The sequence below is a fragment of the Nerophis lumbriciformis genome, linkage group LG08, assembly GCF_033978685.3.
Source record: "Nerophis lumbriciformis linkage group LG08, RoL_Nlum_v2.1, whole genome shotgun sequence".
NCBI classification, from domain to species: Eukaryota; Metazoa; Chordata; class Actinopteri; order Syngnathiformes; family Syngnathidae; genus Nerophis; species Nerophis lumbriciformis.
In genome coordinates, this window is record NC_084555.2 from 35,717,266 (window position 1) to 35,789,354 (window position 72,089).

Consider the following 72,089-nt stretch of genomic DNA (forward strand, 5'->3'; position numbering starts at 1 on the left):
CGCCTGTTCCTCTCGGGGTGCTGGAGCCTATCTCAGCTTCCCTTTTATTTAGCGAAAAACTGCAATGGAAACGCAGCTATTGTCTATCCCCTTGAGCAGAAACAATGTAATATTCAATCAAGAATTCAAGGAACTTAATTGTCATACAAGCACAGATGAGACACATGATGGCACAAAATGTTGTACCCAAGGTCTCAGATTTAGCCAAACGACCATCACAAGAACAATATGTGTACATACAGTAATAATATTTTTTTTCTGTCCAGCCACCCAGGCAAATCATATTGTTGATGTAGATGCCCATATCTGCTGTACAGATTTACTTTAGATGTCATGATCCGTGGTCCGGATCATGTTTTGTTATGTTCTGTTGGTTTTGGACTCCATAGTTCCTGTTTTTGTGCACAAATGTTTGTTTTAGTTACCATGGTTACTTATTATTTTCACCCGTCTCTGATTAGTGTTCGCCTGCTCACCTGCTTCCCGAGCATTATTTAAGCCTGCCTTTGCCGGTCAATCGGCCTGGCGTCATTGTTTGCTTCATGCAACCTGCTACGTAAGTTGTTTGTTTCATGCCAAAGTTACGTGATTATTTTTTGTCCATAGTCCATGCTAAGTGTTAGCTTTAGCTTCGAGTGCGATCAGGCACGTTGTTCTGTCGGCTCGTTTTCTGTTTTTTGTACCTCTTTGAGTTTTGATAATTAAATCATGTTTCTACCTGCACGCCATGTCCGGAGTGTTCCATCTGCATTTCGGGAGAATGAACCCCGCAGTAAGCTGCGAAAACCCCGTCGTGACATTAGAAAAGAGAAGTGTGGGATACTTCTCTCGTTGCCTCATTTGTATTTGACTTTATTAAATGCATTTATTTAAAGTTTTGGCACAGCCGTACCAAAGCAGGAGCTCAGGGATAAATAGAAAAAAAAAACGAAGACAGAGGGGGAAATTGTGGGGACAAGAGGGGGATGAGACGGAGAGACAACAACAAAAACAACAACATCTGCAAATATGATATGTACAAATATGATACGAAAAATTATAGCAAAAAAACAGTTACTGAAGTGGATTTACACAGAAATTACAATGAACATTATTGCACTACAAATAGAGCAATAACAATACCAATAGAAATAACCCTATGTACATAATAATCTAGATATGTTATAAATAGCATAGGAAGAGATAAATAGAAAATAAAAAAGAGAAACATAATAATCTTGTAGTCCAAATAGAATGTCAAAACAATGACAGAAAACTAAAAACCAACTAAATAAATTGCATTTAATGCAGTACCTGTAGTATTTATTTATTAACATAATTTATGCCTGAGAAGGAGTAAGAAGAAGCAGATTTTTCTTTTTTTATCCTATACCATTTCTCTGTATCAAAGCCATTACTGTTTAATTTGTTCACACCCTGTATTTAATATGTGCCAAAGACCATTGTTTAAAGAAAATAATAAAGATATTATCATTGCATAGCATATACACATACATACATAGTTGAAGGACTTGTAGCAGAATGTTGTTTAGTGATAAATGAGCACAAAATAAATAATAATACCTTAAAAAGTAATACAATTATTTAAAATAATTTTAGGTACAGGCATACATTTGAATTAAGTTTTGTATAATGAATATACTTTGAATAACTTGTGTAATAAACATATACAACTATAGTAATATTAGTTGTTAAATAATTAATGTATTTATTTTATCTTCACATGTTTTACTTGTATTTCATCCTTTATTTCTACTCATGGTTCATACTATTTTACAGGTTATATTATTTTTACTTTCCATCGTTCCTCAGAGGGAGCCATCTTTATCAGGGGTTATCGGCCGTGCTGTGGGGGCGCTTTGTGTCAGCGTACCGGAGGCCATGGTTTGATGGCCTCCTGATAGTGTTTACTCACCTGTCTCCTCTGTACTCAGTGTGTGTGTGTGTGTGTGTGTGTGTGTGTGTGTGTGTGTGTGTGTGTGTGTGTGTGTGTGTGTGTGTGTGTGTGTGCGTGTGATAATGGGCGATCTGAGTCATCGGAGTATTGCTTTTAGGTCTGTAAAGCACTTTGTGTTGCAATTATTTTATGTATGAAAAGCGCTTTATAAATAAAGTTTGATTTGATTTGATGCCAGTTTAGTAAAAATGTTCAAGATAATGATAATAGATATTGTGGTTCTAGATATGAACATTTCATTTTATGATTATTAGGGCAAAAAGTGGAGACTTCAATATTGATCTCTTGAACCCCAATAAGCAAAAGTCCATTAATAACTTCACAGATACAATGTATAGTATGAGTTTGTATCCCCAAATCACAAGACCAACCAGAATTACAAGTCACAGTGCTACACTTAGTGACAATATATTCACTAATGTCTTTGATAATAATACAACAAGTGAACTGTTAACAACCGACATCAGTGACCATCTGCCAGTTTTTACTATTTATGATGGGAACTACAGGAAGAGGAACATTGACAAAAAGACATTTCAAAGACTATGCACAGAGGAAGGAATGATTTCCTTCAAGAAGGATCTGAGGAAACAAATTTGGGACAATGTATACAATGAAGATGATGTAGATCAGGGGTGTCAAACTCAAATACATAGTGGGCCAAAATTTTAAACTGAACAAAGCTGCGGGCCAACGTTGAACACATTAACCTTTTAATAGGCACCCAAACAAGTTTTGCATTGAATATTGAACAAGCAAGGCTTGTATAACTTCATAGTGACATGCAAAATCGAGTTTCAAATAATAATAATAATAATAAAAAAATATCAATGGCATATCAAATACAATATTAATAAAAATATATATAATATATAACAATATGTAAGTGTGTTCATGTTCGAAATAAACTAAAGAAAGAAAGAAAGAAAAGTGATCAATATTTTATTTAATGTTATTAAATAACATCAATATTATCGTTTATCGTTATTATCACACATGCGGAAAATACAAACATTGTCCTATAGTAAGCTTTACGTTTTTGTATTTTTGTGTTGGTGGGGAAGTGGGGAGGGGAAGAATGCTTGAACACTCCATCCAAAAGTGTGCATGACAGAAATATCACCAAATTAGAGGTGTCTAATTCCTCAGGAATATGAATTATAACAGCATTTGACTCTCAGTAAACACTGTAAATACAATAATTATATTGATTCAAATATGAAACAATAACTGACATTTTCACATCTTTAACCAATACAGATTTGAGCTCTTTTTTTTATTTATCTCTTCTCCTTTATTTATTTGATTATCTTAGCTTACCAAAAAGATTCAAAAAGATAATTGTCATTTCTGTGTTATTACTTTCTACTTCACAAACTGGTTCTTTGCTATCATGTTGCGTACCATATTTGTACTTAACGTATTTGCTGATTGATGTTGTTCTGTTGTTTTTGTTGTTGTCTCTTTGTTTTTTCCCTTTCTTGTCCCCCCTCTGTCTTTCTTTTCTTATTCTTTCTATCCCCCTCCTTCTCCGGTCCGGCTGCGCCAAACATTAAATAAATGCATTTAATAAAGTCAAAGAGAAATAAGGCAACAAGAGAAGTATGCCACACTTTTCTTTCGTAAGGTAAATCAGTACAGCAAATATGGGCATCTACATCAACAATATGATTTGCCTGAGTGACTGGACAGGAAATGTAAAAAAAAAAAAAATCTTACCAAAAAGATGCAAACATAGCACCAACGTTACTCTTTACACTCTCCCCTCAATCCTTCTAGAACAACTGTTAGCTATAAATATGCAACATATATTGTGGTATTTAAAATGTTGTAGGTACAGTTTGCTATCTTTCACTTGCACAGCGTTCGCATTCAACACGTACAACACTTTAAACCTTTAATATATTCGTATGTGGAATTCAATTATGGAATGGATTAAGCAAAGAAATCAAACAAAGCACCAATATGATTCAGTTTAAGAGACTGTTCAAACTACAAGTGTTCACAAAGTACACAGAACAAGAATTATGATGAACATCTTGAACCATTTTTTTCTTATTGAGACAAAGATTATTTATGTATTTAATATGTGTTTGCTTACTATGGTACATTATTTCTTTTTTATTTATTTGTTCACTGTTCTGTTACAGAGAACTAGGAAATTGGATAAAATTGCAATGGTATGAAAAGGGGTAGGATTAAATAAGCTCAGCTTCTTCCTACTCCTTTTCGGACGTGGTGTAATGAAACAACTGGACATGTGTGATGAATTACATTGTATCGTATGCATGTTAGAAATAAACTGAAACTGAACTGAAACTGAAGTTTGTGTGTAAAAGCTGCGTGGAGTCTATGAAGGGCTTGTAGAGACTTTAAATGCACATATTTAAATCAATCATAAAATAAACAGCTTCCCTACATTAATCGAGGGAACACTGTATACAACTATATCATAGTTCTATTCTTGTACGTAGGACCGTAGGACCAATTTTGTAACAGTGAATGTTATTCAATCTGTTCATAAAAATAGATAATCTCCTATTTCTGTCAAAGTTAAATGTTTGCTTTATCGTCCAGACCTCGTTTGATTCAATTCAAATTGTTGAAAGCATTTCGTTCTTGTATGTAAACACTTTTGCACCTGTTTTGAACCATTCTCTTCTCACCATTACGGCGCAAGAATAGATGGCCAAGATTGTTTCAAGCGCTTGAGAGGATACTTAGCTTGGCAAGTGGGAGAACGACATGATGCGTTGACGTCTATTTGTTGTTGTTTTTTTGTCTTTTTGTGCTGGTGGTGAAGTGGGGAGGGGAAGAATGCTTGAAACACTCCATCCAAAAGTGTGCGTGACAGAAATATCACCAAATTAGATGTCTCTAATCCCTCAGGAGTATGAATTAGCCCGGAATGAATCAGCCCTCAAATGAGTAGGTGTTTTGAGGAAAGAGCGGCACTGATATCGCGCGGCAAAAGAAGCCAGTAAACAACAATCCACAATGAAAATACAAAACGGGAAGCGAGGGACGCTGCCAGGAGAAGACGCCAATGAGATCTGAGACGTTACACAGAGCATCACAAACAATGAGATAGCGCCATTGTCCACAGAGGATGTTTTTCTCTGATGTTTCCTAAATTTTAGCTTCATGTGTACAAAATCTTCAGAAATATGGCACATTTTTTTGGCTTTTGTTTGTCAGGACATTTAATAACATATGAAGTTCCAACATGACACACTGAAAGGTATTTCAGCTCTTTGTGACAAGACTGTTGGAAGGAGCCGTCTTGTTCTAAACTGCTTTGATGTGCAGATGGGTCGGGGGGGAAAATGCATTTTTGTGATTTAGCTAAAGTGGGTTAAATGGAAGTGGGAGACATATTCAAATTATTACTGCCACTGATTTGCTGATCAAAGCTGCTACGCCTTTCATTTGGTCATTGAGTGTGTTTGTGAGCTGAGGAGTTGGTGCTGAACTACTGCTTGCCATCTTCTTGTATGGAGAGTTTATACACGCAGGTGGAAATATGCCTCTAAATCCAGCAAGAAGGTGTCTGCTAAGAGTGTAACGGTACAGCATGGCCCCTCTAATCTGGACCTAAAAATTATGCCTATTAGGAAACCTGGAATCTGCGGAAAAATGGAGACAGAAGAGCAGACACAGCAATCAAAAATGAGATTTAAAAAAAAATGTACGCCGCTGGTAATCTATTTTGCAGCCTCTTTTACTGATGTTTTCCTATAGATGCTGGAGGAAATGCTAAAAGAGTATTCAGAAACACAGGCTATGCTGTCTATCGAGTAGCTGGTAAGTCTGGAAATCACAAATATTTTTATATTCATTTATTTGCTCATAATGGCCGTATCAGTATTGAAGTAATTATTCATATCTTGATTATTTTTTTAAAAAGATTAAAAAGAAACATATATGCAGTGTTAAGAAGTAGCTCGCTACAAGCTTAACTACATTTTCCAAGTAGCCGCGCTACTTTTTGCACGAGTAGCGATTTCCGTAGCTTAGCTATTTTTAGACCCATGTAGCAAGTAGCTTAGCTACAAAGGAAGAGAGTGGGAGAAGAGAAAGAGAAAAGAAAGAGAGTAACAGACTGCAAATCCAGTGGCACTGGACAAAAAAACACAGAGATAATCCATGATGATTGGTTTGTTTACGTATTAAGAAAACCCATGATGTTTGGTTGGTTTATTATGATGAATCACGATTGGTTAAGATTAGAGCAAAGCACTACAGACAGGCCAATCAGAGGCAAGATAGGGCGGGTTTTGATTGATTGATTGATTGATTGATTGAGACTTTTATTAGTAGGTTGCACAGTGAAGTACATATTCCGTACCACCACTAAATGGTAACACCCGAATAAGTTTTTCAACTTGTTTAAGTCGGGGTCCACTTAAATTGATTCATGATACAGATATATACTATCATATATACTATCATCATAATACAGTCATCACACAAGATACTCATCAGGGTGTATACATTGAATTATTTACATTATTTACCATTCGGGGTGTGGAGGGGGGGGTGGGGGGTAGGTTTGGTTGTTATCATCAGTCATCAACAATTGAGAACAGAGAAATGGATATTGAAACAGTGTAGGTCTGACTTGGTAGGATATGTACAGCAAGTAGTGGACATAGAGAGAGAGAGAGAGATCAGAAGGCATAAGAAAAGTATCTACATTTGATTGTTTACATTTGATTATTAACAACAATCCGGGGAGGGTGTTAGTTTAGGGTTGAAGTTGCCTGGAGGTGTACTTTTATTGCGGTTTTGAAGGAGGATAGAGATGCCCTTTCTTTTATACCTGTTGGGAGTGCATTCCACATTGATGTGGCATAGAAAGAGAATGAGTTAAGTCCTTTGTTAGATCGGAATCTGGGTTTAACGTGGTTAGTGGAGCTCCCCCTGGTGTTGTAGTTATGGCAGTCATTTACGTTAAGGAAGTAGTTTGACATGTACTTCGGTATCAGGGAGGTGTAGCGGATTTTATAGACAAGGCTCAGTGCAAGTTGTTTTACTCTGTCCTCCACCCTGAGCCAGCCCACTTTGGAGAAGTGGGTAGGAGTGAGGTGGGATCTGGGGTGGAGGTCTAGAAGTAATCTGACTAGCTTGTTCTGGGATGTTTGGAGTCTAGATTTGATGGTTTTGGAGGTGCTAGGGTACCAGGAGGTGCATGCGCAATCGAAAAAGGGTTGAACGAGAGTTCCCGCCAGAATCCTCATGGTGCTTTTGTTGACCAGAGAGGAGATTCTATAGAGAAATCTCGTTCGTTGGTTGACCTTTTTGATTACCTTGGTTGCCATTTTATCACAGGAAAGATTAGCCTCTAGAATGGGTCATGGAACCAGGAAGGGAAATCACAACAGACACGCACATCCCAAATGACGACGAGAGAGGGGATTTTGAAGCGGGCGATTTAATAAAAAAAATTAATAAAAAAAGATACCTGGCGAAAGATGGCAGAGGGATTCTCTCCCTCAGATGTTTATGTTAGCGATGTAAACGATGTCCAGGAAACCCACAATGCGTCTACTTGGCCACATTTAGACAAATGTATGCGTTTGGATAAAACAATGCCCAAAACATTCATTTTAGTTGTTTACCTTGTAAGCCCAAATCAAAACTGCTCTCGACATAGAAGACGTGGAATACACATTTAAGAACACGCATTAAGGTTAGTTTTACTGCACATAACTATTATCAAATGTTCCTAAAGAACACACGAGTCAATGTTTTTATGTCAAGATTTAAAAAGGTGCTGTTTTTATTTACTGTAGGCAGAGAAAATTAATAACATTATAGGAGTGGGCCAGTGAATGTGAGTGTGAATGTTGTCTGTCTATCTGTGTTGGCCCTGCGATGAGGTGGCGACTTGTCCAGGGTGTACCCTGCCTTTCGGCCGAATGCAGCTGAGATAGGCTCCAGCACCCCCCGCATCCCGAAAGGGACAAGCGGTAGAAAATGGATTTGAAGGGGTGGGCCAAAAAAAAGACACACTTAAATAAATACATACAGTGGGGTTTGGGGACCCCCAGAGGGAGTTGTAGGGTGTCCCCTACTAAATGACAGTTAATAGTAATGGACCCTGTGGAGGGGGCGTGGTCGGCGTGTCTCCTGCGGGAAGGGCGTGTGCAGGAGCCGGCTATGAAGCAGCTGACAGGTGAGTGGATTTCCCAGCAGAAGCGGGTTAACAAATCAACTGTCTTCTTTATTAGCAGCGTCTGAGGCCATGAGAGGGGGAAAACAGCAGAGAATGGTGAGGCCAGTAGAAAAAATAAAAATCCAATTTCCTCCAACTCAATAGTAATACAACTTTTATTACTATTGAGTTGGAGGAAATTGGATGAGAACCATAGTTTGAGTTCACTGAGGCAGTCTGTAAGGGTGGATGAGGAAGAGAAGCAGTTGGTTTGGTTGAGACGTAGAGCTGGGTGTCATCTGCATAACAGTAAAAATGTATTTAAATTTACGGTAAATATTGCAGAGGGGAAGAATGTTGATGATAAAAAGCAGGGGACCAAGAACAGAGCCTTGGGGCACACCAGAGGAAAGGGGAGAAGGAGGGGATTTGAATGAACGGAGTTGAACAAACTGAGTGCGATGGGAGAGATATGATCTAAACCAGTGAAGAGGTGTGTTGGTGATGCTAATACTGTGCAATCTATGGAGGAGGACCGTGTGTGAAATGGTATCAAAGGTTGCAGTGAGATCAAAAAGGATGAGGATAGTGAGAAGATCAGAATCAGCTGCCAGGAGGAGATCGTTTGTCATTTTTACAAGTGCTGTTTCAGTGCTGTGCAGGGGGCGGAAACCAGACTGGAATTGTTCATATATGTTATTTAACTGTAGGTGGGAATGAAATTGAAGTTTTCAAGGATTTTCGAAAATGAATGTCAGATTTCAAATGGGACGAAGGTTATTAAAATTACACAGAAATATATATATGTACATACATACATACATATATATATACAGTATATATATATATATATATATATATATATATATATATATATATATATATATATATATATATATATACACACACATACATATACATACATATCAGTGACGTGCGGTGAGGTTGATGGCATTTGATTGGCAGCAGTTAACAGGTTATGTTTAAAAGCTCATACCAGCATTCTTCCCTGCTTGGCACTCAGCATCAAGGGTTGGAATTGGGGGTTAAATCACCAAAAATGATTCCCGGGCGCGGCGCCGCTGCTGCCCACTGCTCCCCTCACCTCCCAGGGGGTGAACAAGGGGATGGGTCAAATGCAGAAGACAAATTTCACCACACCTAGTGTGTGTGTGACAATCATTGGTACTTTAACTTAACTTGAACTTTACACATAAAAACTGTAGCATACAAAAAAGCACATTTAATAAAAAAACGTTATTATGGTCTTACCTTTACTTATAAATGCGTCGCTGTTGTGCTGGATTAATGAACCCCCTGATGGGGGTGTTATATCAACTAAAGCCCTCACTTCAACTTTCCACGTGCAAGATTGAATCTATTTAAAAAAGTGTAACCAAGGGTTTATAAATGTCGCCTATACTGTATGAAACTAAAAAATAACAAACACGGAGGCTCCAGTTTACACGAGGACCACTTTATTTACCTTCTTTCAAAAACTTCCGCTCCACTCCAACGTGTCAAAATTCCGCTCTTAGCGCCTTCAAAATAAGAGCTCAAGGCATATACTGTATAATAGCACATAACAGGAACTTAACATCACAAAGAGGAAAGCCCATAAAAATAGGTTACAAAAGTTATTTAATAAGAAGCCAAAAAGTGCAAAAACAATAATGTTCGTGTTGGAGGAGTTGTGAATTAGATACACCTGCAGTCTGCAGGTGTACCTAATGTTGTGGCCCAGCAGTCATTCGCAACTCCTCCAACACGAACATTATTGTTTTTGCACTTTTTGGCTTCTTATGAAATATCCATCCATCCATTTTCTACCGCTTATTCCCTTTTGGGGTCGCGGGGGGCGCTGGAGCCTATCTCAGCTACAATCGGGCGGAAGGCGGTGTACACCCTGGACAAGTCGCCACCTCATCGCAGGGCCAAACTGATTATTTCTTATGAAATAACTTTTTTAAATAGATTCAATCTTGCACGTGGAAAGTTTAAGTGTGGGCTTTAGTTGATATAACACTCCCATCAGGGGTTGCCGTGCATTCTACGGCGGGGGTGCAGGAGGCGGGCCTCAGCCAGTGCGTCTTTTGCAGCCGTTTTATGATCGCTCAGCACAACAAATACTTTACACACATACAGTTGTTGACAAAATACACTGTACATTATATACCTCAGCTAACTAAACTATGGAAATGTATAATATAATTCATATAGCAATACGGTCTCACTGCACAGCAGACCAGCAGTTAGCCGAGTCACTGAGGCACTGAGTGACGTGCCTCGACTGGCTGCTGTTCACTGCACCGTCTCTTCTCAGTATTTGAACGGCAAATGTGAAAATTCAGCGATTTTGAATAAAAATAATCTAAAACTGGTGAAGTTAAATGGAAAATAACTTTATAGTTTAATCACTGGATACATTTAACAATTTAATATATATTTTTTTCTTTTTAAATTTTTTTCTTTCCATGATGGCAGGTGAGGCCCCGCCTCACCTGCCTCTAGTGACTGCACGTCACTGATACATACATATATATATATATATATATATATATATATATATACATACATATATACATACGGTATATAGACATATACATATACATATACATAAATATACATTAGGGCTGTGAATCTTTGGGTGTCCCACGATTCGATTCAATATTGATTCTTGGGGTCACGATTCGATTCAAAATTTATTTTTCTTTTTTCGATTCAACGCGATTCTCGATTCAAAAACGATATTTTCCCGATTCAAAACGATTCTCTATTCATTCAATACATAGGATTTCAGCAGGATCTACTCCAGTCTGCTGACATGCAAGCAGAGTAGTAGAGTTTTGTAAAAAGCTTTTATAATTGTAAAGGACAATGTTTTATCAACTGATTGCAATAATGTAAATTTGTTTTAACTATTAAATGAACCAAAAATATGACTTATTTTATCTTTGTGAAAATATTGGACACAGTGTGTTGTCAAGCTTATGAGATGCGATGCAAGTGTAAGCCACTGTGACACTATTGTTCTTTTTTCTTTTTTTTATGTCTATTGATAATGTCAATGAGGGATTTTTAATCACTGCTATGTTAATTAACATTGATACTGTTGTTGATAATATTCATTTTTGTTTCACTACTTTTGGTTTGTTATGTGTCGTGTTTGTGTCTCCTCTCAATTACTCTGTTTATTGCAGTTCTGAGTGTTGCTGGGTCGGGTTTGGTCTTGGAATTGGATTGCATTGTTATGGTATTGCTGTGTATGTTTTTGTTGGATTGATTAATAAAAAATAATAAAAAAATAAAAACATTTTTAAATAATAAATCAATTTTTTTTTTAATAGATTTTTAAAAAATGAGAATCGATTCTGAATCGCACGTGAGAATCGCGATTCGAATTCGAATCGATTTTTTCCCACACCCCTAATATACATATATACATACATATACATATATACACATATATATATACATACATATACATATATACATAAACATATATACATATATATATATATATACACACTGTAAAAACTGTTGCCTAGATCTAACTCAATAAAAATAAGGCAACATTTTCCAAGCAATTTTTGTTAGTTTAGTCAACTAATTGGTATTTTGAGTAAGTAGAACTTAATAATATGCATTTCGATTTATGCAAAAAGATTAAGTTGCGTTTACAGAAAAAGCCAAGAAATTGAGTAAAATCAATGTAAAAAAACATCAGCATATTAAACACACAAGACTTAATTAAAATAAGTAACATTTAAATGAAAAAATAATTTTTGTACTCAATTTTATTAATTTTGACCAACTTACCCTTTCTTTGTTTTGAAAATGGAAACTGCTTAAAATAATTACTTATAATAATAATAAAAAAATCAAGACATATCAAATTCCAACCTTTATTAAATCATTACCATATAAAAACAGTGGCAATGAGCTGGACAGTATGAACAGTCAACATCCATATTATACAAGAATGCATGACCTCAACTTTTTAAAGTGCTGTATAGAACACCTTCACAGTAGTTTTCTTTTTTTAACCGTATACATATTAAAACATTTTCACAAGCCATATCCAAACCTGTCAATAAGCTGGACAGTATTAACAGTCAAGAACATCAGTATTTAGTGCATAAAAGAATGCATGACCTCAGCATCTCAAGTTTTACTTAGAACATTCACAGTATAGTTTCTTGCTAAAACAATTTAATATTAAGATTATCTGTACTTCTGTAACAATTCACAAGCAGAACACCTTCACTGTAGTGTCTTTCAGTGTGTATATTTTGAAACATTTGAACTTAAAAAACTCACAGATCCCTCCTTCTGACCAGCTGGAGCTTCACAGTGGGGCAATTTAGTGTGTATAAAACATGAAAAAACTTAATTTACACACCAGAAACGAGGACCTGGAGCTTTGTATAAAACCTGAACAGGACAAACCGTTACAACATTCTGAAGAATTCCACTCAATGAACAATGTATAATGATTTTGAACAGACACAAGAAAATAGCTGTTCAAAAGTGCAAGCTGACAGTCATGGCTCACTGCCTAAGCTAGAAGCTTGTTTTTGAGAGTCATGAATTTGGGGGTTGGTTTTGGGCGCAGTGTGTCAAGTCCCACAAAAAGTCTTTGAAACACCTCAAATGTTTTGGTAAGTTTGGATGGATACTCAAGATTAAGTGCATACGTCAACCCCAGAAGTAGGCAGCATGCTTTGGCCAGGTTTCCAAGATGAGTAAGGACTGGTACTCCCTCAATGATGATTCCTATTGCATTTGGCTCACGACAGATGTAGATGCTCATATTCTTCATTTCCAGGTCCTCATGAACAGTGGTCTCTGCAGTTCCCTTTGAGATACAAACACAGTCATTAAAAAAACAAACATCTAATTTCATATTTACAGTAATATAAGTTGTGTGATTTAATTCAGATGATTACTTTTGTGAAGACCATTTTGAAAACTTTTGAATTCTAATTTGAGATCTTGTACAGTAAACTTGGTACAATAGATGCATTTCCAGCCACATGTTTTTTATTGGCATTTCTAATTTGCATATAAAAAACCTGAATAGAACCACCAGAAATTAAAACAAACAGTAATATGTTTATATATATATATATATATATATATATATATATATATATATATATGTATATGTATATATATATATATATATATATATATATATATATATATATATATGAGTAAATGTTTTAATGCTTGTTTAAGGGGAGTATTTTTTGTTTGCATTGTTTTTTAAGGGCAAACAGAAACAAGACAGAAAGGCATCACTCTGTGGTGCTATGCTAATTGGCTATCCTGGGGCTCTTGCCAACTAGCTGCATGCTGGACCTCCACCTGACAACTGCTGGTTCAGTCAGTTCCCATAAAAGTAAACCCAATTTAAGATTGTACATCAGACTGATCCAAACCTGCTTTTAAACAATACTTACAGTAGTCAGAGATTAGCTCCTGTCTACTCTCTCCCATGTACTCTATGAGGCATCTCACAGTCACATCTCTCTTCTTCACTGCAGAGGCACTTGGGTCCTAGAGTTAAGAGAAGAATAATAAATAAATGAATTTTGTTGGCAATTTTACTCCAAATCTGTGATACCGTTATTAGAGCATAATTACAGATTCAGTTTAAACTTTTAAACCCCTTTTAACCCACCTGTGTCAGTTCCATCAACACGTTCTTGATGCGCTGCAGTCACTCCTCCTTTTGCACTGAAGAGCTCCAGGAGTTTTGGAGTGTACCTGTCCAGTTGGGACATAAATGTTGATTCCAGTGGAACAGCAGTGCACCTTCGGAACGCTTCATTAATCTGTAAGACAGCAAATGTTGACCGTTACTGATATTAAGGGTATTCGTATACATTTTCAGGCAAAAAGTGAGTCTAGTATGTCATGTCCAAGTCACAATGGAAACTTGGTCAGGAAAAATAGAATGATAATAGAATAGAATAGAATAGAATAGAAGATGTTCTACGAGTCGGTGGTGGCAGGCGCCTTCTTGTACGCCGTGGCCTGCTGGGGCAGCGGGCTGAGCGCGATGGACGCAAACAGACTGGACAAGTTGGTAGAGAAGGCCAGTAACGTGGTGGGAGTGGAGCTAGACTCTCTGGCGGTGGTGTCAGAGAGGAGAAGTCTAGCATCTTGACAGATGAGAGCAAAGGGATGTATAAGAGCATGGGCAACCTACATGAATGCAAGGCAAGGAATGGCTGTGTCCAAAGGTCCCATGGTGCAGTCTGTAATGCTTTAAAATGTCACTGTTGGTTGGTACAACAGTGCTGCACAACTTACAGGGCCATCCCATCTGTCATTGGAGAGAGAGAACAAAAAAGACAAGTTATGGTTCATGTCTAACCTCTTGGATATATAAGCCTGATGAGAGCCCTTTTATATCTGTTTTTTTACACCCTAATATACTCATTTGCAGTATTTCCTCTAGATTTTTTTGTAGCCCTGGTGGTCTAAGTTGGTAACCTAGCAACAGTAGGGGGTCCGGGGGCATGCCCCCACGGAAGAAAAATTTGAAAATTTACCCTTTAAATGGTGACTACTGGTAAGATTTTTTTGGGGGGTGGGGGGGGGATGTTGAGATTGAGACTTACACAATTCTTACAAGAGTAGCGTTTTGCCTAGGAGTGTGCATGGACAGCAATTCTGAGGGGGCTTCAGATAGCTCTGTCAAGTGTACCTAGCTAGCTGCTAGCAACTTTGAATGCAAGCTAGTTAAGCAGCTTTAATGGGGCTGCTTATAAACTGAAGAATAAAATATTAAACTACCAAGCAAAGAAAACGCTAATTATAAACTTCACAGCTATAAACAATGTTTGGTTGAAGTTAATGAGCTGTTGGAGGTAAGAGCACATTCGAAATGGCGGTCGGCGGGAAAAGTAGTAAACTAAATATAACATTGAACCATGCTTTTGAAAATGTATACATTTAAATCCTGGCAAATACTGACTTTTAACAATATAAATTGTTACTTACATGAGTTCGGTAAAGTGTTTTCCTTTGGCTCCGTGAAGAAACGCGTCTGGGCTTGTTCTTCCACAGCAGCATGCAGGTGGGCGGGTCCTGGCGTTTTAGGTCTGATATAAACCTTTGAACTGAGTTTTGCTAAATCAATTTATGTTGGAAGTCCAATAAAATTAATTTTATCACATAAAAAATTAAGTTACGAAAATATTCACACTTTTTACTTAGAGATAACTCAAAAACTCTAAAAATAAAAATAAATTGATTTATTGGAATAAATATACTTTTAAAAATAAAGTATAATGGACAATACCACTGAAAGAGTTTTTACAGTGCACCGTACATATATACATATACATATGTACTTATACATATTTACATATATACATATGTCCATCCATCCATCCATCTTTTTCCGCTTATCCGAGGTCGGGTCGCGGGGGCAGCAGCCTAAGCAGGGAAGCCCAGACTTCCCTCTCCCCAGCCACTTCGTCCAGCTCCTCCCGGGGGACCCAGAGGCGTTCCCAGGCCAGCCGGGAGACATAGTCTTCCCAACGTGTCCTGGGTCTTCCCCGCGGCCTCCTACCGGTCGGACGTGCCCTAAACACCTCCCTAGGGAGGCGTTCGGGTGGCATCCTGACCAGATGCCCGAACCACCTCATCTGGCTCTTCTCGATGTGGAGGAGCAGCGGCTTTACTTTGAGCTCCTCCCGGATGGCAGAGCTTCTCACCCTATCTCTAAGGGAGAGCCCCGCCACCCGGTGGAGGAAACTCATTTCGGCCGCTTGTACCCGTGATCTTGTCCTTTCGGTCATAACCCAAAGCTCATGACCATAGGTGAGGATGGGAACGTAGATCGACCGGTAAATTGAGAGCTTTGCCTTCCGGCTCAGCTCCTTCTTCACCACAACGGATCGATACAGCGTCCGCATTACTGAAGACGCCGCACCGATCCGCCTGTCGATCTCACGATCCACTCTTTCCCCACTCGTGAACAAGACTCCGAGGTACTTGAACTCCTCCACTTGGGGCAAAATATACATATGTGTAAATACATATATGTTTATTCATAGTTAACGCGTGAACTATGAATTTCAATAACGGCACTAATTTTTTAAACGGCCGATTAACGCACACGCGTCCACTTTGACCCTCGGGGAGTGCCGGAGCAGGAGGAACTTGGCTGCAGTTCACTTTTTATTCATGAGCCACAAGCAAGTAGAAATGGAAAAAGGAAAGGCTATCTTATGGATATCATGTTAGGTGCAGTGATAACATAACATTTAGATTGTTACTGTGACTGCTTTAGTAAGTAAGATGACTACTCAACAGAAATGAAAGACAGTCGGCAGGATGTCGAATGGATACTTTTTTATAGCAAACAGTCGATCCGACATTAAAACATGTCAAGACACTTTCTTAAACCAATCACACACTTCCAATCTGAGGAAGCACCTGGTTAAACACAGGATTTTTCTCATGGCTGAAGAGTGCAGCCAAGTTAGATCTACGGCTGCAACTCCTGCATTTGGCACCTTTAGCAACTCGACTGCAGCCAACAACACGGGGGAAGAAATGCCGTTAACATTTAGTGACGATAACAGTGTGACATCATCATCATCCTCTACGTCTTCTCCAGGTAAAAAGACGTTAGTTTTGCATTTTAACTTGCAATAGTTATCATAATCAGCTGGGTTCCTCGTACTGTACTTTCTTCACTTTCATTTGTAGCTTAATACTTTTGAAAAAAATAAATTCTGGCTGGCTGAAATATTGTGTAGATTCTTTTATAAAATGTTCTGGTTGAGTCCTCAATTACAAAATGGTTAGCAGGCTGAATATTACATTTTAATAAATAATAGGGAGGGTTCAAACATTGCCATGCAGCAATATGAAGACTATTACCTTGTACAACATATAATGTACAGAATATCAGAAGCATTTATTCAGGTAGAAATTCCCCCAAAAGGGACATACGGTAGAAAATGGATGGATGGATATTACAAAAACATCTTTGACAATTAAAGCGTGATCATAACAATCAACATTGTGTTATTTATGCGTGAAACTGTTATCTAAACATGGAAGTGTACATCGTCCTCTGAATGCAAGTGCTCTAAAGCAGGAATTGACAAGATCCCATCACATAGTAGGCACATTTTTTATTGTCTTTCAATTATGTTTGTCCTTTTTGTATTGAGCTGTTTAAAAAAAGCATAACGTTTAATACCACATTTATTTAAAGCAAATTGTCCGTTCATGGTGTTAAAACTTGAAAATTATCTATCTATGTTACACTAATTAATGATGAAAATGTATATATACCTGCGATTAATTTTGAGTTAACTATATATTTAATCATTTGACAGCCCTAATATATATATATATATATATATATATATATATATATATATATATATATATATATATATATATATATATATATATATATATATATATATATATATATATATATACATATATATGTATGTTTATATATATACACACATACACGTAAGGTCAGAAAAAACACAGAGGCGATATCATCCCTACAAGCCTGTTACTTTCTTGATGCGCTCCTTGTCATTTTTCAGCTTGGTGAAAGGATTTTGAGAACGACATGCTCAAAATGATACAATCAGTCAAATTCAAGCCAATCCGCAACCCACTCCTCACCAAGCTGAAAAATGACAAGGAACGCATCAAGAAAGTAAACAACCTCATCATAGCTGCCGATAAAACCACAAACTTCTACAGAATGGACATACCAGAACATCACACCTTACTGGACAGAAGCATCACCAAATCATACAAAAAAGCGCAACCCAACACCTTACAGAACATCCACCTGGAAAATAAAAGGATCGCGGCTGAACTGGACATTGAGGACAGGGTGGACGCCACAGCCAACAAGGAAGCCTTCATCACATTGAAGGACCACAAACCCAACTTCGCAAATAACCCAACATGCCGACTAATAAACCCAACTAAATCTGAAATAGGAAAAATCAGCAAAATAATCCTGGACAGAGTCAACACAAAAATCAAGGACAAAACACCACTCAACCAATGGAGGAATACAGCAGCAGTAATCAAATGGTTCAACAACATCCAAGACAAACAACAGCACAACTTTATCTCCTTTGATATCGAAGAATTTTACCCTTCCATCACGCAAGACCTACTGACTCAAGCACTAGACTTCGCCTCAGACTACGACTCAATCACAGGCAACGAAAGAAACATCATCATCCACGCAAAAAACTCCATTCTCATCCACAACAGTACACCATGGCAAAAAAAGAACAATGCAACATTTGACGTCACTATGGGAAGTTTTGACAGAGCAGAAACGTGTGAACTCGTTGGGAGTTTCCTCCTCTCCCAGCTCGCTAGCCTCAATCTGAACCTTGGTATTTACCGTGATGACGGACTGGCAGTGTGTCGCGCCTCGCCAAGGAGCAGCGAGAATACCAAGAAGCGCATATGCCAAATTTTCAAAGAGAACGGCCTACGGATCACGATTGAAGCCAACAAGCAAACCGTCAACTTCCTTGACGTCACTTTCAACCTGAGAAATAACAGCTACCAACCATTCACGAAACCCAACACAACACTCCAATACGTGCACCATGACAGCAACCACCCACCCACCACCACGAAAAGAATACCTACCGGAATTAATAAAAGGCTATCGATGCTGTCATCTAGCAAAGCTGAATTTGACCAAGCAACCCCCCGTACCAAAAAGCCCTTGATGAAAGCGGATACAATTTCACCCTCACCTATGAACCCACGCCAGGAAACCAACCAAAAAAGAACAGAAAACGAAACGACATCATCTGGTACAACCCCCCATACAGCAACAACGTCTCAACTAACATTGGACACAAATTCCTCAATCTGATTGACAAACACTTTCCCAAAGACAACACCCTAAGAAAAGTATTCAACAAGAACAACATTAAATTGAGCTACAGCTGTATGAACAATATACGACAAATTATCTCAAACCACAACAAAACAATTGCAAATGAGCCGTCGGCCCCCGGACAGAGCGACTCCAAAACCAACAAAGGCTGCAACTGCCGAAAGAAACCTGATTGCCCTCTCAACGGGGGGTGCTTACAAACATCAGTTGTCTACCAATCTAAGGTAACACGCAAGGACATTAACACATCCGACACATATGTAGGATTAACCGAGGGAGAGTTCAAAACCAGATGGAACAATCACAAGGCTTCTTTCAGGAACCAAAACCTGCGGAATACCACAGAACTCAGCAAACACATTTGGGACCTCAAAGACAATAATGTTGAATATTCAATAACATGGCAAATTCTTGCATCCAGCACACCTTACAATAGTGGTAATAAAAGATGCAACCTATGCTTGAAAGAGAAACTGTTTATTATTTACCGTCCAGACCTGTCATCCCTCAACAAGCGCAGCGAAATTGTAACAGCATGCCGCCACAGACGGAAACACCTCCTAGGTAACACATGAGCCAATCACCACGCCCCTACGCCAGCCTGTACCCACCCACTCTGTGCCCTATATAAACCATGGTATGTGAATGCTCCCATTAAAATCTCCTGATGATTGAGGGAACCCCCTCATGAAACAGGCCTGTAGAGATGAAATAGTCTTGTGATTTTTTTTCCCACACATACATATATATATATATATATATATATATATATATATATATATATATATATATATATATATATATATATATATATATATATATATATATATATATATGTATGTTTATATATATACACACATACACGTAAGGTCAGAAAAAACACAGAGGCGATATCATCCCTACAAGCCTGTTTCGCAGGTTGTATTGAGCACTGTATAACGGATAAACCACAGAAACCTTGACTGTATATATATATATACATATATATATATATATATATATATATATATATATATATATATATATATATATATATATATATACATACATATATATATATATATATATATATATATATATATACATACATATATATATATATATATATATATATATATATATATATATACAGTACATATATACACACACACATGTACATATACAGTATATACAGTATATATATATATACATACATACATATACATATATTTATATATACACTAATCTTTGTGATATTATTAGTTATCATTATGAACATTTTGGGCCTGATAAACAAAAGGTTTCCATGTATTTAAACTAGGAACTACGGCCAGGTTAATAAAAGTCAGCTTGCAACGGAGCCAATGGAAGGTCTATTATTCCGCCCATAAAACCCAATAAATTAACTCCCCTGGTAGTGTCCACTCTTGAAGGTAATATCATAGAAATTGTTCATGAATATAAATACCATAATCTTTTAATTGATAACTCCCTTAATTTTAAACCTTTTATTGATGAACTGGTTAAGAAACTAAAACTTCAATTGTTTTTTTCTTTTGGTGAAAAAAGCACCTTGTCTCTGCCACATTTTTTTAAATCTATGTTATATTATGGTGATCTGTTTTACAAACGTATATCAGTGATACCCTTTCTTGTCTTCAGATTGTCGACTTTGTTTACCATGTTATTTTAGAGGCATGACACATCACTGTGACTTGTACGCTCGGGTGGGATGGCCTTCTCTGTCCACTAGGAGACAATGTCATTGGTACTGTCAAGACTTGGACTGTGGTGTGGTTTGTTTTCCTGTGGTGCAAAGCGACTTGACCGGACACGACGTGAAGGTAAGGACATGTTTAATACTTTAACTCAAAAAGCTCAAAAAGGTATAAACCAAAGGCGCTCACAGCGGAGGTAAAAAAAACTTGGCTAAGAAAACAAAAGGCGCACACAAAGGCGGAGAACAAACTTGACTACTGAAACAAAACTTGTAAACTATGGCATGAATAAAGAAAACTTACTTGGAACTAGAAAAGGACATGAAAAAGAGCAGCATGGATATCAACAAGGGTGTGTAGAGGGTGATGTCGCCAGCAAGACAGCCTGGCAACTGTGAGCTTAAATAATAGTGACATGATTAGTGACAGCAGGTGCGTGACGCAAAATGTGAAAACGTGAGACAGGTGCGTGACATGAGGATGTGAACCAGGTGAAACTAATGGTTGCTATGGTGACAAAACAAACAAAAGTGCACAAAAAGTCCAAAAACAAAACCGAACATGACTAAAACAAAACATGATCACACAGACATGACAGGTACACTTTTATTTACAAAGCACTTCTGGGACTATTGCCCGATTACATTTGTACATTGATTACACACAGATGTACGGACTCTTATTGTCTGAGTTCCAACAGTCAGCTGTTGCTCTCTGTCCCTTTTCCTCGCACTGAGCTGGGAAAAAAAGCTTTTGTCTATGCAGCTCCTTGTGCTTTGAACATGTTACAAAGAGAATGGAAGCTGACTGAATTGTTATCCTAAGTGCTTTTAAATCTAAACTGAGAGCATTTGACGTAGCCTCAGTTATCTGTAACTGTTTTATTTAATGTCCATCCTGTCATTTTAATGTGTAATGTGAATGTAATTCTATGTGTAACTTGCCTACCTCTTGGCCAGGACTCCCTTGTAAAAGAGGTTTTTAATCCCAATGGGATTTTTCCTGGTTAAATAAAGGTTTAATAAAATAACATAAAAAGTAAATAACCGTCCAAAAATCGTCAACAATACTCCATTTACATTTACAGTGATTTGAATATTGACCAAGTATTAGTGATATTGTTATTATAAGCGCTAACCAGTGTTGGGTTAGTTACTGAAAACCAGTAACTAGTTACAGTTACTAGTTACTTTATTTCAAAAGTAACTCAGTTACTAACTCAGTTACTTACACCAAAAAGTAATGCGTTACTGTGAAAAGTAACTATTTAGTTACTTCTTCTACTTTTTGTTTTTAAAGCTCCCATTAATGCCCTTTTAGCCTTCATTTCAGTACTGTTATTGCACTGGAGAATAATACAATCTGTTGATCAACTTGACATGCATTTGCATCACTGAACTCTGCTAAGCAATGTGCTCTACATACAACACACAAAGACAAAGATATGTTTCAAAGGGCCAATTTATTTCAGGCCAGAACAAATTGACAAAACTATTTTAAATAGCTGCAACATAACATACATAAGTAACAAACAGCATAATAACACTAACACTAACCACGTTAAACTCAGATTCCAAACTAACAAAGGTCTTAACTCATTCTCTTTCTATGCCACTTCAATATGGAATGCACTCCCAACAGGTGTAAAATAAAGGGCATCTCTATCCTCCTTCAAAACCGCACGAAAAGAACATCTCCAGGCAACTACAACCTTAAACTAACACCCTCCCTTCCACATAATACCTCTTCGGATTGTAAATAATCAAATGTAGACATTTTTTCTTATAATTTCTGATCTCTCTCTCTGTGTCCACTACTTGCTGTACATATCCTACCAAGTCAGTCCTACACTGTTTCAATGTCCATTTCTCTGATGATGCAATTGTTGATGCTGATTGTTGATGACAGAAGTGTTGATACCAACCACACCTAACCCCCCCCCCCCCATATCCCACACCCCGGATTGTAAATAATTCAATGTATATACCCTGATGATTATCTTGTGTGATGACTGTATTATGATGTTAGTATATATCTGATAGTATATATCTGTATCATGAATCAGTGGACCCCGACTTAAGCAAGTTGAAAAACTTACTGGGGTGTTACCATTTAGTGGTCAATTGTACGGAATATGTACTGTACTGTGCAACATACTAATAAAAGTTTCAATCAATCAATCAATCAACAACATAGCTGTAAAGCTGGCTTCACCTAAGGAAGGCACACGTGACATACACAGAGCCTAACCAGGCAGATTTGAATTGTTGTTTTGGGCAGTAGACGGGATCTTTGATCCAAGACACAACTTACATTTAACTAAATTGTGCTCGACAAAAGAAAAGAAGGGAGAATATCTCATACTTGCCTCTCCCCGGGACAACCATTCTCTCAAATTTCTCCCGATTTCCAGCCGGACTTAAGGCACGCCCCTCCAGGTCCGTGCGGACCTGAGTGAGGACAGCCTGCCGTCACGTCCGCTTGGCCAACCAAAAAGTAACCACAGAACACTATACCGTATAGTCGTATAGTGTTCTGTGGTTACTTTTTTGTTGGCCAACGGTTATTATTGCGCACCCCCCTCCCCTCCCCTCCCCTCACCTCCCCACACTCGCACACACACACAGAGAGCGCAGAGGAAGAATCAGAAGCACGTCTCTGCTTCGCTGCCATAAAACACGATCAGATCCTCAGTTTCTAGCCGATACTACATAAAAAATAACGTAAAATAACGCAGTAACGCATCATGTAGTAACGGTAACTGAGTTACTTAATATAAAAAAATAACGCGTTAGATTACTAGTTACCGCCGAAACTAACTAACGCGTTACTTTGTAACGCGTTAGTCCCAACACTGGCGCTAACACAGACTAACTATTTATAGCGGCAATGTGATCACTACGGTGTGTCCCAATATTTACATCATTGAGTGGTCTGCTGTTTCCTTGCTTCCCTGGATCCTTTAAGTTTATTATAGATCATAAATCCTGCCTTTCACCTGGACAGAAGAAGGTTGAGGACGTATTCCGACATGTTGGTCCACTTTGACATCCAATTTAGACCCAAGAATGGCGAGAACGACACGACAACTTTCGAGGGAGTTGAAAACAACAGCTGGTCAGAAATGTGGACAATTCCACAGGCAAAGCTTAGATTCCTGATTTGGTCAATCTACAACACAATTCCCTTGCCCTCCCAACCTCCCCCAGTGGTTTGGGAACAAGGAATGCTGGTAGATGTGCAATGCCCAGAACGCAAGCCTCCAGCACATCCAGCCAGGGTGCACAAACCCTAACCCTAACTCCCAGGGGCGCTAGAGATGGCACCCCGACCAGGTCCTGACAAAATTTAGCCAAAGTGCTGCAATGTCATCAAGACAACAATAAGTGTCAATATAACATATAACAATATAACATACATCCGTAAACGTGGATGCATATGCAAAAGTGCAATATATTTATCTGTACAGTAATCTATCTATTTATATATGCACCTTCTTTTGTAAATGCAAACACTCTACACCTTATTGTTCTTTTATTCCACACCACTACAAGCTAATGCAACAAAATGTCGTTCTTATCTGTACTGTAAAGTTAAAATCTTAATGACAATAAAGGAAGTCTAAGTCTAAGTCTAAGTCTAAGTGACCACCAGTAAAGAACAACACAAACCTTGTCATGGAAGGTGGGGGACTAGGATACAACAGACTAAGGGAATCACCAAGACCCTTTTCTACGGCGTGGCGAAGTTGGTAGAGGGGCCGTGCCAGCAATCGGAGTGTTGCTGGTTACTGGGGTTCAATCCCCACCTTCTACCATCCTAGTCACGCCCGTTGTGTCATTGGGCAAGACACTTCACCCCTTGCTCCTGATGGCTGCTGGTTAGCGCCTTGCATGGCAGCTCCCGCCATCAGTGTGTGAATGTGTGTGTGAATGGGTGAATGTGGTAATACTGTCAAAGCGCTTTGAGTACCTTGAAGGTAGAAAAGCGCTATACAAGTATAACCCATTTATCATTTATTTATTTATTTACTGACTAGGAGTTGGACATGAAGGTTGACCTTGACAGGCAACTTTGATTGCTACAGAGATCATCACATCATCTTGTTGTCCTGACATTGTTGTTTGGTCCACAAACTGACAACAATTGACAGTTTCACAGAAGGAAGGGACTGAGCGCAATAAGGCCAATTACGCCAGTGTGCTGAGAGGCTGGCTGGAAGACCACAATCTACCCTGTTGATGCTGCGGCCTTATATGGGCTTTCAACCACACGCCTATTGAGGGACACAGGAGTGACGATGAAGAGGGCAGTATAAGGCAACGTTTGGCTCTGGCTAAAGAGGAAGGACAGGTGCTGGGTAAAGAACACCTAACCCAACATCTATTAGCTGCAGGGAGTGACAGGGATGGTTCCCTGTCACTCCCTGCTTTGCCACCAGGAGAGGTACCAGGATTAAAAGGGTGAAACGTTGAAGATTGGTGGTTCCTGTCTGATGACCCTGCAGCTGACCCACCGGCACTGGAAATGCCCAGCAGACATTTCCACCATGTGCATGTATGTTTACCACACATGTTCTTCCTAGTACTGTATTTTTCGGAGTATAAGTCGCACCTGCCGAAATGCGTAATAAAGAAGGAAAAAAACATATATAAGTCGCATTTTTGGGGGAAATTTATTTGATAAAACCCAACACCAAGAATAGACATTTGAAAGGCAATTTAAAATAAATAAAGAATAGTGAACAACAGGCTGAATAAGTGTACGTTATATGAGGCATAAATAACAAACTGAGAACGTGCCTGGTATGTTAACGTAACATATTATGGTAAGAGTCATTGAAATAACTATAACATATAGAACATGCTATACGTTTACCAAACAATCTGTCACTCCTAATCGCTATATCCCATGAAATCTTATACGTCTAGTCTCTTACGTGAATGAGCTAAATAATATTATTTGATATTTTACGGTAATGTCTTAATAATTTCACACATAAGTCGCTCCTGAGTATAAGTCACACCCCCGGCCAAACTATGAAAAAAACTGCGACTTATAGCCAGAAAAATACGGTATATAACATTTATTTTGGATTGAGGGGGTTTTGAGGAGCTAGTTAGGAATGTGTGGAGTGTTTAGGCGAGATCATAAGAAGTGCTCGAGAAATATTAATGGCGAAAATCACAATGCGTTATTTCGCACAGTTTATGAGAAGATGTAAACCATCATAGCTGCATATTGATTGTGGATGGTTTGTTGTTTTCTATATATATCAGGAGAACAAAACATATTAAACATGTTTGATAGATCTCTCTTTCTGCTGTCTCAGCCTCGCACGCCTTCACCCATGTTGACCAAGAGCAAATGAAAGCATCCAGACCCAGAGAATGGATGAAGCTGCGTCCACAGTCTGAACAGGGTAGTGTGTGGGGGGAGCGTGCTGAAATAGCTCCAAAAGAAATGAGATCCAGGCACTTATTTGTCAGGGTGTCTGCCTGCCTGCTCTGCACTGTGTGAATATGCATGAGGATTTGAGAGGTATAAATAGCGGAGGTGTCCATATTGCCACTGCCTCCTCCATCCTCCATCAGCACAGAGAGGGGCTTTAATGGGCTTATTATGGAGCGTATTACATCACCAACGGCCAATTACAAACTCCACAAGGAGGAAGGAAAAGGAGCGCTTACGCTGCGGCCAAGTTTATGCAGGTGCATTGGTCATATGCTTTGGACCGTTCCATGTCATATACTGTTGACCAGCATCAAGACAATATCATTATTTACAACTAGAGCTGTCAAAGTTAACGCGATAACTATAAGTTCCTTTAATGGCGATAATTTTAACGCGCGGTTAACGTTTTTGACCCTCAGCCCGTTCCGTAGCTTGGGGAAAGGTGTAATGGCGTCCAGTTACTGTGGAGCCACAGGCTCGACAATAGCTAGCAAAACTGCACAAAGAAAGGGGGACCTTATGGAAATCTCAGATCCAAAGCTATGACAAGTCGTTCTCCGGACATGACAAGACAATTTTTCCTTCAATCGCTGTGAGACGACTTTATTGGAGCGAATGCTGAGCTCGCATTGCTGCTTGGAGTGAGGAGAAGCTTCACGTCCGTGTTTGGATTACAGTTAAGTGCATTGAAAACATAAAACGTAGACTGTATTGTTTCTCAACCTGCTTTTAGTAAGATGGAATACAAGCTCAGCAGAAACAAAGACGGTAGAGAAGAAATCTAAAGTCACTTTTATTGGAGCTTTTCGTCGTTAAGTGTTTTCTCATACCAATCACAAACGTCTGGTTGGCGTCTACACAATAATAGCGCTACGCTTCACATTCGATGTAACCAACCAAACAATGAAAAATCGTCTTACAATACGATCATGCTGTGATATTCTGTGACATTTCTACCTAAATAAATGTTTTGTGGCAGATTGAAATGTGTTACGTCGGGGTCGCATGGTGATTGTTCTCCCATGATGCAGACGGAACTCTGGATGCAGTGTTCAGGTAATGAAATTATTTAATCTCCATAAGTCAGTCCATAAATCAGGCAGAAAAATACAAAACACAAGAAGAGTGTGCCTATAGCACGGGGAGCTTACGGAATAGCTAACAAGAAAGCATAGGCAAAGCTTAGCTCAGGGAAGCAAAGGGTAATCAAGGTAACGTGTTGCATGTCAACAAACAAAAGCACCAGACAGAGTAAAGCGAGAGGATGGAATAAATAGCTCTCTGATTAGTGCCCGGGAACAGGTGAGTGTCCCGAACACTAATCAGAGGCAGGTGAAAACAATGAATAACCCTAGCAACCAGTGTTGGGACTAACGCGTTACAAAGTAACGCGTTACTGTAACGCCGTTAGTTTCGGCGGTAACTAGTAATCTAACGCGTTATTTTTTATATTCAGTAACTCAATTACCGTTACTACATGATGCGTTACTGCGTTGTTTTACGTTATTTTTTAATGTAGTATCGGCTAGAAACAGAAGAAGTGTCGTCCTTCTGTCTCACAAGGAAAAGAAAAGGCGTGCTTTCCTCGACCGAGGAGCGGAGCGCAGGGGAGACGTTCCTCCAGGGCCTATGTATTTCGGGGCTAACAACTTTCACTTTACCCGGTGGGTCTTTACAGCTCCGGACTCGAGGGTGAATGATGAGGCCGGCGGTTTGTTGCAACTTTGCGACTTTATTGGTGTCTTACACGCAGCCATCCACCAAGCTAGAGCACCTGCACACACTAACTGTTGCGCTCCCTCACCTCTCTCGCCCACTCACTCACTGACGTCACTCACCTCACATGCTGTGATATCTTAAAGGGCCACACGCACACACACATACGCTACTCTCATAACAACTAACACGACATCATGGTGAAGTCAGAAGTCGAGTTTCTTAACAAGTTAACATGGAGACATTGTCACTACTTTTCTTTTGTCGAGCACAAAGAAAATAACAGTTTAGTTAAATGTAAGTTGTGTCTTGGATCAAAGATCCCATCTACTTAAAGTTAAAGTGCCAATGATTGTCACACACACACTAGGTGTGGTGAAATTATTCTCTGCATTTGACCCATCACCCTTGATCACCCCCTGGGAGGTGAGGGGAGCAGTGAGCAGCAGCAGTGAGCAGCAGCAGTGACCGCGCCCGGGAATACTGCCCAAAACAGCAATTCAAATCTGCTGAAACAGCTACATAAATGGTAAATGGGTTATACTTGTATAGCTTTTCTACCTTTTTAAGGAACTCAAAGCACTTTGACACTATTTCCACATTCACCCATTCACACACACATTCACACACTGATGGAGGGAGCTGCCATGCAAGGCGCTAACCACCACCCATCAGGAGCAAGGGTGAAGTGTCTTGCTAAAGGACACAACGGACGTGACTAGGATGGTAGAAGGTGGGGATTGAACCAGTAACCCTCAGATTGCTGGCACGGCCACTGCTAGCCAGGACAACATTGATAGAGCCATTGCAGCGTATGTGCTAGAAGACATGCAGGCTATTTCTACAGTGGAGTCACACGTTTTCAGGCAGCTAATTAGCATGATACCGGCGTCAAACAACAAATGGCACGGAAAACATGTTCCAAGTACCTGGACAGTGAGCACATAAACATGGAAAGCGAGCTAAAGAAAACACTCCAAACTCTGCCTCTGCTCATCATTGAAGGTACACACTGTCAATTCTCTTATATACTCTTTCATTCTAGACTTCTAGAGTGTTTGATTATCACATCACTCTAAATGTATAGACTATAAAGTTCACAAACATAAAGAGGGATGCTAGTGGGCCAGGCCAATCTTTCCTTATCTCTAAACTAAAACTGGGGAAATGTGTAGAGTGTTCTGGGCTTCACTACAGTGTTGATCTCCTGAATACATGATTTTATTTCACAATTCCTTGAGAAAAAAAATGCCTGGTTAGGCTTTGTGTATGTCATGTGTGCCTTCCTTGGGTGAAGCCAGCTTTACAGCTATGTTGTCATTATGCTGTTTGTTACTTATGTATGTTATGTTGCAGCTATTTCAAATAGTTTTGTCAATTTGTTTTGGCCTGAAATAAACTGGCCCTTTGAAACATATCTTTGTCTTTTGTATGTAGAGCACATTGCTTAGCAGAGTTCTGTGATGCAAATGCATGTCAAGTTGATCAACACATTGTATTATTCTCCAGTGCAATAACAGTACTGAAATGAAGGCTAAAAGGGCATCAATGAGAGCCTTAAAAAAAAAAGGAGAAAAAAAAGAAGTAACTAAATAGTTACTTTTCACAGTAACGCATTACTTTTTGGTGTAAGTAACTGAGTTAGTAACTGAGTTACTTTTGAAATAAAGTAACTAGTAACTGTAACTAGTTACTGGTTTTCAGTAACTAACCCAACACTGCTAGCAACCAAGAAGTCACAAAACAGGGGTGCTGAAACAGAACTTAAACAACAAGTAAATCAAAATGTAAATAAACTATGATCCGGGCAACAGATCATGACAGAAATTAAGTGTATTGTAATGGCAGCGACGATATGAAGGAGGAAGACTCTTTGGACAAACTCGTCTTCTTCGCTACCACTGAGATGAGGTTTTTTACTGCAGGCATGCCTGCCACTGCCCTCTGCAGCCCACATCGGGTAATTACAGTTCACTTCACATTATTGTAATCGCTATGGTATATTCTTTTACAACCTGTTCTGAATGAGAGTCCGCAATTTCAGAATGTATAACAGGCTAAATATTACAATTTATTAATAAATAGGTAGAGGGGGTGTCCTCTCCAAGGTTTCTCATAGTCATTCACATCGACGTCCCACTGGGGTGAGTTTTTCCTTGCCCTTATGTGGGCTCTGTACCGAGGATGTCGTTGTGGCTTGTGCAGCCCTTTGAGACACTTGTGATTTAGGGCTATATAAATAAACATTGATTGATTGATTGATTGAATGTTAAAACACTGTCATGCAGAGATATGAATGCCATTAAGTTGCACTACTGTGCACAAGTTTGGGAAAATATTTACATAAGCACATAGCGATGTAACAGTAAACAGTATAATGATAAACCGCAGTAAAATTCCAGATGGTTAGTATTACCGTTTGCATTTTTAATTACCGAAAAACCGTCATTTATTAATGTATTTTAGGCAACACTGTTTACTTCCTGAAAACAAAGTCACGTTATTGCTGGTGCATGCGCACTAGCATCATTTGGCTTGAAAATCACCGCAAAACACAACTACATGGACTTTGCTTTGGAGATATTGTTAAAAAGTCTTTCCCTGGATGCTCACTCGTCCTTTATTCAACTGCAAACTGTATCAGTGTTCCAATAACATAAATACTAGCTCAAATGTTTTGTCATTTCATCGAACAGAACGCAGACCGTGAAGATTGTGTATTCAACGTGAGAGGTGTCACTCCTGTTTATTTTTGTTGCACTGAACCACGAGGGGCCGTTGTTAGAGAAGAACAAAGGTTGTTTATTAGACTTCATTTTCATTAATCAAATTGCGTTGAGTTTTATATTGATATCAAAAAGTAAACACCATGTTTTTTTCCATTAGTTGTGTTTTTTTCATGTCACAAAGGTATTACTTTATAAAGCATTCATGTGACATAACATTTTGTTAATGTTTTATTGTGTATAGTTAATTCCTATACGAAATATTTAGACTTAGACTTAGACTTGGACAAACTTTAATGATCCACAAGGGAAATTGTTCAACACAGTAGCTCAGTTACAATGATGGAAAGTGTAAGGATGGAAAGGACAATGCAGGTATAAATATACATAAATATAGCGATAAAAAAATCTAACAAATTTCTGCTCAAAGTCTTAATGGATCTGTCCCGATACAGCATCTACATGTACATATAAATGTACATAACTTAAAAAAATACCTCTATCAAAATGAAAAACCTGACACGTTGATATTATCAATGAACAAAATTAAAAACTAATACTTTAGATGTATGGATAACGTCTATCTATAGCCTTTTTACTAGACATTACAAATTACATGATGGTATTACGTTCACACCTCACCCCATTTGCAAATATTGTATAGTAGACTTTGGAAGACGTTAGATGGAAGTAGTGTATAGAACACGGCAGTGTTTCTTAACCATAGGGCTGGGGCCCATTGTTTGGCCGCGAGTGCCCCCTAGAGGGCCACCAAAAGTATATTTCTCAGGTAGAAAATGAATGGATGGAGCTGGTGTCCATATGGGCCGCAGCTGTACTCAGTCGTAATACAGTTTTCCACCACTTGTGGCAGTAATCAAACAAAAAGAAAAAGTCATAGAGAAGTTCCTTTGCAAATTGTGACTAAAGTGGTGAAACTGTGGGCAGCACGGTGGCACAGGAGTTAGTGCTGGTGCCTGGGTTTGATTCTGGGGCTTGGGATATTTCTGTGGGAAGTTTGCATGTTCTCCCCGTGACTGCGTGGGTTTCCTCCGGCTCCAAAGACATGCACCTGGGGATAGTTTGATTGGCAACACCAAATTGGCCCTAGTGTGTGAATGTGAGTGTGAATGTTGTCTGTCAATCTGTGTTGGCCCTGTGATGAGGTGGCGACTTGCCCAGGGTGTACCCCGCCTTCTGCCCAAATTTAGCTGGGATTGGCTCCAGCATCCCCGCGACCCAGAGAGGGACAAGTGATAGAAAAAGGATGGATGGTGAAACTGTATTTTCATTTGCAAAATAATTTTATTGACAGTGAAGAGACATATTACTATTATTTATTATTAATTTGATTATAATTTATCTATTTTAGCACTGCTTAATCATTATTTTGCATTAATTTTGAGTCCTTTCTTTTACAGTATATTTGATTAGTATTTAATTTTGTAATCGGTCTGACATACGCCTTGTAACTGTAAGTAGGTTTGATATAATTGTTGAATATGATTAAAATCAAGAGTAAGATGACTAATTCAGAGTTAATATATGTTATGGAAAAGTTGGGCCCCCGGGTCAAAAATATTAAAAAACCCTAGACTACGGTGTGTTGCTTTGTCAGGGAGTAGTCTTTGCCATTAAGCTCAAAGTCTAGTCTATTGTTTTGCCCTAAAAGTGTTTATACTGTAGGCATTGTACTTATTACACACCAGCTGTTTGATTGTATAATGCATCTTAACTGGAGTTTTACGAAAGTTGGAGGTGTTGAAATGTAAAATGGCTAATGCTACCCAGTAGCATGTATATGACAAAGTCTGTGTAAAATAAATTAACATCAATTTATTTTAAAAGTAGAGTCTCACTGTATGTTTGACTCTTTTCTACCAAGAATACTATGCCTCTACCCATAGCCCGTGCGGACTAAGCTACTGTCGTGTAGCGGCTGGGTGACTGAAAAGTAGTTTTAAACTTAAACGCCAACAGTGAGTGAGTAGAAGCTCCATCTATCCCGCGCACAACCGTGAGGATATAAACCTAGCATTCATTAAAAAAATGAATGAAAATTGCTTTGACATAGTAACGGCTAAGATACTACTTTTTAAAGAATAAACACATTACGTTACTACGTACAACAAAAACAATCTGAGTGCTGTCAACACTGGTTATCTAGCCATAAAACACTGAGGCCATCTTAAGCACTTTGAACGTGTTTTTTTTAATATACCTGTATATATCAGATAATGGGATTCAAACTAAAAATACCGCACTATCAGTTTTTGTCCATATGGCCCAGCCCTACCCTACTAGTATATATGGAATTTGGTCCGTATCTACAAAACAGTGGTGAGCCATCAGGGCCAGCAAGGCCTTCTCTACTGGCCTAACATAACCAGAAATCATGATCATAATTAAAGATAAAAGTTTTTTTTTTTTTTTTTCCCCTAAATATCTAAAAGTATTCATATTCTCTTCATGTCATATTATGCTCCTTCCAGCGCTGTTGTTTTTAGTTTATAGAGTTTTTATCCAATCAGAATTCAGCTAGCTTATGTTGCCATGCTGTACCAAATCTGCTGGAGGCCTTCAGAATCAACATTGTGGGCATCAAACATTTGACAGACAGTTGTGATAGCCAATCAGATCACGAGATGTTGTCAGTAAGGCCTTCTAGCTGGCCTAAGGCAGATATATAGTGATATTATGAGCTAGGTAACATAAGAACTCCATTACCCAGCATACCACAGTAGTGAAAAGCATGCGCAGTAGCCGAGTTTAAGTTGTTGAATGTAGACATGCCGGCAGCTGGATGTTATTGATGAGAACGCTGTGGAGTAAACTTTAAGAACTCAGCCAACACGCCTCGTCTGCATCTTTTATGATTAGACAAGACAACACATATATTTGCAAGGCCATTTTCAAGAACGATATATTTCAAGGGAAACTACATCTTGTGAGACGATGTCGGCTAACCCCGGAAACTGGAATGGGTTCTACAAATTGTGAGTTCAGATATTTTATTTCTTTATTTTTTCACATTTAATACGTTTTTTGCAATTTCAATTTTGACAGTAGCACATAAGATATGTTTTAATTGCCGATGCGGGTTAATTTATTTTTAAATGCGCCAGAAAATAACCGGTTTTGTACAATGCCCAGTAGTGCGTAAATGTGTTTCAGTATAGTATTTCTCCAGCAATGGTCATGTGGGGACATAACTGATGGTGTTTTGAGAGGTAATCATTGAAGTCGGACATCACTGAAGGCCTAGGTGGGAAACGCAAGGCCCGCCACTGTTATAAAACTATAAAAGAATTCGGTAACCATCCCTAACCATAGCTCAGGGTCACTATAGCTGCTGGTACAGTACAGTCGTAACACATTTTGTTATGTGGTAATAACATGATTCCTGATTTAGGCGGTGTGTGATTACACCCTGGACCGGTCGCCAGTCAATCACAAGGTATCTATTTTTACAATCAACATATTTGGCAAATTACTGCAAACTAAAGGCTTATTCTGTAATAGTAACTATTATACTAGTATGGCATCTCACCCAATAACAACTGTAATCGACATGCAACACTGCACAGGATAAGTGGTGCAGAAAATGGGTAGAAAGATAGTCTTTGGAATCTTGTTAGAAAATCAGATCAGGTGTGTTTGTGAATGTAATCTTTGCTTATGGTGTGCAAATGTGTTTAGCAGCATGCATCGTGGCCCACTTCTAGCCATAGTTCCTGATTCACTCAGTCAGATGCCTGCTCCATTTTCATCTTTGACCCACTTTGATCCAATCAGTGTTCAATTAGAGCCATATCTGAGCATTGTGACATCAAGCAAAACTGGAAGTGAAATATCGGCCGGAGGAACACCGTGACACGATGGCGAGTGGAATAAACTGGTGAATTGAAAGGCAACACAGAAGGTCAGAGGTAGAAAGCTGGCCTTCTGTCGGGAGAGAATGAGTGCTGCCCGAGAGATAACATGTGTGATACATCCCCAGTCAGTGTGCAAAAGAAAGAGAGGGTGAGATAAGTGTGAGATGGGGGAGCACAAGCAGTGATCTCATGATAAGCCTGATAGAAAGCGAGGCTCAGAGTTCTCTCAGGGAGCGGCTTGACTGAATGCAGCACACAACACATCGGGCCTCCTCTGCCATCAGCAACACCAGCTGAGTGCCCGCTGCCGGGCGGATGCCAGTGCACATGCAGATGAAGAGCGTCGGGGAGAAACAATTGGGCAGGGGGCAGCGGGCCGTCCATGACGGGAGGCTGATAGAGAGACAGAGCGAACGAGGGAGAAGGTACCATCCCTGCCGCTCTTTATCACGGCCATTGATCGTGGCGTGTGCGCATTGATCCAAGTCGACCATCTGCTACAGTTAGATAAGCGTGTGAGGGCCCGGGCATTGTGCTGTCACTCACCGAGTGTGCACCGAGAGAGAGAGAGAGCGTGAGCGAGAGAACGAGCAAGATAGAGGGGAAAGGGAGTGGTGATGTTGAGGAAGGAGGGGTGCTTTGGCTGCAGGGAATTATGGGGGCAGGATTAGCCTCCTCACTTGCAGGAAACAGAATTTTAAACGGCTGTCTCCTGCCTCCCTCACGCAGACACACAGCACCCCCCAGTGTGTTCTCTCCCTGCCCCCACCCTGACTCCTCACACACTTGCTATTATAGTCAACTTCATCAGCTTCACAGAGTGTGTGTGTGTGTGTGTGTGTGTGTGTGTGTGTGTGTGTGTGTGTGTGTGTGTGTGTGTGTGTGTGTGTGTGCGTGTAGTTCCAGAGGCCACCATAGTGCACGGGCTCCATGACTTTGGCCCTCAACTGTCATCCTATGTACTGGCTTGGTGGCTCCACCTTGTTGAGACAGAAGATGATGCAGCTTTAGGACGTCTTTTTTCATTGTCATCAGGCCTTATCCATCAAAAAAGAGAACATCTAAAATGTACGGACAAAATGATTATGAATGCATAAAGTGCCTATAATGATTGTTTACTAGTCTTAATAACCCCAGGGTTGACATTAGGGATGATGTTTGATAAGAAATTATCGAGTTCGAGCCTATTATCGAATCCTATTATTGAACCGATTCCTTATCGATTCTCTTATCGAGTCCAGATAAGTTGTTGTATATGGAAAAAAACACACAATATTTGGTTTAACAAAAGCTCACTTTTATTATATAAGAAAAAAATGTAATCTAATAAATAAATAAATATTGACTGTTGTTACCCAAAGTATATTAAATGGGATTTTTCAGAAAAACAAATATATACAGTAACACAAAAACAACCTGTCTCTGTGACCACTATAGGTGTATAAATAATAATATAGTGTTAAATAAAATCAGTCCCTTGGGCACAAAACTGAAAATAATACAGCTCTCCAAAAAGTGCAATTCTGCTGCTATTTGACATAACTGTTTGTTATGATGCTTTGACATGTTTGCACTTTATTTCTTTATTGAAAGAAAATTGTATGAAGAGAAAAGTTGTTTGCAAATGTGGTTACAATGCTAAAAAATTAAAAGTTAAAGCTAAAAAAAGAAATACACTTTATTGAGTTAACATAATTTCTTTATAGGGGGAAAGATGTTATGAGCTAGGGAATATAACAACTACACTATCCAGCATGCAACGGGAGTGACAAGCATGCGCGGTAGCTCCGAAAAGTGTTGTTGCATGTCGTCACGGCGGCAGCTAAGAATGAGGTTATGAGCACGCTGTGAAAGTAAACGTCAAGAACTCAGCCTACACACCTCGTCTGCATTATTTATAATTGGACAGAAAAGACATATACAGTGTGATTTTGTTTTGTTTACATGGAAAGAAAAACAAAAGTTAAAAAAGGGAGATATGTTGTATATATATGTATGTGCTGCGGTTGCTTTAAGAACGTTGCGACAGCTGCCGTAAAGGAGGTGCGTTGCTAGCCTGGTTGCTATGTTTCCGGTTGGTCGTAAAAATGTTCGTCATATGTTTGTACCCTGCTCAAATCTCTCAGTAAAGTTATTAATTAGATTATACTTTTTGTTTTGAACTTTATTACACCTTGGAGCGCTTTTTCCGGTCCATTGTTTTTCCTGCTTTCCCTATCTGCGCCTAATGACTGAGCTACGTGACGTCATTTCTTGTGATGTCACACGGAGCATTTCTGGTCGGGACGGGATTCGTTCCGAGGGATTTGAATAAAGGACCAACTCTTTTTCTTTACTATAGTGGTCTCAATAACGGGTGCTGGTTCTCAAAAAGGGTTTCGAGTCTGAGGACTCGGTTCTTTTCTTATCGAACAACCGGGAAAATCGGTTTCGAGTATCATCCCTAATTGACATGAATAAAAACTATAACGAAACAAAATAGGAAGGATATTTTATTCATATCAGTAACTGTCCATTGACAATTATTTAAGTCATTTACAGCCCAAAGGTACCCATTCAACAAATAAATATGTACTTTTTCAATCTGTATATGTCATTTTGGATTCAACTTTGGCACTAAAAGACTCTAAAGTAAACAGAAGAATAAGAAAAAAATTATTTTATACAATTAGTGCTGATACATGATTACTCAATGAACTGATCGTTGGTTGCGTTTAATCCGTTGTTGTGTTTTATTTTGAAGCAATTGAGGCAACATGGAATGCACTACTGAGCTTTAACCAGCAGAGGCGCTGTTGGTTCTGTCTACACTTGTAATCCAACTTGGTATCAGATATGTGTATATGAGTTACAGGTACATTCATGCGAACCTTTACTATAGCAGCACTTTTCTTGGAAGCATTAACCTGCTCAATGTAACCTGCCTCGTCCAGCTACTCCTGTATTTGGGTCGTCCAAATGAGAGTCAAGATCGCTATGCTAAAATCCCAAGCTGTCAACTCGATGTCTAGGACATGTGGCACAGCCGCACTGTCTAGCCTTTGTTGCACAAGAATGGCAAGGAAACAAGAGTTCAGAATGCTGAGAAAGAGATGTCCCCATCTCATTAAAATATAATTTAAATATGAACTCTATAATAAATCACGATCATGTAAATGTTGTCATATTTCTAAATCATAATAGTGCCATGACTAGCTAGCAATATTTGCTTTCCAACATTGTCTAAGTACCACTGACTGCTGTAGACACACAGCTAAACTATACTTCCAATTTATTTGGTTGAGCTTCAAGATTTTGTGAGAAACAATATGGCGTACTTGTGTACAACATGTCTGAGTGGCACCTGTCCCCTTCCCCCTGGCTTGCAGAGTATTTGGGTAACATTTCAGTTGCCAGGGAGACTATAAAAGAGCAACTGCTGCAGCATCAGGGCCCGAGCAGAGGGGGAGAGCGGCCACCGAGGGAGCGTATGTTCTCGCGGCGAAGGAGCCCACTGAAGCCCCACCCTCAATCCAGAGCTCGCCCTATCTTGTGTGCAAGTGTCTTTAAGTCTATTCTGCTCTGTTGTTGCAACTTTTTTTTTTTTGCTCCATTTTCCTCTTTAGAATTTGCACATTGGGCTCCAACGCACAAGACCGCTGCTTTGTGGGAGCATTGGGGGTGTTTTTGATGTGAAGGCGAAAGTGGTATGGAGGGATTAGTGTGGTCGGTTGGATCATTTTACAGCCAGCGACCCCCCCACAGACTGGTGGACAATGGGGATTAAAACTTCTCTTATTCTACAGGCCCAAACGACAGGATGACAAAGACAGTATTCCTCAGGGTCTTTTAACACCAGGCTGCACAGCTGAAGTTGTGGATGGGGTGGGGGGTACGGTTGGTGGTGAGGTGCGGGGGTTGGGGGAGTCTAGCTGGTCAGGGGTCTTATACAGAAAATTAATCCTATGGAATTTTCTCCCTATTGCAAATGGAAATTTGTAGCTTTTGCCTTGCTATGTTGGCCAATCCCACATCAAGCATCCGGTGGAGAAAATGTTTGTGTGAGGAACCCAGCTGGTGTGTCCATACAGCTGCACTACCCCCAAGACAAGGTGTCAATGCCTCCTTTGAAGCGCAGGCCATGTGACACGTTAATTATATTTCATTTAGTCTTGTGCAGCTTCCAAGTAATAGCCACATCCCTTTTCACTCTAATTGTCTGCACCAAATGGGGAACATAACCTGCTGGGGCGACCTTATCTTCAAATGTACGCCAACCAACCAGCGTCTTTGTGGCAATAGAGGCAGGCAGTCAAGGTGTAATGAAATTATAAATGCAAGCTGCTTTTCCACTGAACTATAACAGTTTCACTCACATCTCCTTGCTTTCTCTATGTTAACACTGCAGTGTATCATGCTCATTTTGTAATTTTTGGTAAAATTCGATTTTGTCTGTCAAAAATGAACAGAATATGTCCGTTAAGGGACCCTCTGCGCACAAAACATGAGGTCACATGCGCTGCAGTGTGTTTACAGAAGGCTGTGATTTGGTCAGATCTCAGTCCTTATGCACTTAGGCAATTTCAAGGATTTTGTGCAACATTTTGTCAACCAAATGATTTAACGTTAAAGGGGAACATTATCACCAGACCTATGTAAGTGTCAATATATACCTTGATGTTGCAGAAAAAAGACCATATATTTTTTTAACCGATTTCCGAACTCTAAATGGGTGAATTTTGGCGAATTAAACGCCTTTCTATTATTCGCTCTCGGAGCGATGACGTCACAACGTGACGTCACATCGGGAAGCAATCCGCCATTTTCTCAAACACATCATCGTTGGTGTGTTGTCGGAGGGTGTAACAACACGAACAGGGACGGATTCAAGTTGCACCAGTGGCCCAAAGATGCGAAAGTGGCAAGAAATTGGACGAAATTTGTTCAAAATACGAGGGTGTGGGGAAAGACGACGAAATGGTCAGTCGTTTGTTCCGCACACTTTACCGACGAAAGCTATGCTACGACAGAGATGGCAAGAATGTGTGGATATCCTGCGACATTCAAAGCAGATGCATTTCCAACGATAAAGTCAAAGAAATCTGCCGCCAGACCCCCATTGAATCTGCCGGAGTGTGTGAGCTATTCAGGGACAAAGGACCTCGGTAGCACGGCAAGCAATGGCGGCAGTTTGTTCCCGCAGACGAGCGAGCTAAACCCCCTGGATGTCTTGGCTCACACCGCTTCTACCGTCCCTTATGCCACCGAAGATGATCAAGAGAAGAATATCGACCCTAGCTTCCCTGGCCTGCTGACATCAACTCCAAAACTGGACAGATCAGCTTTCAGGAAAAGAGAGCGGATGAGGGTATGTCTACAGAATATATTAATTGATGAAAACTTTATTCATTACTCGCGGTTTTACGCAAATTATTATACATAAACTGTCTTTACCAATAATTTAGCTTAAAAACTTTTTTTTTTTCAATCATTCGAGTACATTCGGGTAGTCTTGTGTAATGCAGTATTTTGTGTCTATTTAGGTATGGTTAACCTGAGTGAAGTCTCCCCATTATTTTGTTACAGGTGTTACAGGTTGTTAGTTGTTAGTTTCCTTTAATGCCAAACAAACACATACCAATCGTTGGTTAGAAGGCGATCGCCAAATTCGTCCTCACTTTCTCCCGTGTCGCTGGCTGTCGTGTTGTTTTCGTCGGTTTCGCCTGCATACGGTTCAAACCGATATGGCTCAATAGCTTCAGTTTCTTCTTCAATTTCGTTTTCGCTACCTGCCTCCACACTACAACCATCCGTTTCAATACATGCGTAATCTGTTGAATCGCTTAAGCCGCTGAAATCCGAGTCTGAATCCGAGCTAATGTCGCTATACATTGCTGTTCTATCCGCCATGTTTGTTTGTATTGGCATCACTGTGTGACGTCACAGGAAAATGGACGGGTGTATATAACGATGGTTAAAATCAGGCACTTTGAAGCTTTTTTAGGGATATTGCGAGATGGGTAAAATTTTGAAAAAAACTTTGAAAAATAAAATAAGCCACTGGGAACCGATTTTTAATGGTTTTAACCCTTCTGAAATTGTGATAATGTTCCCCTTTAAAGAGATTAAAAAAGAAGATGGCAAAAATGTTGGTTCCTGCAGTTTTTGGGGCACTTGCTTCATCAACCGTTCCCAGTAGCTCGTGGTTGAGGAGTTGACGTGACATCTAAAACATCTACTTTATTTGGTGCTCATTCATCCACCATTTATTTTTGCGAAGTATTGTGCCTTTGGATGACGTAACATATAGTTTTAGCACGACCCGAGCATCCAGACTGCAGTCGCATCGGATTCAAAGCAGATTATTGACCACATTAAAAGAGGCCTGCGTCCGATTAGGAGAAATGGGAATTGTACTATTCCATCCATCCATCCATTTTCTACCGCTTGTCCCTTACGGGGTCGCAGGGGGTGCTGGAACCTATCTCAGACGCACAAGGGCAGGGTACACCCTGGAAAAGTCGGCACCTCATCACAGGTCCAACACAGATAGACAGACAACATTCACACTCACATTCACACACTAGGGTCATTTTTTTTTTTTTAGTGTTGCCAATCAACATATCCCCAGGTGCATGTCTTTGGAGGTGGGAGGAAGCTGGAGTACCCGGAGGGAACCCACACAGTTACGGGGAGAACATGCAAACTCCACACAGAAAGATCCAGAGCCCAGGATCTAACTCAGGACCATCGTATTGTGAGGCACACATACTAACCCCTGTTCCACCATGCTGTTCATATTGGAATTTAAAAAATCAGATGCCAGATGAGGTGGTTCAGGCATCTGGTCAGGATGCCACCCGAACGCCTCCTGAGGGAGGTGTTTAGGGCACGTCCGACCGATAGGAGGCCACGGGGAAGACCCAGGACACGTTGGGAAGACTATGTCTCCCGGCTGGCCTGGGAACGCCTCGGGATCACCCGGGAAGAGCTGGACGAAGTGGCTGGGGAGAGGAAAGTCTGGGCTTCCCTGCTTAGGCTGCTGCCCCCGCTACCCGACCTCGGATAAGCGGTTAGAAGATGGATGGATGGATGGACAGATACATGACTGCAGGTGCAATTCTTTTTTTTTTTCTTTTCATGTTGTCATTCCCATTGCCATCAAAATATGTGACTTTTATGAATATTTAATGTCAATAGAATGCATCCGAAATGCGCAAATGACGTCACACACGCTGCATCGTTTACGGAACATGGCTCCAATTCTAGTAGATCTCAGTCCTGGCGCGTTTGTGGCAATTTCAAGGATTTTGTTCAACCGGTTTCAACATTTTCTTAACCAAATTATTTGGTGTAAATGATTAAGGCGGAAGAGGGGAATAAGTTTTGGCTTTCACAGTTTGTGGGACATTTGCTTCGACATCTGCTCTGAGGAACGTGTGTGCAGGGGCGGTGGGACATTGGCGTGAGTTCTAAAACATCTTCTTTTTGACTGTTTGCTGCTCATTCGCTCACTATTTCTTTCTGTGGCCATCTATTTTGGCAAAAGACATGACGTTTATCACTTTTGGATAACATATCGCATGAAGGCGACCTGTTCGTGCAGACTGCAGTCGCATCTGATACAGATTTGAAAAATGTGGAATTGTACTGTGTACTGAGCTACTGTGTGTAACAATTTCCTTTGTTGATAATTAAAGTTTGTCTAAGTCAGTGGTTCTTAACCTTGTTGGAGGTACCGAACCCCACCAGTTTCATATGCGCATTTTGTGAAAAATACAATGTTTTGTTTTTTTTCAAATTCAAGACAAAGTTGTATCTTTTTTTTTACTGGTGCACAAAATGAACCGTTCATGAACATCACCTTGTTCAAAGAACGAAACACACAGTGCACAAACTCACAACAAATGACACACCTGCAAATCAGTGTGACCTCTGTTGTTGCCTTTGAGAGGCCAATTCAGAAATGTGTGGCTTCACCTTGGAAAGTGCCACTCTCATGTCATTTTCACAGCAAAGTCTGTTCCTTTTTCTTTGTTTTCCACCAAGGCATACAATACTGGTACACAGCTCATGAAAAACAATATTTTTTGTTATTGTCATTGTAAGTGGGCAAAAACACTTATATTAGAAAATAATCTCAAGCAAATGACTACTGTTATTTGATAATAATAATAAAACATGTAACTTGTTATTTAGTCAGGTTTGGGACAGGTGTGCTGCGGGTGTGGCCACAGTGCATGTGCACGCCTGACGCAGCTCACATGTGCTTCACTGAATGCTCAATAATTTTTGCGTTTGCTCACGCATATGGAAAATTAGAGGGAACATTGTTTGGGGGCATCCATAATACGCCGATAGGGAGAAGTTTTTATTTACACGATGAGTCGGGTGTGTCTTGACATTCACGGCGGGGGCTCCGCCGAACCCCTGAGGCCGACTCACCGAACCCCTAGGGTTCGATCGAACCCAGGTTAAGAACCACTGGTCTACGTCTAAGTCTAAGTTCACTTTGACATTTAATTTGTCTCATACATGCCACATATGGGCAGACCATTCAGAATTGACCTGCAGTGTGAATATAGGCTTAGTTTAGAAGAGGGGTCGGCAACCTAAAATGTTGAAGGAGCCATATTGGACCAAAAATACAAAAACAAATCTGTCTGGAGCCGCCAAAAATTAAAAGCCATATTACATACAGATAGTGTGTCATGAGATATAAATGTAATTAAGAGGACTTAAAGGAAACTAAATTACCTCAAATATAGCTACAAATGAGGCATAATGATGCAATATGTACATATAGCTAGCCTAAATAGCATGTTAGCATCGATTAGCTTGCAGTCATGCAGTGACCAAACATGCCCGATTAGCACTCCACACAAGTCAATAACATCAACAAAACTCACCTTTGTGCATTCACGCCCAACATTAAAAGTTTGGTGGACAAAATGAGACAGAAAAAGAAGTGGCATAAAACACGTCCTAGAAAGTCGGAGAAAGTTATACATGTAAACAAACTACGATGAGTTCAAGGACCGCCAAAATTAGTAGGACAAAACGGCGCTCGCCAAATACTCGAATCAGCAAAGCATGTTTAATACAAACAGTGTGCTTTATAACAATTAGGGAGGTTTGTGTCATGTTTGTTCTCCAACAGAAACCATATTAACACAAAAAATATATATATTTTTCCCCCTCATCTTTTTCCATTTTTCATACATTTTTGAAAAAGCTCCAGAGAGCCACTAGGGCGGCAATAAAGAACCGCATGCAGCCCCAGAGCCGCGGGTTGCCGATCCCCGGTTTAGAAGAACTAGTTTTCCCCTTTGAAATAGTGACTTTGTCACTGAACGCATCCTTCAAATAAAACACGCAAACAACAACAATAGAGGATGAGGACGGTTCTCTGTGTATTAACTTCTCAGCATGTAAGAAAAAGGGTGGGTTCAGAAACTTGTTTCCATTATGGCACCTATGCCATAAACAGTAAGAACCAGACCAGAAGAGAAGAAACTATTGGTGCCTAATTTCAGTGCTAAATGAATGCAGTGTTGTACGTACTGTAACATGCCAAGAGAGGCACTCTCACACTCTTTTTAAACGTTAAGGCGCCAAGAACAGTCATCAATCTAGCACTAGTAGCTACTTTTGCAACATAACACTTTCCCTTTATGCAACAATTTTGTTCACGGCGAGTGATTTGATTTCATGCACCCGCAAATATCAAAATATCAAAATGATAACACAAGCGAGTCAGGTTTTTTTCAAATATATTTCTGTGTTGTGTATTGGTTTTGCTGCCATAAATATGACAATTTGTCAAGGATTTCCTTTTATATTATTAATTTATTTCACTTTGTTATCAATTCTTGTATATCATTGAAGTATTTTAATTACTATTGTGTTAAACTTGCACATCACACAATTAGGTAAAAATAAAAAGCCATTGATTTTTGCAATTTTTTAACTCCCAGTTTGTGCACCATTCAGGCACCAGCATCGTTTTAAGAGTATCAAGTTGGCACTTGTATCGGTTAAAACTTAAACAATACCCATCCTATAAGCAAACCCAGGTTACAAGAACATTATTTATTCAAGAGGAGACTGAGGGCAGCAAGGAAACCGACCACTCTAGCAAAGTGGAGAGCTTGTAGTATTAAGTTTGGATTATACTCCTGTGCTCTGAGGTGGTTTATCCCCCTCCAAATCCTCCACCGTGGTGATACGTGCATCTAAAAAAAAAAAACATATAACCTTGCATCAAAAAGGATGTGATTGGTGGGAATTTTGTAAATTATTTTCTGTGTGTATCGTATTTTTCGGAGTATAAGTCGCACCGGAGTATAAGTCGCACCTGCCGAAAATGCATAATAAAGAAGGAAAAAAACATATATAAGTCGCACTGGAGCCCGGCCAAACTATGAAAAAAACTGCGACTTATAGTCAGAAAAATACGGTATAAGGCTCGTCCAGATGACTCACAGCTCACCTTTGCGTACACCGTCTGTTTTCAGCTGAACATTTGCAATAAAAGTATCGTAAGTCTTGTAGAACATCAATTACAGAAGCACTAATAATACTTTGATTGCCAATGCATACTACAGTGTTAATTTCGTTGATGACTAATTTTAGTCATAGTCTTTGTCAACAACTTTTTTTTTCAAATCACGTAAGAGAATAGAAAAAAATAACGGTAAAAATGATTCTAATAAAATAATAAATGTCAAATAAAAGCCAATTTAAAATTGGTGAGTCTTAAGCCTGCTCTTTAAAACATGAGGTGCTCCTGCAAGCTGTTCAATGAACGAGGGCCATCATACTAAAAACATGCCATCGCGTGACCGAGTTTCCTGACTTTGGGAATCCTTATTATATATTATATTGTAAAAATGCCCAAAAGTATTAAAACATGTATAAACCATAAGAAGAACCTTAAAGGGGACCCATCATGATATTCCTAATTTCTAACTTGTAAATGTTACTATGTTGGATACGGTACTTATAGACAATAACAAAACATCAAATCACAAGATTAATTTGTGCAATCGGCCATGAGCTTGCATGTAGTTTTGGATATCTCTGAACGCTGTGTTTTGCATTCTGTTTTAGCGGTTAACACAGTATGACATCACAGTGTGGTGGACGTTACTTATTTGGCCATTGATCGTAAATGCTGCTGGCCAGCCTCCTCCCCCTCTGTTAAAGGCTGTGAGACTGTTAGCTGCCGCCTGGAGCTTCCAGTGTCATTCCTTCTCGTGCCGTCCCGCCTGCTCTGATGGTTACAAAATAAATATTTCCGTGTTTACTTGCGCATGACATTTGACATCAAACTGTTTTGTCAACATTAGGTATGTGTAGTTTCATATTACTGCTATTGTGACCAAAACTATCACAGTTATTATTATTACGGTTTTGTTGAATTCGCTCAAAAAGTAACTGAACGCACATTGAAATGTTTCATTTCAGAAAAAAAGAAATAAAATAGACACACAATACACTTTCTTGGCAGAAGAAACATCAAATATTGTTCTGTTTCTTAAGCGCCATATCATTTATATTTGAGTGATTACATATGTCTATCTTTTTTAATTTCAATTTATAATGGTTTAAGAGTTGTTTTTTTCAATCATGAAGGCGCTTCACTTGAGGTTTATGTTACGTCACGCGAGTTCACTTCCTGTTGCAAAAAACTGTCATATTCCTCTGAGGAATCAATCACTCTTTACTTTGTGGGCACAGCGTGTAGATTCAATATGCACAATTGAAGATCTTAGTTGCTTAGATAGCAATGTTTTTATACAAGTTTAGGTTGTGGTAAGTCACTTCTTTTGGGGAAAGACGTTATTATCTTTTTATTTGTGATAGCATTTAAGATTGCTAGCTTGCATGATAACTAGAATGCTAGCTAGTGCTAGTCGGTCCATGAGTTCATCAAAGTGCAGTTTTCTAAATGTATGGCAGTAATGTTTATCGTTACATCCCTAGCACACATGGAACATCAAGTACGAATTTGGATTAGCAGCTAAACCCTGACAAAAAAGACAATACTACATGGTTTGAATAAACACAAGAGCAATGGTAGGATAAAGTAGTATTTCCATCTAATTGTGGCATATGCACATTGACACCAGCATACAGTGAGATAAATGCAAGTAAAATAAAAACAATGTATGTGGCATTGTGCACCACACAAAATATACCTAATGTTGTGACTGGTAAATCTATATACTGTTTATGAAGTTTATTTTCGGCCGTGTCGGAAATGTTATATTATATTATATATATACAAATATATATACTGTATATAGTGAACAAAAATATAAACGCAACACTTTTGTTTTTGCTCACATTTTTCACGAGTTGAACTCAAAGATCTAAAACTTTTACTATACACACAAAAGATGTATTCCTCTCAAATATTGTTTTACAAATATGTCTAAATCTGTGTTAGTAAGCACGTTTTCTTTGCCAAGATCATCCATCCCACCTCACATGTGTGGCATATCAAGAATCTGACCTAACAGCATGATTATTGCACAGGTGTGCCATAGGCTACCCACTATAAAAAGCCACTCTGAAATGTGCAGTTGTGCTTTATTGTGGTCTGGGGGGGTCAGAAAAGTAGTCAGTATCTGGTGTGACCACCATTTGTTTCACACAGTGCAACAAATCTCTTTCGCATAGAGTTGATCAGGGTGTTGATTGTGGCCTGTGGAATGTTGGTCCAACTGGATCAACTGGGACTGGAACACCCCATGTCGCATACGCCCACCCACAACATCCTAAACATGCTCAATGGGGGACATGTCCGGTGAGTATGAAGACCATGCAAGAACTGGGATGTTTTCAGCTTCCAGGAATTGTGTACAGATCCTTGCAACATGGGGCTGTGCATTGTCATGCTGCAACATGAGGTAATGGTCTCGGGTGAAAGGCACAACAATGGGCCTCAGGGTCTCGTCACGGTATCTCTGTGCATTTAAAATGCCATCAATAAAATACACTTGCGCTCGTTGTCCATAAGATACACCTGCCAACATTGGTGTGGACTCGAGTCACATGACTTGGATTCGAGTCATGAATTTGATGACTTTAGACTCGACTTGACAAAATGTAAAGGAACTTGCAACTCGACTTAGACTTTAACATCAATGACTTGTGACTTCACTTGGACTTTAGCCTTTTGACTTGACAAGACTTGCTACTTTCCCCAAAACCCAAAGATTAAAAAGTTATTCAGGAGCGCTCCATATCTTTCATTTTGTCAGCGTCTGTGCTGTCAGTACAACATCCAATCAAATTACATCCACGTTGTTTTCATCCCACAGCATTCATCCAATCAAATTGCAGGACAACCAACAAAGAAGAGCTGTTAAACAACGCACCAGTGAGGAAAAGTTATGCCAAAGATAGTTTCATTCGGGTGTAAAAACTACGACTTGATCAACAAAAAACGAACAAAACATGCGGTTCGAAGATTACAGACGGAGACGCAACAACTTCCGGAGAAAGAGCAAGAGTAGTGTGTCTAGAAGTGAAGCACGGAGGCAGACGTGTGTGCACGAAGGAAATACTTGTTGGAATTGGGCCCGTTGTTAACAAAAAAATGTCAATAATAGCTAAAAAGATCGTCAGACTTTGTTTGTTTTCTCCTGGACGCTACAATACATTATATTACTTTATTTTGTTAAGTGTGGCAGCTAATATGAAGCCCTACATTAAGGAGAACCCCTAAACTTAGCTAAACCGGATGTAAAGTGGAGCGCTTTTATTTTGAAGCCGGAATAGTGTGTGATTGTTTTAAGAAATATCTTGACATGTTTTGATGTCAGATCAGCTGTTCGCAATAAAAAAAAAAAAGTCTCCATTCAACATCCTGCCGACTGTCTTTCATTTCTGTTACTAAATCAGTCACAGTAACAATCTAAATGTTATGTTATCACTGCACCTTAAGCATAATCTGAACACAGAAACGAAGCACTACTCACTCCTGAACGACGTGCGCAGCTGCACGGATGTCGACTATTCTCATGGCAAAAACAACTTGTTATGACTTTGAACCTGATATTTTCTTTGTCCATTTCTGCTCGCTTGTGGCTCATCAGTAGTAAGTGAACTGCAGCCAAGTTACCCCTGCCGCAGCACGACAGGAGGGTCAAAAAGGAAGTGTTCGTGTTAAATCACCCATTAAAAAAACGAGTGCCGTTATTGAAATTTATAGTTAATGGGTTAACAGCCCTAATAAATATATATATATACGTTTGTACACACATATATATATATATATATATATATATATATATATATATATATATATATATATATGTATATATATATATATACGTTTGTACATATATATATATATATATATATATATATATATATATGTGACGGTCCACAACTGTATGTGGCAAAATGCAGCTCCACACTGCTGTCGCTTCAACATATCACTGGCACCAGGTGGATTATGAATTTCTTTTATTACAGTGTCCTGCAAAACAGTGCAAATTGTGAGACTGTGAGTCCACTTGGGTCACGGGATTCTCAGTTAGAAGGCTTCACAGTTCTGATGTTTGACATAATAAAACCACAGTTTCATTTTACAAACATGTTACATTTGAGTGTGATCGTATAGTGTTTAAACCAAATCTTCATACTAATTATCATATTCATTCTCTCAGTTGGTTTCACCTGTACTGATATTGGTATACTTAAATTTACAATAATCCTTTTTTTTATATGCAAAATACACAGTAAATTGACAGTCACTACATTTTACAGGATGTCCCTGAACGCACCTCGCATCCAAAAAGGCTGCTTCAAACCATGCGGTTGATAAACCAGGCTGCGGCCTAGCCAAGCTACCATTAGCATCATAATAATAGGTGAGGACAGCAATATGAACAACAAAACAATCACAGTGGCATGAAATATAATGTTACCTGCAAAACAGTGCAAATTGTGAGACTGTGAGTCCACTTGGGTCACGGGATTCTCTAAATAACACATCAACAATCACCAATTAGTTTACACAGTAAAAGTGTGTTATTGTCTTCAAAATATCACTCTAAGATACAGTTTTGGTCAATACCAATTAGCGAACCTTTTTATGTGTACGTTACAAAGTACTAATCAAAATATAAACAGTCAATATTCACTAATTAGTAATCAATCCCGGACAATGCAAAAACGTGTCTCACCAGTTAGAAGGCTTCACAGTTCTGAGCACTTCCCGCAGGTAACCGTACATACCACTTCTCGCCAGCAACAGGCGCTGTTGCAACACTTCATTCATAATTTAATCAAGCATAATGAACGTCTGTTTCTACACCGTTACATACACCCCCCTTAAATTATGCTGAAGTGAAGCAAAACATGAACAGTATCAACGACAAAAAGTAGAAACAGTATGAGAATCTCGGGCAATGATGTACAACGGAAAAGTCAATGTCAGAAATTCTTCCTCAAGAAGTGTGTAGACACAGGAGGGTACCAAAACCTGTACCTATCACAGACCAGTAGAAATGCCATATACATTTCACATACACATACATATCTACGCCCAGCAGTGGCGCTACTAGCGTCCAGCATAGCAAATAAATTTTTCATTAATCAATTGTCCTAATACAAGTCAACAATATGACAGTTTGTCCCGAAATCAAATCAAAGAATTACACCCATACTACTGGTGGTACAACAACCCTCTGGAATGACATCTCCCAAATAAGTCTATTGGGTGGCCTAATACTTCTACCACACCTTGTGGAGACTAAGGGTCCCTGAGTGTCTAGCGGGTGTGTGCAGACTACTTCTTCTAACTCAACTTGTAGTGGGGACGAGTTGTCTAGGACAACAGGAATGTCTGTCAAATCTGGTGTGTGAACTACAGGGTCAAGTGAAAGTTCAGTGCATGCGTGACTCATGTGGCTGCTTCCAGATCCGTCAGGGAGGTTGATCGGCAATTCCACAGACTGGCCTTCCATAATGCCATCCATCTGACAGCCTCCATCGAGATGATCATCCTCAATTTCATCATCAGTTCCTGCATCTGCCTGAACCGGTGACTGCATGAGCCATTCCTTAGTCCGTGCTTGAACATCATCCTGATCACACAAAACACTTGTCTGGTTATCGCCACACTCTGTATCTGACTGTGACTCATCAGAAATTGCCTGGGCTTCATCACACCCAGGGAATGTCAGGAAATCAACTGGGAGCAACAAGTTCCGGTGTACTACCTTTTCTTTCCCTGAAGCATCACGAATCCTGTACACATTGATCCTTGATCTCACAGACACAACGTCAAAAGGGGTTGAGTCCCATCGGTCTGCAACTTTCCTCTTCCCTTTTTCACCTCGATTGGCAAGCAGCACTCTGTCACCCACAACTAACTGTGACCCTTTAACCTTGCGGTTGTATATCTTAGCATGACGATCCTGCTCATCAACTGCATGCTGTTTAGCAATCCGTGTGGCCTCGATGAAATCCCTTTTTAGATGGCACACAAACTCACTGTGGCTGACAACGGTGGAGTTCTCCAAGACATGATGGAACATAACGTCGACAGGCAAGCGTGGGACACGACCAAACATCAGGTAAAATGGGGCAAAGCCCGTGGTCTCATGCACTGTACAGTTATAGCAAAACGTCAGAGTCTGGAGCATTTGCGGCCATCTGGACTTGGATTTTGGGGAAAGGGTCCTAATCATACCTCCAAGAGTTCTGTTGAATCTTTCAGTGATACCATTGCCCATTGGATGATATGGAGTCGTGTGGGACTTTTGCACTCCCGCCATCTCAAGAAGATCCTTGATAAGCCTACTCTCAAAGTTAGCTCCCTGGTCCGAATGAATCCTTTTAGGGAATCCATAGATGCAGAAAAACCTGTCCCACAGGCATCGGGCAACTTGCTTTGCTGATTGGTTTCTGCAGGGGAATGCAAGAGCCAACTTTGAGAAATGGTCTGTCACAACAAGGACATCAGTGCATTTATTTACACCTGATTCCGCTGTCCAAAAATCAATACACACTAATTCCATGGGAGCCGAAGTGCGGACGTTCTCAAGAGGTGCACGGGCTTCTGGTTCAGGTGTCTTACCCAAAATGCACCTCTGGCAGTTCACAACATGTCTCAAGGTATCTTTTTCCATTCCTATCCAGAAAAATCTTTCGCTGGCCAAAGAGAATGTCCTAGAGCGGCCCTGATGACCAGCTGCGTCATGAACGCCATGTAAGACTTGTTTCTTCAGCGAGTCTGGAACGACAAACTGAAAGATTTTCCTGTTCATGAAGCGGTCCTTCTTCACTCGATAGAGAATTCCACCACGAACTTTGAACTTATCCCAGTGTCTCAACAATCTGAGCACACAGCTCGACTCAGTCGTTCTTTCATGTCTTGACGGTCTTTTGTGTCGGTTCACATAGAAGAGAACTCTGCTAACGGTGGGGTCTTGCTGCTGAAGATTTTGTAGTTGACTGTGAGGGACAACAACAGATGAATCTTCTTTGGGCAGCTGTAGTGATGTTGGACTCGTTCCTGGCAGCAAAGAGACACCGCCAGTCCGGTGTGCGTCCAACACTGCGGACACTTCTCCAGCAGCAATTGCACCTCCAGGTGACTGAGAAGAAACTTGTCCTTCGGTCGATTGGCCTCCTGCAGATCGAACAGCTTGACAGTTGGTGGTCAAACGGAAAGCATGTTGTACAGTATCATTCACAACTCCATTAACTTGATCCAACAAAGACAGATATGGCTCCTTTACCAAACGATGACTGACACAGGACTGCACAAAGGGCTCACGACTCAAGGCATCAGCCACTGTATTCTTGGGCCCTGGCACATATTTCAGGTCAAAATCATAAGCTGCCAGTTTTGAAATCCATCTTTGTTCACAGGCATCCAACCTGGGTTTTGTCAAGACATAGGTCAGGGGATTGTTATCAGACCATGCAGTAAAGTGCCTCCCTTTTAGCCAGTGGGAGAACTTTTCACATATGGCCCATTTTAAAGCAAAAAATTCCAGCCTGTGAGCTGGATAGTTCAGCTGGGCTCTTGACAGCGTTTTACTAGCAAATGCGACTGGCTTTGCAACTTCTTCCCCAGCACTGAGCTGGGACAGAACAGCTCCGATGCCATCAAATGAAGCATCTACAGCAAGAATAAAAGGCTTTCCGAAGTCAGGATGAGCCAGTGTTACCCTTTGGGACAGGTCACATTTCAGAGTTTCAAAGGCTTTCTGACACTCGGTTGTCCAGTCCTCTGCTGACAGCTTGACACAACTCGACTGCTTCAATTTAGACTTCATTCCTCGCCTGGCCTTACCAATTGCCTTCTGACCCGAGATGAGCTTAAATAGGGGTCTAGCCTTAATGGAGCAATCCTCAATAAAATGTTGATAATACAACACCATCCCCAAGAAAGATCGAATCTTCTTTTGAGAGGGAGTGACACCATCACTATCCATCAAGTCAGATGCCTGCACTCTGCAAATAGCTTCAACCTTTCCAGGGTCTGTTTGGACTCCTGACTCAGATATAACATGGCCAAGAAATCTCACTGATCTCCTGAGAAAGTGGCACTTCTTTGGCGCTAACTTGAGGTTGTGGTCCTTCAAACGGGAGAAAACCATCTCCAGCCGCTCAAGTGCTATCTGTTCTGTTGGACCAAAGACCATGAGATCGTCAAGGTAGCACAGAAGGCTAGTGAAATTCTCATCCCCGAAAATAGAGAGCATCATCCTCATAAATGTAGCGGGGCTGTTCGAGAGACCCTGTGGCATTCGGTTGTACTCATGAAGGCCAAAGGGGGAGGAAAAGGCGGTGTACTTCTTGTGTCCTTCAAATAGAGGTACATTATAAAATCCTGACGTGAGGTCCATGGTGGAGAAAAAGACATTTCCTCCAAGTGCAGCAAGAGCATCAGCCTGATGAGGCAGTGGGTGTGCGTCTCTCATTGTCCTCGCATTGAGCCATCTGAAATCAGTGCAGATGCGCAAATTTCCGTCTTTCTTCCAAACAAGAACCAAGGGTGATGCATATTCACTTGTGGATTTCCGAATTATGCCCTTTTCTTCCATCTCACTGAGAGCGGTTCTTAGCTTCTCATAGTAATTTGGTGGCACCCTGCGATAAGGCAGGCGGAAAGGCCTCTCATCCACCAGATGTATCTTGTGCACAAAGTCAGATGCTTCCCCACAGTCCATCTTGTCCCGCGAAAAGATTGTCTCATGTTTCTCGATGAGCTGGAAAAGCCTGTCTCTCCAAAGGTCGGAGACAGCGCAAGCATCCAGATCCAAATCTTGCAGACCAAGCCTGTACAGCGCTGCCTTGATGTCTTCCTTAGACCTTTCTTCTGTAGCAGCAGACATAACTTGGGAGTGAACTTGGATGTGGTCAGGCTGAGACAAATCTTCAACAGCAACACAGGAAAACACATCTGCTAGCTTTGAGTTTTTCTTAAGCAACACAGGCTCACTGGTGGGGTTGATGACTTTCATGGGCAGGTACCGATCACCCCACATTGGTGAAATCACCCTCCCAACTAGAATCTTCCTTGATCTACACCGTGACTGGGTCGGTTCGATCATCACTGTGCTGCCAACTGACAAAGGTGCTGAGGCAGGAAGCTTACCCCAAACAAGGTGTTCACTCATCGGCTGGAGCATGACACATTGCTGAAGCTTCAGCGTGCCAACCTTGTCAGGCACAGTTTCACCCCTCCATTTCTCTGTGTTAGAAAGGAGAGAGAAGAACCGGTGGCAATCTTCATCAATGACGCTGCTAGGCTCTGACATGAGTCGCCAGTAACTCTCAGTCCCTCTCATCAGTTGAAGAATCTTTTTTATGGCATTACTGCCCAGGATCATGTCGTCTGTCTGTCCAGGAACAACAAACATAGGTACAGCCAACTTGCATTCATACACCACTACTTCCACATCATAAACAGCTGAAGGGGTCACTTGATGGCCACCACATCCAATAATGACAACACCATCTGCTGAGTGTCGCTTCATGTTTGGAATGTGCTCCAACAACCGGGCTATAGCACGCTCACTTAATGTGCAACCTGTAGAGCCACTATCAATCATCGCTTTCAGGGGAATACCACTTGATGTGACAGTAGTGTAGAACAAGCTATCAGACTTCTGAATTCTGTGTGTGCCTTGGAAAACAACTGTTCTATCTGGGGGTATGTCGGAACTGAGTGACTCAAACATCGACTCTAAATCATTGGAAAAACTATTGGGAGGGTCATTAACAGGATCTACACCGACCTCCCTCTGGTGCAGATCAATCAGTTTTCCGACTGTGCAGCTGGCGTGAACCTCGCCTGGGCAGGACAATCGCGCCTGGTGTGGTCAGGTGAGTAGCACTGAAAACAGAGTCTATTCCTACGGCAGTGAACAAGTGCAGAGTGAGCCACGTCACCACAAACAGCACAAGGCGAGTTATCCAGACCCACAATTCTGGAGAACTGTGTCTTAGGTGGTCTGGCCGCAGGGTTACGTGCTTGAGCAGACCGCTCCAGCAAAATCTTTTCCAACATAACTATGACACGTTCAAAGGCATTCGAGTCTGTACCCTTAGCTGTGTTAGCCTCTTGAGTGTCAGAATGACCAACTGCAGTGTGAAGCATATCAACATTGTTCACATACACACGTTCATTGGCCTTCCTACTCATCACAGCAGCATCCTTTGAGCAAAACTCTGTATGATATTCATCCAGCACAGCCTGGACTTCCACAGCCGACCACTTGTCAATCGTCTTTGATCTGAATGTCATGGAAAGATCTCTGGAGGGGCAATTCTTTATAAACATACGTGTCACCTCAAGGGCGGGGCAGTCCAAATTCTTGCCTTGTTCCCTGAGGCGGTCAGCTGCAACGTCAGCAGCTTGGTTGAGTCTCAGCCAGTAGTCGTATGCATCTTCATTTGCCTTCGGCAACGTTGTGTAGAAGTCTGCCAGGGGAAGAGGTGAGCAGGGCACAGCAGCAAAATGCTTACGAAGAAGGCTATAGATCGCATCTGGATTCTTTGTAACATCAATGCCACTATTCCTCGTGCCAAATTTCACAATGTCTCTAGCTCTGCCTCTGAGGTGGACAAGCATTTCTTCTGCCTGATTCTCCATGTTGATGTCAGACCTCCTTATGTAGTTCCTCATCAGGTCCTCCCATTCGTGCACATCCACCGCATCCGTGTCATCTCCCCTAAAGGACGGAGGTTCCTTCACCTTCCTGTGCGATACCTGACGCACTTGTGAGGAGTCCAGACTTTGTGTTAGTGTGTTAATGGGCGTGTCACAAACACCTGAGGCACTAGGTGTCGGCATAGTATGTGCTGGCCCTAGACGTGTAACTATACTGTCAGCTAGCTGCTGGCCAACGTGCCTTATAATGTCACTCATCTGGCCGACTACATCGTGTGACTGTAAAGTGGGATCTGCTGTGGGTGTAACAGTAACCTGTGTGTTCAATGTAGTATTCATGTGGTGGCTTTGAGAAGGAACCCTGTCTCCACTAACTGAGTGAGCCTCTACTGGATCCTGTCTACCCCCCGCCACATGAGCTACATCCCCTTGAACAGGACTGTCAAACTGCAACACCAATGGGATCCCTCTACCTCTGCCAACACTTCTATGTAAGGGTGTACTAGTGTCAAACTTTAAATAGCTCATTTTGAAATATCAAAATAAAATAGCACAAAAATCACAATATGGATACCAAAAAAAAACAGGTAAAACACTCAAATTGGACACAGTGCACACAGCTAACACCCCGTCCACCTGATGGCGTAATGAAAAAGCCGTCCAGCAAGATGGATCCGGTCCGATGTGAAGAGCCAAATTCGACGGGTCACGGCACCAATGTGACGGTCCACAACTGTATGTGGCAAAATGCAGCTCCACACTGCTGTCGCTTCAACATATCACTGGCACCAGGTGGATTATGAATTTCTTTTATTACAGTGTCCTGCAAAACAGTGCAAATTGTGAGACTGTGAGTCCACTTGGGTCACGGGATTCTCAGTTAGAAGGCTTCACAGTTCTGATGTTTGACATAATAAAACCACAGTTTCATTTTACAAACATGTTACATTTGAGTGTGATCGTATAGTGTTTAAACCAAATCTTCATACTAATTATCATATTCATTCTCTCAGTTGGTTTCACCTGTACTGATATTGGTATACTTAAATTTACAATAATCCTTTTTTTTATATGCAAAATACACAGTAAATTGACAGTCACTACATTTTACAGGATGTCCCTGAACGCACCTCGCATCCAAAATGGCTGCTTCAAACCATGCGGTTGATAAACCAGGCTGCGGCCTAGCCAAGCTACCATTAGCATCATAATAATAGGTGAGGACAGCAATATGAACAACAAAACAATCACAGTGGCATGAAATATAATGTTACCTGCAAAACAGTGCAAATTGTGAGACTGTGAGTCCACTTGGGTCACGGGATTCTCTAAATAACACATCAACAATCACCAATTAGTTTACACAGTAAAAGTGTGTTATTGTCTTCAAAATATCACTCTAAGATACAGTTTTGGTCAATACCAATTAGCGAACCTTTTTATGTGTACGTTACAAAGTACTAATCAAAATATAAACAGTCAATATTCACTAATTAGTAATCAATCCCGGACAATGCAAAAACGTGTCTCACCAGTTAGAAGGCTTCACAGTTCTGAGCACTTCCCGCAGGTAACCGTACATACCACTTCTCGCCAGCAACAGGCGCTGTTGCAACACTTCATTCATAATTTAATCAAGCATAATGAACGTCTGTTTCTACACCGTTACATATATATATATATATATATATATATATATATATATACTGAGGTGGGTAGTAACGCGCTACATTTACTCCGTTACATCTACTTGAGTAACTTTTGGGATAAATTGTACTTCTAAGAGTAGTTTTAATGCAACATACTTTTACTTTTACTTGAGTATATTTATAGAGAAGAAACGCTACTTTTACTCCGCTACTTTTATCTACATTCAGCTCGCTACTCGCTACTAATTTGTATCGATCTGTTAATGCACGCTTTGTTTGTTTTGGTCTGTCAGACAGACCTCCATAGTGCCTGCGTTTCAACAAATACAGTCACTGGTGACGTTCACTCCGTTCTACCAATCAGATGCAGTCACTGGTGACGTTGGACCAATCAAACAGAGCCAGGTGGTCACATGACCTGACTTAAACAAGTTGAAAAACTTATTGGGGTGTTACCATTTTGTGGTCAATTGTACGGAATATGTACTGTACTGTGCAATCTACTAATACAAGTTCCAATCAATCAATCAAAAGTGTGAAGGAAAAAAGACAATTTTTTATTTCAGAAGCCTAAAGACTGACTGCACAGTTCCTGTCTTCACAATAAAAGTGCCGCTCCATCGCGCCTGCGCTTTCAAAATAAGAGTCTCCGAAAGCCAGCGCAAACAAGCTAGCAAGCTACGGAGTTTGCCGCCAATGTATTTCTTGTAAAGTGTATAAAAACGAATATGGAAGCTGGACATATAAGATGCCAAAAACCCACCACTTTCATGTGGTATTAGACAGAAAGGAGGAACTTTTTTTCTCCTCCATTTGAAAACGTGGACGTTTGTCATCACTACTGTCTGATTCCAATCAATGCAAGTCATCAGAATCAGGTAATACACCAACTTATATTCTTGTCTTCATGAAAGAAAGGAATCTATATGTGTTAAACATGCATGTATATTCATTAAAACACTATTAACATGTAAACAAAAACGGCAAAAAAAATAAATATAAATTATATACTGTATATATCAATGTATATATATATATATATATATATATATATATATATATATATATATATATATATATATATATATATATATGTGTGTGTGTGTGTGTGTGTATATATATATATATGTGTGTGTGTGTGTATATATATATATATATATATATATATATATATATGATATGTGTGTGTATGTTACTCATCAGTTACTCAGTACTTGAGTAGTTTTTTTACAACATACTTTTTACTTTTACTCAAGTAAATATTTGGGTGACTACTCCTTACTTTTACTTGAGTAATAAATCTCTAAAGTAACAGTACTCTTACTTGAGTACAATTTCTGGCTACTCTACCCACCTCTGTATATATATATATATATATATATATATATATATATATGAGGTAGATCACCTCGACTTGGTCATTTGATAAGTAGCACACCTGCTGAAAAAATGTGGGCACATTGGTTTACATGTTTAACTTTCTCCGACGCTGCCACAGAAAGATGTGTTTTATGCCTCTCTTTCTTTATCTCATTTTGACAACCAAACGTTTAATGTTTAAAGGTAAGCTTTCTTGATGTTATTGACTTGTGTTGACAAACTTTTTTGACTTGTGTGGAGTGCTAATCAAGCATATTTGGTCAGTGCATAACTGCAAGCTAATCGATGCTAACATGCTATTTAGGCTTGCATCATTATGCCTCGTTTGTAGGCTCATTTAATAAATAAAACAGCATACTTTATGAAAAGATACATTGGAAATACTTTGGGAGAGGGTGGGACGTGGTTGCATTTGCAATCTAAAGGGAACGCCTCAACATAATTCACCATATGCAGACAGACTCAGAGAGGATGTTAAAAATGTTACTGTGGAGCAAAATTTGCATTAAAGGAGCCATGTGTAGTAATGTGGCCAGAAATGGTACTGCAATCATGGTCAAAATTCTGTAGTCCTCTCCGACTCTCCATGACTGAGGTTTCCAGATACGCAGCCGAATCCGAATCCTACTCCAAGGAACTTCTAATGGCAATCGACGAGTCCTACTCTGTAGGTTTCTCTTGTTTATGCTTCTTGCAAGATGGTTTACTAAGTAATTATGCCACATTTTACTGATGTCGATTAGCCAAATGTATTTGTAAAGTTACGCAGCAATATTTTAGTCCGGAGTGGAGACAGATTGTTGGTATTACCCTGCTAAAATGTCTAGTTTGACCGCACGGACCACCGTCAAAATAATTATATATAATACAGTGTTTCCCACACATTCATTTATTTGTGGCGGCCCGCCACGAAAGAATTACGTCCGCCACAAATGGATTTTTCGGCTTTTGACTCGGTCGACCGCTCATAAAAGCAATGGGACTGTCTGTGAATGTTGCTTGTAGTTACACCTCAGGTGCAGTAGGTGGCGGTAGCCTACTATGCACTATGCAATAGCACTTAATTCACCTGGTGGGCCAGAAGAAGAAGAAGAAGAAGAAGAGGGACGGACGGAATCAAAATACTCGCCGGCTACTTTTCATAATGATGGCGCTTCCTACGTTTCTACCTCAAACGTCCAAAAGCTGCTGAAAGCCTTGATCCAGGATGCCATGGGAAAAAAAACTTAAATGGTGCCTTTTGGCGACAGTTAGCAGCTTGGTGGCTCATAGCCGGCGAGCTAACGCTTGCTAGCGTGGTAGCATTGCTTCATTTTTACAGGTGTTATAGGTAGATAGTAGTGATGGGTCCGGCAACACCGATGCATCGGCGCATGCATCGAGCTCATAGAGCGAAACCCTGTGTCGGTGCGCGTACCGCTTTTAGAAAGTCACGTGACCGATCATGAGCTGTTTTGGTCACGTGACCGATACGCGAACTGTGTCGCACTGACGCCTCCTCTGTGCCCTGTGAGCGGCTCTTTTCTACAGCCGGAGAAATAATAACTAAGAAGAGAAAGCGTCTAAAATTGAATACGTTGGAAAAACTGTTTTTTTTTAATAAAAATGTGTAAAAATAAATAAATAATAATTTCCAGGTCCACAAGCATCCTCATTCACAACACGTTCTCTTAGATTTCCATTGTTGTGTATTAAGTTAGTTTTGTCCCTGCTGAGTTACCGTCATGCCTCCTGCTCTTGATGTCACTTCCTGTATCATACAGTGTTGTTGTTGACCTGGAGAATAGTAAATGTGAAGCTACAGAGCAACCGACGTTTCCGTGTCCTTATATTATTATTGGTGTAATGCCCAACCATATATATGGGTATATAACAATTGGCGACGAGGTGGTGCGTCCTCACATTGTGTGTTTATTGTTTACCTTGGCCGTCCGTGTGTTTTTTTTTGACGAGCATTAACGAGCAACCGCGGGATACAGGCGGGGGTGCTGTCTACTTGCTGGAGAGTGGATGACCAGCATGTTACAGAGCACAGCTCTATTGCAAGAGAAAGGCACGTTTCCATGGTAAAGGACACTTAGAGAAGACAAGAAAAGACATTGACATACATCAAATTTCCGAAGCAGAGGAATATATTGGGGACATTTTTTTTTTTTGAACATGGCTGCACTGATTGGACATATTGGAGGAGGACACAGAACAGTGGAGTTCATACACTGAGAGGTTTGAGTATTTTGTACTGGCTAACAAAATTGAAGATGATGTTTTGGTGCCAACATTTTTGAGTGTTGTAGGAGGTAAAACATTCACCCTATTGCGCAGTCTACTCCAGCCTGACAAGCCAGGAGACAAATCCTATAGGGAAATAGTGACAATATTGGGGGATCACTACTCTCCTAAGCCACTGCTAATTGCAGAGAGATTCAGATTCCATAAAAGGAACCAAGAGGAGGGTGAATCTGTCTCACAGTTCATAGCTGTATTGAAACGGTTGTCTGAACATTGTGAATTTGGACTTTCACTCAATGACACCATACGTGACAGACTGGTGTGTGGTCTACGCAGTGAGGCCATCCAGAAACGACTGCTTACGGAGGCTGATCTAACCCTGGAAAAGACTGTGCGTATAAGTACATCAATGGCGATGGCTGCCCATGAAGCACAGCAGTTAAGTGCCTCAGTTCAAGTTAATAAATTGTCTTTGGAGCCACAAAACAAGGCGACAGCTGGCAATCCATGCTACCGCTGTGGGAGGCCGGGACATCAGTCATCAGAGTGTTGGTGTAAGGACTTGGACTGTAGAAACTGCGGGAAGAAAGGACACATCGAACGTGCCTGTAAAGCGAAAAAGGCTCAGACGAGCAAACAGCACACTGAGACCAAGAAAAGTGGTTTCCAACGGAACAAGAGAAAACAGGTGAATATGGTGGAACGTGACCAGGATGAGCCAAGCGACTATGACTCTGATGATGAGATCACAGTACATGTTTTATCTGTCAGGGACAGTGATGATGGATATTGGGTCACACCACTGTTGGAGAACCATCCTATAAGAATGCAAGTAGACACTGGTTCACGCGTATCGATGGTATCAGAAGCTGTTTACAGTGAAGAACTGCAGCACCTTGTGCTACAACCAACCCGGCTGAAGTTAAGGACCTACACAGGAGAACCGGTCCCAGTGCTGGGAGTTGTGGATGTGACAGTGGAACACAACGGACAGAAAAAGACTCTTCCACTGTATATCATTCAAGGCAAACGGCCAGCATTGCTAGGCCGCCGGTGGCTGGAAAAGCTCAGGCTGAATTGGCAGGAAGTGTTCCTAGTTAGGGATGGGGACACAGGGCCACTACAGGAGATTCTAAAGACACATTCCCCCGTTTTTGATGGAGAACTTGGCAGCATGAAAGACATTACAGTTAAGCTGACAGTGAAACCAGGAAGCGTGCCAAAAGCTTTCAAAGCGAGACCTGTTCCATATGCCATAAAACCGAAGGTGGAGGCAGAATTAGCCAGGTTAGTGAAGAGTGGAGTACTGGAACCAGTGAGCACAAGCGAATGGGCAACACCGATTGTTCCAGTCATGAAAAAGGATGGAACTCCACGGATCTGTGGTGACTTTAAAGTCACATTGAACCCTGTCCTACATGCTGAGAAGTATCCCTTGCCCCTTATTGAGGAGCTTTTTGCAGGCCTAGCTGGAGGCCAGAAGTTTAGTAAGATAGATTTATGTCAAGCCTATCTACAAATGCATGTGGATTCAGAGTCACAAGAGTTGTTGACTATAGTAACACACAAGGGCCTGTATAAGTACCGCAGGCTCCCTTTTGGAATTACCTCTGCCCCAGCACTGTTCCAAAGAGCCATGGACCAGATTCTCAGTGGGATACCAGGGGTCCAGTGCTATCTCGATGATCTGCTCATCACGGGACCGGATGAGCAGTCACACTTGAGGAATCTGGACATCACACTGCAAAGATTGGAGGAATATGGCCTGAGAGTTCGGAAGGATAAGTGTGAGTTTTTCCAGCCCTCTGTTGAATACCTGGGGCATGTAATCGACAGCACAGGACTCCACAAGGCACCATCAAAAGTGAAGGCTGTTGTAGAGGCTCCATCTCCGAAGAATGTAAGTCAGCTAAGGTCATTCCTGGGCCTCCTAACATACTATGCAAAGTTTGTGCCTAACCTTGCAAATGCATTGAAGCCTCTGCATGAACTTCTGAACAAAACTAAGAAATGGAAGTGGACGTATAAATGTGAGACAGCTTTCAAGGAAGTGAAGACAGCGCTGTCACAATCTGAGGTACTCACTCATTTTGACCCCACATTGCCAATTCAGCTGGCATGTGACGCCTCACCTTATGGTGTGGGGGCAGTAGTGTCACACATAATGCCATCGGGCGATGAAAGGCCCATCGCTTTTGCATCAAGGACATTGAGTAAAGCAGAAAGCAATTACGCCCAAATTGAGCGTGAGGCACTATCTATAGTGTTTGGGGTGAAAAGATTTCACCAGTACCTTTATGGCAGAAAATTCACGCTACTGACTGACCATGGGCCTCTCACCTCCATTTTTGGTTCCCATACTGGCATTCCATCGCTTGCTGCCAGCCGTATGCAACGATGGGCTCTTTTACTGTCTGCCCACCAGTACGACATTAAATATAGGAAGGCAGATCAGCATGGAAATGCTGATGGGCTGTCAAGACTTCCACTGCCGGTCACACACATTGAGCCAAACCAGGCTGAGATATTCTACTTCAAGGAAGCGGCTGCTACCCCAGTGACCTCAGCTCATGTGAAGAGACACACTCGCAATGACCCAATCATGTCTGAAGTTATGGACATCATTGCTTGCGGCAGAAAAGGAGATATGACCCAAAGCTTAAAGCCATATCTGATGAGGAGAAATGAGCTTTCAGTCCAGTCTGGATGCTTATTGTGGGGCTATCGTGTCATTATTCCTCCACCATTAAGAGCAAAAGTGCTTGATGAGCTTCACTCGGGGCACTGTGGTGTAGTGCGAATGAAAGAAATGGCACGCAGCTATTTCTGGTGGCCAAGCCTGGATGCAGCTATAGAAGAAAAAGCCAAGTCATGCTCTGCCTGCCAGAAACTGAGAAACCCCCCACAGCTGGCTCCCTTGCATCCGTGGAATTGGCCTGAGGAACCATGGCAAAGAGTCCATGTTGATTTTGCTGGACCACTGGAGAACCACATGTTCTTCGTTGTAATTGATGCTCATAGCAAATGGCCTGAGGTCGCTGTCATGAAGAGCACCTCGTCAGAGAGAACCATTGAAGAGTTGAGATCCATTTTCAGTCGTAATGGTCTGCCACAGCAGTTGGTTAGCGACAATGGTCCACAACTGGTGTCAGAAGAATTTAAGGCATTTATGGAGGAGAATGGTATTCAGCACATCAAGTCTGCGCCCTATTATGCGGCTACAAATGGGCTTGCGGAAAGATTTGTACAGGCTCTGAAGAAAGCTCTCAAGTCCTCTCCAAGCACGCAAACCCTTAACAGGCGCCTCAATGCTTTCTTGTTGGCATATCGAAACACCCCTCATGCTACCACTAAGGTGTCCCCTGCCTCAGCGATGTTCAAGAGACAACTCCGCACTCGACTAGATCTCCTGAAACCTCAAAAGACAAGAGAGGTTGTGCACCAGCAACAGAAGGCTCAAGTGGAAAGACGGGCAAATGCAAAATTGCGGAGCTTCATGGTAGGAGACCGGGTTCTTGCTAGGAACTACACCAACGATATAAAGTGGGTGCCTGCGACCATTGTTTCCAAAACAGGTCCTGTCTCATATACTGTAGAAACCAGTGACCATCGCATCTGGAGAAGGCACCTCGACCAACTGCTGCACACTTCTGGGTCTCATGATGACTCACGCCAGCCGACATCTTTTGTTCCGGAGCTGTGTCCTTCCCTGGAGCAGCCTCAAACCCCAGACACGGCTGCTGTTCGAAGTACACCTGGATTTGCTCCTAGCACACCAGAACCTGCACGAGTACCTGCCTCAGGTTTCACTTCACCCAGACCAGAACCCACACCATATACAGTGACCGAAGTGCCTAGAGGTCGTGTTTACCCTCAACGAGAAAGACGACCCCCAGATAGACTGTCATTGTAGTCTAGGCGCTGACCGGTGTCATTGGGGCAGAATAATCCCCAGGGTTCAGTTTGGGATTGAGGTAGTCCACCCTCATTCTCTAGTTCAGGCAAGTGTTGTATTTGTTTAAAGTTATCGTTGAACAGTTTATATTTCACAAAAGAGACTAACGTGTATTTTGAAGTTGGCTTTGATTTTGTTATTTTATTTTTTGTTAAGGGAACCTTAAAAGTAAAAGGGGAGGGATGTTGTGTATTAACAGTCCTAGTTTTGTCCCTGCTGAGTTACCGTCATGCCTCCTGCTCTTGATGTCACTTCCTGTATCATACAGTGTTGTTGTTGACCTGGAGAATAGTAAATGTGAAGCTACAGAGCAACCGACGTTTCCGTGTCCTTATATTATTATTGGTGTAATGCCCAACCATATATATGGGTATATAACATCCATGTTATGATACATGTTCACATTATTTATTGACTGTATCTAAAAAAGACAAAAAATATATTTTTATTTAAATGAAGTTATGAAATAATCCTAAATGAAATACAATGACTTGGTTTATATTATTGTATATACTAGGTCAGTGGTTCTCAACCTTTTTTCAGCAATGTACCCCCTGTGATTTTTTTTTATTATTCAAGTACCCCCTAATCAGAGCAAAGCATTTTTGGTTGAAAAAAAAAGATAAAGAAGTAAAATACAGCACTATGTCATCAGTTTCTGATTTATTAAATTGTATAACAGTGCAAAATATTGCTCATTTGTAGTGGTCTTTCTTGAACTATTTGGAAAAAAAAGATATAAAAATAACTAAAAACTTGTTGAAAAATAAACAAGTGATTCAATTATAAATAAAGATTTCTACACCTAGAAGTAATAATCAACTTAAAGTGCCCTCTTTGGGGATTGTATTAGAGATCCATCTGGATTCATGAACTTCATTCTAAACATTTCTTCACAAAAAAAATAAATCTTTAACATCAATATTTATGGAACATGTCCACAAAAAATCTAGCTGTCAACACTGAATATTGCAGTTACATTTCTTTTCACAGTTCTTTTTGACAGACATTTTAGTGACAAACCTGAGCTTGTGCTTCACTGAGTTTATGAACTTACATTCATATTTTGTTGAAGTATTATTCAATAAATATATAAAGGATTTTTGAATTGTTGCTATTTTTAGAATATTTTTTAAAAATCTCACGTACCCCTTGGCATACCTTCAAGTACCCCCAGGGGTTTGCGTACCCCCATTTGAGAACCACTGTACTAGGTCATAAAATCAGTGTCAGTTGAGTCGGTCCATAGGTTGCCTGTAGGGATTTTTAATGTCCAGCAGATGTCATTATTTAGTGACACAGTATCGACACAGTATCAATACAGTTTTGCAATGTGTCAAAACGCTTCATGACGCCTCATCAACCCATCACTAGTAGATAGGTTATAGCTGCATCGCTCGCGGCTCGTCATATATTTAACGTTAATCCGTGATTTCACCGAGCGTTTCACTGACGGTGAGCAGCCTGACGCTGCTTCATTAACACCGCCGCTGTTTGACTCGTGGCCCGGGGCAGACGCACGTAGTAACAGTCACGTTTTACAATACCGACGAGCTAACGTGTCCAGGTTATAACCATGTTGTCAATAAACACACATGGACTGAAGCTAAATTGTCCACTGTCCACTGCAGCATGTGAATGCAATGAAAATAATAAAATCTGAGCCAACCAGCTGTTAAAATGTTGTCCAGGTTAATGTTTTGGCCATTAAAGACCATTCATTTCAAGATTTCAACTGTGATTGGGCTTTAAACAGGTGGCTGACCTGTTCAGATGAGTGTAACTGCTACTGGTCAAATAATGTGAAATAGCATTTAATTTTACATGTATGCAATGCCATTTAAATGCAATTATAGATAATAATAATAATAATAATAATAATAAATACTGTGTAGTGTTGTAAATAGTCAACGGGAAGGATTCTAGTAAGATATAAGCCATGAGCACTACACAGCCAGAAAAAAACCTAGGAAGGACAAGTACAAATATTGGGGCAAGTAGATTTGAGAAGTCAGGCAAGTAGAAAAAAACCTTAACGTTGAACCCTGCATGTGTTGAGCTGCTGCCGCTTAAGGTTAGACGGCACTGTACATAGAGTGGTTCTGCTCGTTAGTAATAAATTCTAATGTTGGATGTTCACTCCTTCACACAGATGAGTGTAGAAAAATATTTTCAACGGCCGAAAAGGGCTCGACTTGGAGAGGAGGTCGGCCTACAGTTCGGACCACAGGTACGACCTGTTCAGCAGCAGCAGCAGGAGGAGGAGGAGGTTGACTGACTGTGGCAGGACACCTCTGCTTCTGTTTCACTTCATGTTGCTGGTAAATAATATGGTTGTAGTAGTAGGCTAAAGTTAAATTATTTAGTATTCACTAATTAAAGGGGCAGAGCTTTAAGAGACATTTTAGCTTTTATATTTTATAAGATATATTTTTTGTAAGAACCACAATTAATAAATATATTTCAGTGAATCACTAATTGTTCAAATCTGAATATAAATATGTACATAAAATGTTGTAATTATATTCCAACTCCGCGTTCTTCTTGGTCATCGCCGCTGTCATTATGATTGTCAATGTCATTAATACTTATCGTTGTAGCTGTGTCTAGTTCTGTTCACTCTGCTCATGTCATAGTTCCTTCATGTCACAGTAAGTGTTTTTGTTTCTTGTCCACAGTTAGCCTTTGTGCTAGTTTTTGTTCATAGCCAAGTTTGTTCTCCGCCTTGTGCGCACCTTTTGTTTGTACCCTTTTGTTTGTTCTTGTTTTAGTGTTAAATTAAATCATGTTTTCTGCACCACACCTGCCGTCTCTGCATCTTGATGTTCGTCACCTACACACTCTGACAGCTTACAAAGTACAAGGAAAAAAAAATATGAGAAATACCTTCAACCTTATTGAAAACGGGATATTCTTCATCTCAGTATGTTTATCATGAGTGACTTGATTATATATTGCAAGAACTGCTGTATTAATCATTCACTGATGTAATTGTGTTACAAAAAGAAGACAGTAAATGAACATATGTATTTGTAAACGCTCTGAATTGGAAAAGGGGTAAGATTAAGTAAGCTTTGCTTCTTCCTACTCCTTTTCAGACATGATGTAAAGAGAAATGATATGAAATTATGTGTGATGTATTATACTGTAAGTGTGTTCATGTTTGAAATAAACTAAACACAATCAATCAATTAATCACCATCTTTCAGTGCAGAGTGCCATTCTATGAGCCAACTCCCGTTACGCAAAAACCACGTTACGCATAAATCATGTAGCTTACTACCATGTCAATACACAAAGTAATAAATCATTACATGTAATGCATCATATTGTGCCAAGCAAATACCACCCCATATGTGCCCGATGCACATACAGTACCAGAAACCACAATTAGCTGTGCTAATATTGGAATGCATTTCCTCAGCATATCTGCATATTGAGAACAAAATAGGCACTGACACCACCCATATCCACATAAGTTTTATTTGTCGAAAAGATACTTTTCCCTGTCAGTTGGATGAAAACATTGAAATACAGGCTAACAAGCATATATTTCCCCCGTTAGCCTGTATGTCGATGTGTCATTGACCGGGCTAGCATGCTAAGCATTCGTTGCACGAACATACTAGCTTTGTTAGACAAGGTCATAGACTGTATTGGACAATATAGTTTACATACGAAATGTCCATTTCCATTTATCACAAGTAATAAGAAAATGTAAATGCCTTACTTACCTATCAAGGAGGAAATTAGCAAGTTTGTCGTCAGATGAAAAAGTCTTCTCCGCCTTCAATTATCTCCATCTTTCAAAGGCATCCTCAATACAAATCCTCATTTTGTTTCTGGCTTTGTCATGAATAAGTTGAGAATTGTAACGACGCCTTTTAGTTTTACTAAGGTCTGACATGTTTAGTAACTTTACCAGTGGCAGTAGCTCGACGAAGATGCCGATGTGCCAGCCTAGAAGCGGCACACCGGTGATACAAGTCTTTAATGGTGCTCTTACTCCCACTCACACGTCACCTTTTGCTGCACCTTTATGTCTTTGGTATCGCAAAGTCCCAGGGAACCTGGATGTGACACACTCACAGACTTTCTAATTGGTCAAATGGTAGAGGGCGGGGTATTGAAATGAAAACAATAACAATATTTCGGGGCTGTAAATCTAATTTTGAAATGAGCGTATCCCGGCTGAACTACAGTTATCAGTTATAAAGGTATTCGAAAAGAATATGATTTATTAACCTCTTAAAGGGGAACATTATCACAATTTCAGAACGGTTAAAACCATTAAAAATCAGTTCCCAGTGGCTTATTTTATTTTTCGAAGTTTTTTTCAAAATTTTACCCATCACGCAATATCCCTAAAAAAAGCTTCAAAGTGCCTGATTTTAACCATCGTTATATACACCCGTCCATTTTCCTGTGACGTCATACAGTGATGCCGATACAAACAAACATGGCGGATAAATTAGCAAGGTATAGCGACATTAGCTCAGATTCAGACTCGGATTTCAGCGGCTTAAGAGATTCAACAGATTACGCATGTATTGAAACGGATGGTTGTAGTGTGGAGGCAGGTAGCGAAAACGAAATTGAAGAAGAAACTGAAGCTATTGAGCCATATCGGTTTGAACCGTATGCAAGCGAAACCGACGAAAACGACACGACAGCCAGCGACACGGGAGAAAGCGAGGACAAATTCGGCGATCGCCTTCTAACCAACGATTGGTATGTGTTTGTTTGGCATTAAAGGAAACTAACAACTATGAACTAGGTTTACAGCATATGAAATACATTTGGCAACAACATGCACTTTGAGAGTGCAGACAGCCCATTTCAGGCGCGCTAAGAACATATATTTTTCCACGACTTCAGCACTCAGGTTAACCATACCTAAATAGACACAAAATACTGCATTACACAAAACTACCCGAATGTACTCGAATGATTGAAAAAAAAAAAGTTTTTAAGTTAAATTATTGGTAAACACAGTTTATGTATAATAATTTACGTAAAACCGCGAGTAATGAATAAAGTTTTCATCAATTAATATATTCTGTAGACATACACTCATCCGCTCTCTTTTCCTGAAAGCTGATCTGTTCAGTTTTGGAGTTGATGTCAGCATCTGCTTTGAGTGTTGCAGGATATCCACACATTCTTGCCATCTCTGTCGTAGCATAGCTTTCGTCGGTAAAGTGTGCGGAACCAACGACTGACCATTTCGTCGGCTTTCCCCACAGCCTTGTATTTTGAACAAATTTCGTCCAATTTCTTGCCACTTTCGCATCTTTGGGCCACTGGTGCAACTTGAATCCGTCCCTGTTCGTGTTGTTACACCCTCCGACAACACACCGACGAAACTGAGAAATGGCGTATTGCTTCCCGATGTGACGTCACGTTGTGACGTCATCGCTCCAAGAGCGAATAATAGAAAGGCGTTTAATTCACCAAAATTCACCCATTTAGAGTTCGGAAATTGGTTAAAAAAATATATGGTCTTTTTCCTGCAACATCAAGGTATATATTGACGCTTACATAGGTCTGGTGATAATGTTCCCCTTTAAGGCCCAAACTGTTTGTTTACATGCGTTTTTTTATTTCTCTTTGCTATTTGGGCTTATTGGACCCTAATTAGAATAGAAACTAAGAATCATCTTTTGATATGATGTACTTAGTCCATAAGTACACAAACATTTACTTCATGTTTAATGACATGCTAATTCTTATTTTTACACTTTTTTTTCCAAATTCCATTGTATGTTATACACTTAGTGTGTCCACATAAGCGTCCATAAGACCCCAATTCAGTAGTGTACACAATTTTGGAAATAAGAGCTAAAAGGTGCTGTCCACGCATGTGGCCACTAAGCCTTTACTTAATGCCTTTTTTTTTAATTTTTTTTTTTTTATGTCCTGTCCAGCTTCTCAGGCAAATCATATAGTTGATGTAGATGCCCATGTCGGCTGTTCAGATTTACTTTACAAAAGAGAAGTGTAGGATACTTCTCTTGTTGCCTTATTTGTATTTGACTTTATTAAATGTATTTATATTATCATTTAGTGCAGCCGGGCCGGAGCAGGAGGGGATAGAAAGAGAAAAAAAAAGAAGACAGAGGGAGAAATTGTGGGGACAAGAGGGGGATTAGACAGAGAGACAAAAACAACAACAGCAAACAACAACAACAACAACAATAGAGCAACATCAGCAAATATGACATGTACAAATATGATGGTAAAAGTAATAGCAAATAAGCAGTTAGCGAAAAATAAAAAATAATACAGAAATGACAATGAGCATTATTACACTACAAATGGATCAATACAAATACCAATAGAAATAGCGCTATTGATAATGAACAATACCAATAATTTACCTTTATTATCAACAATACAGTTGTTTAAATGCAACAATACATATACGTAATGATAACTTGAGATACGAAAGAATGCAGAAAAATGGAGGGGGAGAAAGAGAAGCAACCTACATTAACCTTGTAGATTGTTATAGTCACAATAGGTTAAGCTTTGTCAGTGTGCCATGTGTTACACCCAGTTTACCCTAGGGCAACAACGTTAATATATGTTTGATGAAACGTGATTATGTGCATGAGTGTAAGTATGCATATGTACTTGTATATGTACAGAATGTGTATATGTGTTTGTACAATGAATGTATATGTACAGAATGTGTATATGTGTTTGTACAGTGAATGTATATGTACAGTATGTGTATGTGTATGTTTGTATATTGAATGTGCGTGTGGATGTACGAACATTAGGTAGGTAAATATGTACTGTATTTGTGTATGTATGTGGGAGCGTAGGTACCTATGTACGTATGTGAGCATATGTGAATTTGCATGTACAATACATTTGACTCCCAGAGTGCGTGGGAGCCAGAGCACCGCCCCATCACCCCCGAGAGCCCAACCCACAAACAGGAGGCGTGGTGCCCAGGGAACCAGGGACCACCGCCCCCACGCAGCCAAGCCGGCCAGCGACAGGAACCCCAGAGCCCGACCCACCGTACCGCCCACAAGGGCCAGCAGCAGGCCGCAGACAGACGCACCCGGCAGAGGACAGGGCACGAGAAAAGCAGGGGACAGCCAGACCCCAAGCCAGCGAGAGACCACACCCCACACGGGCAGAAAGGCGAGACGCCCCGCCCGAGGGACCCAGAGACTCCCCGCAACCGGACGGGAAGACCGCCCCCGCCCCACCGGCA

At 40.3% G+C, this 72,089-nt stretch overlaps 1 long non-coding RNA gene across 1 annotated transcript; it reads right to left on the reverse strand.

Annotated features, from left to right (window-relative positions):
* Positions 1-12,005: 12,005 nt before the first annotated feature.
* Positions 12,006-14,787, reverse strand: LOC133617442 (uncharacterized). Its single transcript, XR_012050562.1, has 4 exons — positions 14,332-14,787; positions 13,801-13,954; positions 13,580-13,676; positions 12,006-12,972 (listed from the first exon to the last, which is right to left on the reverse strand). It is a non-coding gene; the product is annotated as an uncharacterized lncRNA (long non-coding RNA).
* Positions 14,788-72,089: the final 57,302 nt, after the last annotated feature.